Source organism: Tiliqua scincoides, chromosome 4, assembly GCF_035046505.1.
Source record: "Tiliqua scincoides isolate rTilSci1 chromosome 4, rTilSci1.hap2, whole genome shotgun sequence".
NCBI classification, from domain to species: Eukaryota; Metazoa; Chordata; class Lepidosauria; order Squamata; family Scincidae; genus Tiliqua; species Tiliqua scincoides.
In genome coordinates, this window is record NC_089824.1 from 170089460 (window position 1) to 170161548 (window position 72089).

A 72089-nucleotide genomic window follows, 5' to 3' on the forward strand; every position below is an offset into this window, starting at 1 on the left:
GGGAATACCACTGAACCTGCCCATTAACAAGGCTGATGGAAGAGCATTACATCTTGCAAGTGTGAAAGCTCTCTGAGCCTGCGGGCGCACCAGGTGGTAAAAGAAGCAGGCCAGTTTCCCAAAACTGACTGGAATATGGAGATGGAGTGGAGAGCATGTGGTTCTGGTGCTGCCGCAGAATCAAGTAGCCCCATTGTGTGGCTACTTCCCTTACTTGGGGGAAGGGGATGAAAGTTCCCTTCTCCAAAGGAGGCAGTAGCACCTGTCTGGTTGTGTGTTGGATGCTACAGCTGCCACTTTGGTGTCACGGCAGCCCTGCTTGCTGGGCAGCTCAGGATTGGGTTGTAAGTCACCAACACCTGTGTGGAGTCTGAATTTGGTAGCCAGGGTTGAACAAACAACAGAAGCAGCAATATCCTTTCCCAAACACTCTAATCCTAGGTCACATATACGTATGTCATTCCACTTTATTTTGGCCGGACCTGTTCACGTGGTTTCATCAGCCCATGTAATCACATGCCACTTTTTACGTACAGAATCTTGAATGTGTCACTCCACCTTATTTTGGCCCTCTCCAGACCGGCTCACATCATTTCACCAGCCCATGTGATCTGCCAAGCCTCCTTTCTGCTGCCCTGGCACTTGTAGCTCCCTTTCTGGGCTTTGAGCCAGGTGGAGCACTGTGTGTTTGCAGCCATGAGCTCTGCATCAGCCAGCATGGCCACAGCAGGTGACTTTGTGACTGCCACTGTGAAAGTGCTGCAGTTTGGCCAGCCCTGCTCTAAGGTTTCCTACCTAACCACACGCATACAGTGACTTTCCCACTGTCACACAGAAACCCTACACAGATGCATGGCTCCAGGCCATTAAAAGAATGCAAATCTCAGCTAGGCAACATCTCTATGTCCTGCAGCCAAACTGCAGGCTAGCCTGATGCCCCTGTTCCTTTACCAGCCTCACAGCATGCTCAGCATATCTGAACTTTTATTCAGAACTCCAGAGTACAAGACTGATTCTGCAGGGCAGCTGCTCAGGAGACCCACAGTTATTTCAGGAGAGAAGTGAGTGGCCTATTAAGAGGAATGTCTCCTTGTCTGGGACTTTGTCAATGATACAGAACTGCAGAACAGATTACCTTTATCCAAGCATTCATCTCCTCTTGAGACCTGCACAGAGAGACAAGTCATCTTTGGAGAAGAATAGTTCTATGCCCCCTTTGTTAGAGAGGTGAAAATTCTCAGCTCACTTACCTTGCTTTTAATTCCAGAGTTCGCTGCTTCCCAGACACGAGGAAAGCATGAGGAAATTCCACATCATTCAGCTCCCGAACCTGTCAATTAAAAAAAAAAGAGAGAAGAATTTGCTGTGCTACATTTTCCTCTTATGGTTTATGCAGACTTACATAATTTTAATCCACCATGGAAGCACACTCACTCCATTCTGGACACACATACAGCATTCTCCTTGAAACTGAACTCAGGGGAAACCTAATTCTTCCTATTGGAGCCAACAAGGGCTGTGCACAACACTGTTTAGCTGGGCTTCTGATTATCAGAAAGCCTCTCCCTACCACACCAACTGTCTCCCTCCTTTGAACAATCTTTAAACAAAACTGATTTTTTTAAAAAATTCCATGTTTCAGATCGATATTTTGACCATACAAATACGCAGGGTTTTGGGGTGGGGAGTTGATAGCCTACCTGATCATGTAGGTAGAGGCAAACAGGAAGAGGGAAACAGGAAGAGGCAAACAAATATAACAAATCTCAATACATCCAGAAATATGCTTTCCTCTGCCTCAGTATATCAGTCCTCAAAAAACCATATCAGACAAACTGTTTTTTTCTGTATATATATATATATAATTTGGGGTGCCCTCTTTCACCTTCTTTTCTTTCTGTTTGTGGAACAGTTGCCATATTACTTGCCATGTTACTGTAGATGTGATCATTGTGTAGAAAGATATGGAGCAGAAAAGCAGAGCTCTACATATAGATAGAATAAACAAATACATGATGAAATTATCTGACCTTCATGCCCTCCACATCAATCCGGCTGTGCACCTGAAATTCTGCACCCACTTGAATGACTTTTGGTACACAGTAGAGCAACAGGTTATTAAACTGATGGAAACAAAATGTGACAAAAAAGTGCACTGAAGAAACACTGTGCATAAACAAAGTATGACAAAAAAAATTGATTATCTTCTGTAATTCAGCAGTGGGACTTCTTTGGACTGTTCAAAAGAACGATGCCAAACAACCAGCGCCTGCTTCCCCACTTTCCATCATCCCATGGTCTAATGCATCTCTCACCAAGAACAGGTATTTCTCAGTTGTATTGTTGTGGCGGAAAGAGATTTTCTGAATGGGTCCCTCTTTCATTAACTCATTAGAAGGGTCAATGATGTCATCTTCAAGCCCCAACCTATGATAGACTTCCCAAAGATTCTGGAGTCGTTCCTGGAAAACCACCGGAATAAAGATGTTTAGGGTATGGCCAACAACTGAGCAATAAAGTTTTCTGACTGTGGGGTAAGGTTGGAATTAAGGGCAGGGATTCCAGGCAACCACCAGAGGTGCTAGACTTGGGAGATACCAACATGTCAATTAAAATAATACCAGGCATTAACATTAAAAAGCTTCAATAAGTGGAAACAAATTTGTTCTGATTTGCTTGTATATAAGAAGAATAAGTACAGACCTAAGGATCTATGCATGCACATTTATCATCTTATATGATAGGGATAAATCTACATTTAGATTGTATGTCACAGTCATGAAAGAGGCAACAAATGTGATAAAGACAATGAAGTATTCAGAAGTTGAACTAATGGAGGGGTACCAAAGATACTTCTCATCTAGGGTCCTATCTGATCTAGGACTGGCCCTGGCTGTGGGTGGGAGAGAGGACTAGGCATCTGCATGAGGCATTGGGTCTTACCATTTCTGCGATGGCAGCATTAGAGTGCTTGGCTGCTGTAAAAATCATCTCCAGGGCTTCTACAAAACACCACAGAAACCATGTTAAACTCCCTGAACTCTTCCACATAATCCATTTAAAAGAGTTCCTATGGCTGCTATAACAACACTGAAGTGATGCTTTACTTTGTGATGCTTTGTTTTTCCCCGTCCACAACTCCCATGATGAAACTGATCTAGAGCAGTGGTTCCCAAACTGGTGGGTCGTGACTTACCAGCCAGTGTAGCACTCAGCTCTGGCCCCTTAAGGGGTTGGAGCAGGGGGATTGCAACAATTTGATTCTAGGATTGCACTGCTGCTGAGGAAAGGGGGGGGGTTCTGGCTTACCTGAAGCCAGTGCTGGCTCCGGAGGGTTGTGGGGAGCCCCATGGCTCCCACAAGCCTTGAAATGAATAAAAATTGTGATCAGAAGCCATTTCTGGTTTCCAATCGTGAAATCAGAAGTGGCTTCCAATCACAATTTTTATACATTTCAAAGTTTGGGGAGCCCTGTGGAGATGTCCTTAGGGCTCCCCACAACTCCCCAGAGCCTGGCACTGACTTCAGATAAGCCAGAAATCCCCTCTCTTGCCCCAGCAGCAGCGCAATACTGGGGACCTCATTGCTGCAATTCCCCCGCCCTGCAAAGACTTAAGTGGTTCTCTCCTCCTAAGGAAGAGATCTAGGGTGAACCCTAGGGTGACCTAGGGTGAACCAGGATGATAGTCAGTGACTGTAATGGTTTCTCTCATCAATGCAACTGACATCCCAGTCCTATCCTTTGCCCTTCCATAGCATGCAGCCATGCCAAAAAAAGGCTGAGGCTTGGGAGGCTAAGAGAAAATATTTTCCTTTACCCATTCATAAGCCTCCCAATTGTCAACAGGTCTTCTCAGACCTGCACCAGCTCTTCACCTGGCACAAGTCCAAGAAGACAAAGGGGCATGTCAGTTGGCTCCAGGGGGGGGGGGGATAACATCTGGTGCAAGTCACCTGCGTAGGGTTCCACCCCTCCCATTACTGGCATGTGCCCAGCCCTCCCTCCGATCCACAACAATCCACACAACACCCTTGCCCCTTTCCGCCCACCCTGCCACATGTTTGGATTGGGCCAACAATGTGATGCTAAAAGCTACACAAGTGGAATTTGTACCTTTCTCAGAATTCTTAAAGGAACAGAAACCCAAACCGGAGTAAAATACAGTAACTCCAGTGTAGGAGCTTTTTATTCCATTCTCATCAATTTTCAAAGACTACAGAAATTGTATGGAGTTGTGCAAGAGGATGGCAAACCTTGGATGGGAATGTTATATCAAAAGCATGTAAAGGTTCAATTGTACAGGACATCAGCATTGGTGTGAACACTTGGGAACCATTTGGCTAGCATGTATATGTGTGAAGGCAGCAAACTGCTAACAGACAGTAGTCTCTTTTGGCGTGACAATTTAAGTTTCAACTTCCCTCTTTACACCCATCCCAGAATGGACAAAATAGGAGACTCACTCTGTGCATCCTCCCTGTCCAGTGATTCTGGAGGTAGCTTTCGAATGTAATCTTTCAGGAGGAGTTCATATCTGGGGATTCTTTGGACTGGCTCCAGCATGTGATGCTGCAAGGTTAAATTGGCAGAAATCTCCCTTCTCTGTTTAAAGTTGTAATGAGACCAGAAAGAGAAAGCAAAACCATGGCAATGAAGGCTTCGTAGTCATACATACAAGCATGCACATACTATGATATGTGTAATGACTGCCCTAGGTATACAGAGTCTTGATGATGTAACAGATGGAAAAGACTTCTCCTTTTGGTGCAAGTCTTTTTGCAGCTCTGGAAGACCTGAGGCCATAGCAAAGCAAGAGGTGCAAAAACTGCAGGAAAGTGGAAAAGTCCAGTGCCAACTAGGCTGCATGGGAGGCATGGGGGTAAGCATATCCAAAAACTCCTGCAATGGAGGGAGGCATTAGTACTCACCAAAAGGAACAGGAGGAATTGGGGAGCCTGATATCCTAGCTGAGCACAGCTGGCTCACTAGTCTGGAGTGGGGGACATCCCCACAGCCACAAGAGTAATGAAAGGCTAGTACAGGGAAAGGGGAGTTGTTTGAATGTCCTGCCCAGGACACCAAAATGCCTATGGTTGCATATGTACATCTGCATCTGTTTTCATGGTAGAAACCAGTCTGTGGAAAGGATGCTGCATGAGAATGTCAGAGGCCATTTCACCTGAATGCTTGAGATGAGCTCCTGGAATGGCAAGGACTTCTCTGACCATGTGGTGATCAGCTCCACTGCCTTGTCAAAGTTCTTCACATATTCACTATACATCTTCAGAAAAGGAGCTAACTTCTGGATAATATCCCCAATCCTGGGATTGGAATCCCTACAGTCAGAAACCAAGATAATAGATCTCCTATCAGCATATCTGGAAAAGCCACCAAAAAGTTTTCTAACATCTAGGAGAGTTGCTGCTAGATGCAGCCCAGCTTCTAGTAAGCTGTTGTCCACATTTTAAATGTAATGACCTATGGTTAAGCAATAAAGGATTTGATTGACATTTTAAATGTTACATCATAGCACAAGCAATACACACTGTCCCTGTTTGTTAACATCTTCATCAAGGAAGCTAATATGTTGAATAAATATCCTTAGTGGGGCCTGGAAAACTGGTATATGTGGCAACTGTAGTGCAGATTTCATTCTCAAGTGCCACTGTCTCAAGAATGCACATTAATGGAATAACAACAACCACCTCTTAAAATTAAAGACATTTGCTATCTAATGGCAACTTTTGCCTCAGCTCAAAATGAAAGCAATACAAACTACCCAATCCAACGCAGCTCCCCATGGGGCAAGACTTTCAAGTAATAACCCAAATGTCCTGAAGAAACAGAGAAAAGCCATGCAACATACTTCTAGTTTCATAATGCCTTTTTACTTGTACTTCTCAGGCGTGTGGTTGAAAAGGAGGGGGAGGACTGGCACCCATAACTTACCAGCTCTCCATCCGTTTCTGCAATTCTGGCAAGAAAAACTGGGCATGGAACTGGTAAATGGATGAAATATTGGAGAATATCATTTTCACCACATCTTCTGGGATTGTTTTTCCGCCTTTGGCTTCTCTCATCAGCTCTGAGAAAAACACCTGGAAGGGGGCATTCCCAGCCCCAGTAAAGAAATGTAAAGATTTAGTTAACCCTGTGCTTGTATGTAGCTCCCCATTAAGAGTGTGTCCTCCAAACTAAATGATTCTCTATGTTAAAAATAGGAAACCTCCAGGAACATAAAGAGTGAGGTGGGGTAGGATTCATGTTGGAACAGGAGTCCAGAGAAGCTAGTGACAGATACAGTTGGCAGGAGGGAAGGTTCAGGAAAATTAATAATTTGAACCTCAGCAAGAAGGAGTTATTGTTCTCAAACACTTTTCATCAGGCTGAACTCCAATTTTAACGTATTCCTGTACAAAATTTCACTTGTAAAACAGAATTAAATGATCCATCCACTGCACAGATCAACCGTCAGCTTCAGGTTCTTGAACATCAGTGAAATGAGTGGGAAGTAAGCTACGAAGGGAGAAAAACTAGGGAACCATTTCTTGGAGGAAAGTTAGGAAGATTCAGTTTTTACTATGTAAGAATTCCAAAGCATGCAGAAATACTGTAGTTGCTAACTAACTTTTGAGACATGAGACGAAGTGGTACAAGATGACAGCAGTAGGATGGGACCCAAGAACCCTAAGGGGAGTTTATATACCTTCATGCATCCATGTTAAATAATGAAACAATCAGGTGGATGTTTTATTCTCAGGTGTTTTGGCAGGGAACATCAAAAAGCAAGACTATTACTGCCCACCTACCTGATCCAGAAGATGAAGGCGATTGACATAGGCCTTCTCTGTTTCCAGCAGCTCCAAAGCTATTTTCTTCTCCTCAGGGTCCTGGGTATACAGCACAAAGAGAAAGTATTGTGATCATTTGGTGCTCTGTCACTGGACATTAGCCCAATGAGACCAGATCTAGCTTTTCTACCAGTGACTGTACACTACAAAATAATGGGCCTGAGGTCAAACTAGATCTGGCATTTAATGTGTTTTAAAATAAATCCAGTGCCTGAGATTGTCCATACCTTGTTTTCAACCAATGCCACCGCAGAGGCACCCAATCCAAATTAGGACTGTGGTGTGAGGAGGGGCTTAACTCTTCACCACCCCCTCTGTTTTCCCAACAAAAATTGTTTCTCTTGAATCTGCTGTTGCCCATCACACTGCTATTTTATGCAAATAACCAATTAAGAATGGAGTTAGCACATTTGATCTGCAATCTACAAGCCTTTGGTTCTACAAGGCAAGATGAGAGAACCAAAGGAACTACTCCAAAGTCTCTCTCTCTCTCTCTCTCTCTCTCTCTCTCTCTCTCACACACACACACACACACACACACACACACACACACACACAGAGAGAGAGAGAGAGAGAGAGAGAGAGAGAGAGAGAGAGAGAGAACTTTTATGAGAATGCCCTACAGTGATAATGTGCTATACTGAAAATTCATAAATATATGTTAATAATCTACGTAAATGTCCAGGGTAAAGCACAACTGGATACACGCTTTTGTGTCAGTATTTACCACAGTCATATAACCATACCAAGGACAGAGCAAGAAGATAGAATTACAATGGCTGAAAAGTGTAAGTACCCAGTATAAGACATTAAGGGCCCAATCCTATCCAACTTTCCAGCACCAATGCAGCCACAATGCTACCCTGAGATAAGTGAATAAATGTCCCTTACATTGAGGAGACCTCCTTGATCACAGAATGCATTGAGATCTCACCACCACAGAATGCAGCAGATGCCTAATTAACACGGCTACATCATTGCTGAAAAGTTAGATAGAATTTGGCCCTAAGACAGCCTCCTGACTCTTCTGTATGAGTATTGAGGCAGCATCTACCAATATAGTGGCTATTAGCATTTGAAGTTAATGCTAATGGGGAATAGCAGGTGTGAACGTTCTCAATAACCTGGCTTCTGCTGTCTTCAGAGAGCGTCTTGATGCTTGGCTCAGCGTCTGTGCTCTGTTGATTTCTCCAGTCGCTGGCAGTGATCTTTCCTCGAAAAGAGTTGAGGCATTTGACAGTGAGCCCTCTGTGAGCCTGTGGCAGGTCATTTGCTGACTGTGCACTGCAGAACATCTGGCTGTGTTGTACATGTGCTCCTTTCTTGGTCTCCATCATGGCTCTTCTGTTCGCTACGGTTGGAGACATGTGGGACACCATAGGATTTGGTGCTCTTGGATGAGGCCTCACCTGGGGAATTCCCTGTTTCTTGCCAGGACTTCTAAGAGGGCTGTCCAGAGAAAGGCAAAGCAGTTTTTGAAATGATCCTGTTCATATCTGCAACATATATACAGAACCAAACTATAGTACCTGTGAGACCCAAAGCAAAAGATTCATCTCAGCATTCACATGTTGGCCATGTGTACACTATCATGTATATACTGTATGTACAATGGAAAATAATTCCAATAAAGGCAGAATTGAAGTATAAGGTTAGAATGATTTAAACTAAACAAAAACTCTCAAGGAAATGCAAAACTGGTCAAATTCTAACCTTTATTCTTTGTGGATAGTTGTGGTAGTTTTGTCTGCCAATGTTTAAACTAACCATTGTAGCTGTGCCTTTCAACATCAGCTTAATTTGCAGACATTAACAGGGGATTATTACATCCATGCTGTGGAAAACATTATCTGTTGTTTATTGCATGCCAAGCTGTTGTTAAAGGCATGAGAGCAGACCAAATAATTGTTTCTGGTCAGCTGGCTATCATAGTGACCCATACTTTTGCACTGTGCAACCAAGCAGTAAAAGGAGTACAGAAAGAAAATGACCATCAGTATTCCAGAATTAGGGTGTACACCAGTTAGGGTGTAGATTGATCTAATATATATTAGCTCGGAAAGTTAAACAGATTTGATGCAGAAGATTAGTGATCAGAACTCCTGATGGCATTTTCCCTCACTTTAAGAGCAACTGCAGAGGGATGGGGGTCTAATGTTGACCAGAGCAGCAGCATTGCACAGGAGAACTCCCCTAATCCTGTTTTCTCAATGGAAATTATAACACACATACCCTGGAGCTGCCATAAATCCCAGAGCAAAAAATGCAGGCAGTAGTCTCACAGCTGAATTTTTTTTCAAAGTGGAGCTCATAGCAACTTCAGAGGAAGGGATTGACACCCATTAAATGATGGAGAGGGGAGGATTAATGCTCCCGCACAGTGCTATTCTCATCTAAAGCAGAGCATTGGGAGATCTGATAACAGGACACCCACACCACCTGTTTGAGCCTTGGGAAAGTGGGGAATTCTCAGAAGACAGCAGGAAGACTCCAGGAATGACTATTCAGTAGCAACAATTGAAACTACATAAAACAATCACACACACACACATACGAATACACAAAGGCTTTGCATCTCAGTTGTGTTGAGACTATCATGCCTGCATATATAAATAGTATATCATTGGACATCAACTCACTGTCCCACAAGATGCTCAGAATCACGCCATATCTTTCTTCTCTTCCACAGAGTTGTCCAATTATCTATTTGTACTGTACTTCTTTAGCCAAGTTTGAAGGTTATGTAGAGCAGGACTGGCAATGCCCCTTCCCCACTTCTGTCAACTGAGTGCTGCTACTGAGGGCTACATCCTTTTTTCTGTTCCACAATCAACCTTCGTAACTCACACTAGGCTTCCTCATCTATTCAAAAGTCAGCTTCTATTTCCTCTTACTAAGCAATGTCTTACCTTTCAAAAACAAACCACAGTTCAAAATAAACAGATGAGAACAACAGTAGCAAGTCTGGTCAGTCTGAGGAGACATATCTGGACCTACCCATTGAATATACGGGTTAATATGATGAACTGGTAGAGTTTATGCACAGTCTCCACTCAGCACAGGGCACATGATGCAAACCACGAGGAGCAGATTTAGGGAGAAGCAAGCCAGGCAACTACCTGGGGTGCTGGGTGAGGCATTTCAGTTATTCTTACCTTTAAAAATCTTCTTTAAGATTCAGGAAACAATGTGGTTTTTATTTACTTATAAATGACATGGATAAATACGGATCAACAGAATCACGCATGAAAATTAATAATCTCATACAGCAGGAATAAATCATTCATCCAGATCATGAATCAAAGCCATGAAAGGGGCTACAATGCGGAAGATGGAAGAAAAGAAGAGACAGCACTATTTGGTCTAGGTCCTAGACCTAATGGCCCTCTAGGGATAACCCTGCTAACCAACTAAGAGCCTTTCAGAGACAGCCCCAAAAGAACCAAATTTGGATGCATGGAAATGTGCTTTAATCAATGATCATATGACTCATTCAAACCCCAACTAAAATTTAATACTGGATACACCAATCATTGGCCATATAAACAGTGAGGTCCCGTGAGGACAAGAAAGGTTTTAGGATGGCTTGTATGATTTGAGCATTGTATTTGTACACTCTAATTCAGTGATTCTCAAACTAGTGGCTGGTGACCCACCAGTTCATGTAACGCTTCCCCCATCCCTTTAAAGGGCAGGGGAAGGGGAGGGAGGCAGCAACGCGATCCCCAGGAATGTGTCACTAAGGGGGGTGACTGGGGGGGTGCTTGCACTTACTTTTTAAATGTAGGGCTGCAGCAGGCTGCAGGAGGTGCAGGGAGCCCTCCACAGCACTCCCCAGGGCTTGGAATCTACAACAGAGGCAGGCGCAAAGCTCCTCCTGCAAAACGGCTTTGCGCCCGCTTTGATTGTAGATTCAAAGCCCCAGGGAGCACTGCGGAGGGCTGTGTAGGGCTCCCCTCACCTCCTGCAGCCCTACATTTAAAAAGTAAGTGCAAAGCAACCCCCTGCCCCCTTAGCGACATGATCCTGGGGATCGCGTTGTTGCCCTAGCCCCTCCCCTGCAAGAACTTACTGAGGGAGTAAAGCTCCCTCAAAGTTTGAGAAACCCTGCTCTAACTGATCTGCCAACGTAACTTATCACAGAATGCATTGTTGGACTTCTGCAAGAGGAGTGCATAACCCCACCTTTTATAACCTGTAGATGTTAACCAAATTTCACCATAGGATTGGGTCCTGGGGTGGGGCTCACCTGAATTCCTAAATTTTCCACTCTTTAGAATAAGGTGAGCTTCATAGTCCAATCTACTGGCTCAAAACCAAGTTCTTTGTTAACCAGTCAGCTGGAGAAGATCCTTGAACAGTAAACCACAATACAACAGGATAAACATTGCTACCGGTTTTGAATGACTCAGCAGCCCTTTCAGGAAAGTGAGGCATCACAGAAGCTTCCCAAGTGACAGGTCCAAAACAGGTGAAAATAGGCCTCCAAAAGCAGAAGAACAAGGATTTTCAGCGGTTTCTTTGGAGACAAGTTCAGGGAATCACATCAAAGAACTTTAGAGGTACTCATCAACAGAAGAAATTCCTAACAAATGTCTGGTTCAGACAATACTTTTACCATCCTACCAATGTGCACTAAAGGTTGTCCGCATTCACATGGCGTGCATACCCTGGCCCCAACCCTTGCTTCCCTGATGGGTTTGTCTAGTCACATGGGGCAGATCATGTGAGGGGAAGGACCAGGCAGCAGTGGCGTCACTAGGATTCAAGTCACCCGGTGCAGGCGGCCTGCGCATCATTCCATGTAGTGGGCAGGGCAATGCTCCAGTGGGCGTGGTGATGTACCATTGCCCTGCCCCCACCGGTTTTTTGGCTGTACCTTTTGTTAGAACACAGATATTTCAATGTGGTTTGTTTCATTGCATTCTGCATGAAATTACGCATTGATTAATATATAACTTGATGGTATTATTCCTCCAAACTCTGATTTTAGTGATTTTGAAAATTTGTAGAGTCTCACGCGCACACACTTACTAACTACTACTAACTAACTACCTTACTAGTAAGTGTCAACTTACTAACACCTTATTGCAGCAGTTCTCAAACTTTTAGCACTGGGACCCACTTTTTAGAATGACAATCTGTCCAGGACCCATTGGAAGTGATGTCATGGCCAGATGTGACACCATCAAGCAAATTAAAATAAGTAATTATAAATAATTAAATTAAAATAAAAGAAATAATTAAATAAAGGGGAGCCAGTCCTGTTCCACCAAGTGAATCTAGTCTGAAGTAAGTACTATTGTGGTCAGTGGGGCTTACTCTCAGGAAAGTGTGGGTAGGATTGCAGCCTGTGAGCCCAATCCTATGCATGTCTACTCTGAAGCAAGTCCCATAGTGGTCAATGGAGCTTACTCTGCAGACTGCCTACAATAACCCCCCCCCCCCAAAAAGAATCAGTGAGATTTTCAGCCCTCCCCAGTGCCCAGTTTAAAGTTCTTCTATTTCAGGAACATCGAGATAAAGACCCACCTGGCTTTTCAAGTGCAAAATAGAAAACATTCCCCTTACCATTCAAGACTCTTTTGTGTCCTTCTTGGTGGGGGGGAGGCTGCCTTCTGGAGCATTTGTGCTCCAGCTCCATTGGATTGGGACCCTTCTGGTGTCCTCACATTCCCCTTTGCCTGGCCTGACCAGCAGCCAAGGCACGTCTGCCTACTCGTGAGTAAGCGTGACATGAGGCTGCTTCACTTTCCATAGGGCTCCATAGACTCGCAGCTGGGAGGGAGGACCTCCTTCTCCATGTTTTTGGGGGCTGCATTCATTGGATCAAGACCATTCTAACCTCTTTGGAGTCCTCTCACCCTGCCTCTCAGCCTGCCTTGACTAAGGAAAGTCCACCTACTTGCGAGTAAATGTGACTACGTGGCTTCGTTTTGGGCTCACTCGCAGCTGGGGGGGGGAACTTCTCTGGTGTTTGGGGGGCTGCATTCATTGGATCGGGACTATTGTGGTGTCATTGGATTCCTCTCAGCCTGCCCTTTCCAACTGACTATGGCAAGTATGCCTACTCATGAGTAAACATGCAATACGGCTCACTTTCACTTTCCATAGGGATCCATGCATTTTTCCTTCCGGTTTTTTGGCCATAACATTTGAACGAAAGGAGCTATTTCGACTCAGTTTTTGCATTGCACTCCGCTGGTCATTTCGCATCCGACGGTGTATGGCATGACGGGGTAACTCCTAACGCTGCAAAGTTAGTGCATCCTCCCCCCAGGTCACGTCACCCCCCAGCATGTCACCTGGTGTGGCCCGCACCCCCCGCACCCCCATAGCGACACCAGTGCCAGGCAGTGAATGCCCCATGTGCACATATTTGTTTACTGTGCATGGGGCTGGTCAAACAATATGATCTATGATCTATGGAACTCCTTGCCACAGGAATTGGTGTCCGCATCTTTCCTAGATGCCTTTAAGAGGGAACTGGACAAATTTCTGGAAAAAAGTTCATCACAGGTTACAAGACATGATAGGTATTTGCAAGCTCCTGATTTTAGAAGTAGGCTACCTCAGAATGCCGAACGCAGGGGAGAGCACCAGGATGCAGGTTGTGTCTTGCTGTCTTATGTGCTCGCTGAAGCATTTGGTGGGCCACTGTGAGATACAGGAGGTGGAACTAGATGGACCTTTGGCCTGATCCAGCTAGGCTCTTCTTATGTCCTTATGTTCTTATTTACTCTCCAAAATATATATACTCACCATGAGCAAATGTATTTACTCACTTTGAAACTTACGTTTTAATCCAGTGGACTCTCAGTTTATATCTGGTAAATAATTATACAGGTGGAGCCTATTTATTCGTGTGAGTTCCATTCTGTGACCTGGCACAAATACGCTGCGGTCTGACACTTGGGGCTGGAAGGAAACTAAGGCAGCTGTTATTAATCCCCTCCCCTCCTTCATCTCCCCTTCCTCTGCTCCGTACTCAGCCCTCCGCACCTGTAAAGCTTGAAAATTTCTTATTTACCTTTTATTTCAATTGTAATGCAAAGAGGAGCGCAGTAAATGTATTTCCTAGAGCCGTACATTATGTCAAAAAGCTGCATGTGGCTTGTGAATCATTGTTTGGTCACTCCAATACATGAGATAATTGAAGTAATTAAATCATCTTTTATAGTCTACAGTGGTTCCCAAACCTTTTAGAGCCCCTAGAGTCTGCAGACAACAGTTCTCCATGCATACCCCCAAGTAGCAGCTTGTTGAACCCTTGATGCATGTAGCCTAATCTGCCCTATCAGTCAGTTTGAGAACTGCTAGTCTACAGTCTATGGGCCAAATCCTATCCAGCTTTCCAGTGCTGGTGCTGCTTTGCCAATGGGGAATATGCTGCATCCTGTGGTGGGGAGGCAATCACAGAGGCCTCCTCAAGGTAAGGGAACATTTGTTCCCTTTGTCCAGCTATAAAGTGGTGGTGGAAAGTTGGATAGGATTGGGCCTATGGCATTTGCTTCTTTATAGTGTAAACTTCCTTTCCTTTCTTGGGAAAAAGAACTCTGCTATTTATTTCCTGAATTTTAAAAAATGCATGTGAGAAGGCAACACACATGCACAAACCCACAAACAGAAAGAGCAGCAGCTCTTCTTTCACTTCCCACTAACCAATATCAAGTTGCTCAGTTCTTTCAAAGCACCACAGAAATATTTTTGTCCACTGGTCTCAGAAAAAGGTTTACCTCAGGAGGTGGACAGCGAGGCCCCTGCAGCTCCAACGTATTTGCTCTTTTCAGAGTCCTATGAAGCACTACTTTGCTTGCTACTGTGTCACAATCAATTAAAGATTACACCAGGTCAAATGTTTAAACCATTTGCAAAAACTGAATGGGAAAAGAGGCACAAGTGGTGGCTCTCTTACCAGGAGGAAAAAAAAAACTTATTCATCCTGGCACAGTGACTCTCTCAGTGATTGTTTGCTGCTGTTTTCTCTTTGGTGGTCCAGTGCAATCTTGTGGCCCTGGACAGAGAGCATGAAAATAATCTTTATGCCCAAAAGCTTCAGTAGAAACACTGCTACCTGAAAGGAGAATTTACAATCCAAAATCTAAGGGAAGTTGAGACTCCTTTCCTCACCCCACTTTCAAGTCCAAAAGACCAGGATTCCTCAGTATAGAAGCCAGATGCTCTAGGACAGGGGGCTAGAAAACCCTGGCCCAGGGGCCAGATGCAGCCCACAGCAAGTCTCTTTCCAACCCATGGTCAACCTCTTGTCCCCTGAAAGCCTCTGGCCCACTCAACTGAACATGACCAGAACTGTGCTCTGATTGTGTCTGGAGGATGTTCTGAGGGCCAGAGAGGTTGAATGAATGAGCCCATTCATTCATTTATTCACTCATCTAAGTTCTATCTCTAATTTATTTATTTAAATTTTATATTTAAATTTTTTTTCTAGCCCTCCACACCACGCCAGATATTTGATGCGGCCTGGCCCTCTGGCCGAAAAGTTTGGAGACCCCTGCCCTAGGAGCAACTTGGGAAGCCCAACTCTTCTGCACCCCCACTTGCGCTGGGTAGCAAAAGTCCTGAGCAGCCATCAAAAATAAGGGGAAAAAAACTCTGTGCTCTGAACAGACAAACTGGGCAAGCAAAGTATAAAGAAACACTGGAACAAGAAGTCAAAATTTCACATATATGTTGCCGGATTCTGAGCTGGATCAGGAAAGAGATCTTGGGCCACTGGTGAAGAGATTGATGAAAGTATTGACCCAGTGAGCAGGGGCTGTGAAGAAGGCCAATTCCAAGCTTGGACTAATTATAAAAGGGATTGTGAATAAAATGGCCAATATTATTATGCCATTGTACAAATCAATGGAAAGGCCACTTCTGGAGTATTGTGTCCAATTCTGGTTGTCACATCTTAGAGTATAGTGGAACTGGAAAAGGTGCAGAAGAGAGCAGTCAAAATGATTACTGGGCTGGGTCACTTCCCTTTTGAGGACCAGTCTTGGACTATCGAAAAGCAAATAGCAAAAAGAAACATTTTCATTCCCTTTAGGATCTGAGTGGTTTTCTATGCCTGACCTTAAAAGGTGGGTATTGGAAAGTTCTGTTGAAGGAATAAGATAAACCTAAAACTGATTTCACTACGTAACTGGCAGTTCCATTTAATGCCCCAAGGTCTCACCAATGCTCCAACTACTTTACAGCATGTGATGGAGAAGATTATGTGCGGAGTACACCTGACAAATACAGTCACTTCTTTGGGTGATGTTTATTCCAAAACAATAGAAGAACATAAAGGCTTGTACTACAACACCATTGTGCTATAAAGTTGTGCTACAACTGCTCTGTGACCATTTTTATTGAAAAGCGGTATAGAAATACTGTTGATAATTAATAATTACAAAGGCAAGAAGGAATCTGTCTGGATATGGAGAAGATCTCTGCAATAAGACTGGCATCAGATCTAAATGTTTTAACAATATTTTGAATTGATATGGAGCAGTTTGTATTACAGTGTCCTATCAGTTTCATGATTGTCTCTGGATAGAGAAATTTCCCAAGGAAATCTCATTGCAAGTTTCTACAAAATGAGAAAAGGGAAAATTTCTAGAACAAAAGGGAATGTTTGCAATTTTCTCATTATACTAACCAGTGTGGTTTGTGAGGCTGCACAGCATGTTCCCAGTTCATGGAAAGAACTACATCTACATCTGCTCTTAAGCACAATCCCCCCATCCCCAAATCCCCTTGTACCTGAAGTTCTCAAATACACCAACAAGGTTAACCACAGAGGTCGATGGAGGACTCCGTTTCTCTTCCATCAGGCTGAATCCTGTCAATAAACAGAACCTGGACCTGCAAATCTTGTCATGTAGTTGGGATCCACAAGGAGACAATGTGATTTTTTTAATAGTTCAGCACTTCTTTTGGTTGAGGAAATATAAAAACCAGCTGACAGATCTACTCAACTTACTGAGCAACTTTCAAATTGTGGTCTTCTCTATGGCATGAAAGAGCTCCATGCAAATTTATGTGTTTACCACAAAAGGAAAAGTGATAAGGAAGTACTAAAAGCAGAACACCGAAAGAAAAAGGAGCATAATATGCAGAGCTTTGCAAATAATTTTGCAAGTGTTGTCTTCATATTTAACCAGGAGGAGCAACTGTTCCTCTTCACCCCAGCATGACATCTTTTCTAATGGCTGTTGCTAATGTCTTCTCTGTATCTTTTTCAGGTTGTGAGCCCTTTGGGAACAAAAAACTATTTAATGATTTATTTTGCTATGTAAACCCCTTTGCAAACTACACTCCAAAATGAGGAAACAGATCAGGGAGGTGACAAGGAAAGACAGGGTTGTAACCATGGGGGACTTCAATTATCCTCACATCGACTGGGTCAATTTGTGTTTTGGTCATGAAAAGGAGACCAGATTTCTTGACATGTTAAATGACTGTGCCTTAGAGTAGCTAGTCACAGAGCCCACCAGTGGACAGGTGACTCTGGATTTAATATTGTGCGGTACTCACGATTAGAGATGTCAGTGTTACTGAGCCATTGGGGAACAGTGATCATGCTGCAATCCATTTCGACATGCACATCGGGGGAAGAATACCAGGCAAATCTGTCACAGAAACCCTTGACTTCCGACAAGCGAACTTCCCTCAAATGAGGAGGCTGGTTAGAAGGAGGTTGAAAGGGAAGGTAAAAAGAGTCCAGAGTGCATGGAGGCGGCTTAAAACAACAGTAATAGAGGCCCAGCAGAGGTGTATACCACAAAGGAAGGAGGGCTCCACTAAATCCAGGAGGGTGCCCGCATGGCTAACGAGCCAAGTTAGAGAGGCTGTAAAGGGCAAGGAAGCTTTCTTCGATAAATGGAAGTCTTGCCCTATTGAGGAGAATAAAAAGGAACATAAACTGTGGCAAAAGAAATGTGAGAAGGTGATACGGGAGGCCAAGAGAGACTGAGGAACAAATAGCCAGCAACATTAAGGGGAATAATACAAGCTTCTTCAAAAATACAAGCCATGATGTGTATGTGCAACCTCCTGATTTTAGAAATGGGCTATGTCAGAATGCCAGATGCAAGGGAGGGTACCAGGATTTATTTATTTATTCGATTTATATTCCGCCTTTCTCCCCGAAGGGCATCCAAGGCGGCTAGGTCTCTTGTTATCAGGTGTGCTCCCTGGGGCATTTGTTGGGCCGCTGTGAGATACAGGAAGCTGGACTAGATGGGCCTATGGCCTGATCCAGTGGGGCTGTTCTTATGTTCTTATGTAAAGTGATATACAGTGGGCCCTTGGTATTCATGGGGGATATGTTCCAGGATCTGCTGCAGAGACCAAATTCTGTGGATAATGAAATCTGCAGGGGGCACAGTGCCATGCAACACAATCCTAACTTGCGCTGAAACAGGCAGGCCAGCGGGCCTGTACTGTATCCAGCACAAGTTTGTGGCTGTCTGTGGCTCAGCCCGGGGCAAGAGAAATAGCTTCCCCTTATGCCAGGGAGAGCCACTGAAGCCCCAATGGGACTACTGTGCCACCAAAATTGGTGCCACAAATAAGAGTAGCCTGGGGCTGCACCAGGTTCCACAGGGTTAGGATCCAGCATAACCACCGGATTCTGGCCCTGCCTCCCACTCCCTGCACACCCCTGGGATCGCCCGCCACCCACCCTGAAACGCCTTCCTTCTGCCTCCTCCCCACCATCCCCACCCAACCCTCCCCAGTCCCTGCGTTGGCCAAGTTCGCAAACTCATCTTTCCCGGGGCCCACAATGGCATAGTTAGGTCTGTGCAAGTCCTTTGCGCTGGCCTGCCTCCAGAGTGGCGCAAAAGTGCTTTATGGCACTTTTGTGACATTCCTGGGCTCGCGCAAGGGACTTGTGCTGGTCTAACTGCAAGCTTGGATTGCACCCTTAGGCCCAAATCCTAACCAACTTTCCAGCACTGGCATAGCTGTGCAAATGGGACATGTGCTGCATCCTGCAGTTGGATGGCACTCACAAAAGCCTCCTCAAAGCAAGGGAATGTTTGTCCCCGTACCTCGGAGCTGCACTGCCCTTATGTTGGTGCTGGAAAGTGGGTTAGGATTGCACCCTTAATTACTTACCTGGGAGCTGTGCCCAGCCCTCCAGAGGTTGAATGTGGCCTCCCAGCCTCCTAAGAAGTCTCCAGGATGTGACTTGCATAAGAACATAAGAACAGCCCCACTGGATCAGGCCACAGGCCCATCTAGTCCAGCTTCCTGTATCTCACAACAGCCCACCAAATGCCCCAGGGAGCACACCAGATAACAAGAGACCTGCATCCTGGTGCACTCCCTTGCATCTGACATAGCCCATTTCTAAAATCAGGAGGTTGCACATACACATCATGGCTAGTAACCCGTAATGGATTTTTCCTCCAGAAACTTGTCCAATCCCCTTTTAAAGGCATCTAGGCCAGATGCCATCACCACACCCTGTGACAAGGAGCTCCACAGACTGATCACACGCCGAGTAAAGAAATATTTTCTTTTGTCTGTCCTAACCCTTCCAACACTCAGTTTTAGTGAATGTCCCCTGGTTCAAGTGTTATGTGAGAGAGTAAAGAGCATCTCTCTATCCACTATCCTTCCCATGCATAATTTTGTATGTCTCAATCATGTCCCCCCTCAGGCATCTCTTTCCTAGGCTGGAGAGGCCCAAACGCCTTAGCCTTTCCTCATAAGGAAGGTGCCCCAGCCCAGTAATCATCTTAGTCACTCTCTTTTGCACCTTTTCCATTTCCACTATGTCCTTTTTGAGATGTGGCAACCAGAACTGGACAAAATACTCCAGGTGTGGCCTTATCACTGATTTGTACAACGGCATTATAATATTAGCAGTTTTGTTCTCAATATCTTTTCTAATGATCCCGAGCATAGAATTGGCCTTCTTCACTGCCACCGCACATTGGGTCGACACTTTCATTGAGCTGTCCACCACCACCCCAAGATCTCTCTCCTGATCTGTCACAGACAGCTCAGAACCCATTAGCCTATATGTGAAGTTTTGATTTTTTGCCCCAATGAGCATGACTTTACACTTACGTACATTGAAACGCATCTGCCATTTTGCTGCCTATTCTGCCAGTTTGGAGAGATCCTTCCGGAGCTCCTCACAATCACTTCTGGTCTTCACCACTCGGAAAAGTTTGGTGTCATCGGCAAACTTTGCCACCTCACTGCTCAATCCTGTCTCCAGGTCATTTATGAAGAGGTTGAAAAGCACCGGTCCCAGGACAGATCTTGAACTGGAGATTGTCCATGACTTCGTGTACCTTGGCTCAACAATCTCTGACACTCTTTCTCTCGATACTGAGCTAAACAAACGCATCGGGAAAGCAGCTACCACGTTTTTCAGACTCACAAAGAGAGTCTGGTCCAACAAGAAGCTGACGGAACATACCAAGATCCAGGTCTACAGAGCTTGCGTCCTGAGTACACTTCTGTACTGCAGCGAGTCATGGACTCTTCGCTCACAACAGGAGAGGAAACTGAACACTTTCCACATGCGCTGCCTCCGACGCATTCTCGGCATCACCTGGCAGGACAAAGTTCCAAACAACACAGTCCTGGAACGTGCTGGAATCCCTAGCATGTATGCACTGCTGAAACAGAGACGCCTGCGTTGGCTCGGTCATGTCGTGAGAATGGATGATGGCCAGATCCCAAAAGATCTCCTCTATGGAGAACTCGTGCAAGGAAAGCGCCCTACAGGTAGACCACAGCTGTGATACAAGGACATCTGCAAGAGGGATCTGAAGGCCTTAGGAGTGGACCTCAACAAGTGGGGTCCATACATCACTACATACTTAACAAGTAAAATAAGCAAGATTTTGTTGTTGCTTGTAAATGCAAGCTTCTAAAATTGGGAGCCTGAAACAGTCACTATTGGTTCTGAGTGACAGGTTTCAAAATTGACATTGGTGCTGCTGGAGGAATAGAAATATTTCAGAATCTGTAAGAACATCTGCCTACCTTCTGGACAAAGCCTCAGACTGCATTACACCAGGGATAAACTCTGCTCCCAGTGCACTCTGCATTACTTTTTCCAACAGTCACCGCTGGCATCTGGTACTTCTGTTGAAGAAGGAGGAGCATCCTAGGACTTGTGTGCTTACATCTATTTGCTATACTAGACACCATCATCGCCATACTTGGGACCAAATTCTTTTTCGAAAAATAGATTTTATTCTTACAGTGCAATTATTTCATTTGGTCTCTTTTATTTCTCCCATTTTAACTTTTAATTCAGAGAAGAACCCTTGGGAACAAGTCTATTAATATTTTGAAATATGCTATAAACCACTCTGAGTCACTGGGATACAGCAGTCATAAAATAAACAAATGACTTGTACTTGGTGCATATAAACGCTAGAGAGCTCCACATAACTATTCCACTGCATGCCTTCCATAAAGCAGTTCCCAAAGCAGTCCCGCCCCCCCCCCCCGACTGTTCTTTTGTCTATGGACAAGACTTCCTGGTTACTCTTGTTGCCATAGCTTTCTGTTTTTTGATTGAAGGGGCAAAAACAACATTTTTACAAGGGAAATCCAGGCCTTTATTAGAGCTGTGATCCCACCCTGTTCTGTCCAGTAGAAGCAAAGTCAGAAATTCATGCTTTTTCAGATTCAGGGCCCAATCCTATCCAACTTTCTGGCACCGGTGCAGCCGCAATGCAGGCCAGAGATAAGGGAACAAATGTTCCCATGCCTTGAGGAGGTCTCTGGGACTGTCCCTCCACCACAGGATGCAGCGCATGCCCCACTGGCACAGTGGCACTGGCCCTGGAAAATTGGATTGATTTGGGCCCTCAGTCTTCATAGGTGGGGAAAAATTTGAACGGCTGAATTATGAATAAATTTTAAACATTGCTCAGTTCCTGTGCTGGAAGGGAAGAAACAGTCTGTCCAGTCAATTATTATTTCCACCACATTGCAAGTGGGGTAGGTAGAGATTAAGAGGGGTGTACAATAACCCTGAACAACATTGAGTGCCTGCCTGTGTTGGAGGAGCTTGACAGTGAACCAACCCTAGAAGAACTTCATGTGGCCCTGGACTCCCTTGCCTTTGGCAAGGCACCTGGAAAAGACAGCATCCCTGCTGAAGTCCTAAAGTGCTGTAAAGAGATCATCGTCACTGAGCTGCATGAAATCCTCTGTCTCTGCTGGAGAGAAGGTGGAGTACCTCAAGACATGAGGGATGCAAACATCATCACGCTGTACAAGAACAAAGGCGACAGGGGTGACTGCAATAACTACCATGGCATCTCTCTCCTTAGCATTGTAGGAAAGTTGTTTGCCCGAGTTGCACTAAAGAGGCTCCAGGTACTTGCACAGAGTACAATCCAGAATCACAGTGCGGATTCCGAGCCAACAGGTCCACCACTGATATGGTATTCTCCCTTAGACAACTGCAGGAGAAATGCAGGGAACAGCAACAGCCACTCTTTATAGCCTTCATAGATCTCACAAAGGCCTTCGACCTGGTCAGCAGGGATGGCCTCTTCAAGATTCTCCCCAAGATTGGATGTCCACCCAGGCTCCTCAGCATCATCAGATCCTTCCACAAGGACATGAAGGGCACTGTTGTCTTCGATGGCTCCACATCAGACCCCTTTGACATCCGAAGTGGCGTGAAGCAGGGCTGTGTTCTTGCACCAACCTTGTTTGGGATTTTCTTCGCTGTCCTGCTGAAGCATGCCTTTGGAACCGCAACAGAAGGCATCTATCTCCGGACCAGATCAGATGGAAAGCTCTTCAACCTCTCCAGACTGAGAGCAAAGTCCAAAGTCCAGCTGAAATGTCTGCGTGACTTCCTCTTTGCCGACGATGCAGCTGTCACTACCCACTCTGCCAAAGATCTCCAGCAGCTCATGGATCGTTTTAGCAAGGCCTGCCAAGATTTTGGACTGACGATCAGCCTGAAGAAAACACAGGTCATGGTTCAGGATGTGGACTCACCTCCCTGCATTACAATCTCTGCGCATGAACTGGAGGTTGTCCATGACTTTGTGTACCTTGGCTCAACGATCTCTGACACTCTTTCTCTCGATACTGAACTAAACAAACGCATCGGTAAAGCAGCTACCACGTTTTCCAGACTCACAAAGAGAGTCTGGTCCAACAAGAAGCTGACGGAACATACCAAGATCCAGGTCTACAGAGCTTGCGTCCTGAGTACACTTCTGTACTGCAGCGAGTCATGGACTCTTCGCTCACAACAGGAGAGGAAACTGAACACTTTCCACATGCACTGCCTCAGACGCATTCTCGGCATCACCTGGCAGGACAAAGTTCCAAACAACACAGTCCTGGAACGTGCTGGAATCCCTAGCATGTATGCACTGCTGAAACAGAGACGCCTGCGTTGGCTCGGTCATGTCGTGAGAATGGATGATGGCCGGATCCCAAAGGATCTCCTCTATGGAGAACTCGTGCAAGGAAAGCGCCCTACAGGTAGACCACAGCTGCGATACAAGAACATCTGCAAGAGGGATCTGAAGGCCTTAGGAGTGGACCTCAACAAGTGGGAAACCCTGGCCTCTGAGCAGCCCACTTGGAGGCAGGCTGTGCAGCATGGCCTTTCCCAGTTTGAAGAGACACTTGGCCACCAGACTGAGGCAAAGAGGCAAAGAAGGAAGGCCCATAGCCAGGGAGACAGACCAGGGACAGATTGCACTTGCTCCCGTTGTGGAAGGGATTGTCACTCCCGAATTGGCCTTTTCAGCCACACTAGACGCTGTTCCAAAACCACCTTTCAGAGCGCGATACCATAGTCTCTCGAGACTGAAGGTTGCCAACAATACAATAACCCTGCACTGCAGTCCAGGGGAATCATCCTCATACTGCAAGCTGTGGAGAGGGGAGAAAGCTGAGGCTGTAATCCTATGTACACTTTCCTGGGAATAAGCCCCACTGAATTCAATGAGGCATATTTTGGAGCAGACATGCATAGGATTGAGCTCTAAGAAAGTGGGGCTTGCACCCATCCTGAAGGATAATCCTGTTGCTGTCTGTACAATGCAAGATGGGGGCTGACGTGAGATAGTTTGCAACAACTCTATAACAAATGTAGGACCTTTATGTTATAACCCTGCAATATTATTATGCCACTGTTGCAGGCTGGTGTGGGTGTTAACAACCACCTTGTATTATTATCTCTGCATTTCACATGGGTTTTGCAAGCCCTATTCAGATCAATTGGACTTGCTTCAGAGTAGACAGATACACACACAGGATCCAGCAGTTCTCCAATGAAAACTTTAAGGCAGTGGTTTCTCAAACACCTTAGCACCAGGACCCACTTTTTAGAATGACAGTCGGAACCCACAGGAAGCGATGTCATGGCCAGAAGTGACATCATCAAGCAGGAAAATTTTTACCACTGACATATGACAAAATCAAATTAAGTAAATTAAAAATTTACAATAATTATAGGCTTAAAAATAAATAAGTACCCTCCTTTTATTTTATTTTTATTAAAAATTAAATACACATTGAAATAGGGACCCACCTGAAATTGGCTTGTGACCCACCTAGTGGGTCCCACCCCAGTTTGAGAAACACTGCTTTTAAGAGTTGCTACATTGTCCATCTTTATTAGTAAAATACTGCCTCCAAAGTAAAAGGTTTCTACAGTAACACACTAAGCAAAATGAAGGCAAAGTATACCACCCAAATACCTCCGGGTTCAGTAAAGTCAGGTTTAATTTAAACACCTCCAGACCTGCAGCCCAATCCTATGCATGTCTCAGAAGTAAGTCACATTATAGTCAGTGGTGCTTACTCCCAGGTAAGTGTGGATAGGGCTGCAGCCTATGCAGGTCTACTCAGAAGGAAGTCCCATCATAGTCAGTGGGGCCTACTCCCAGGTAAGTGTGGATAGGGCTGCAGCCTGAGAGCCCAGTCCTATACAGGTCTACTCAGAAGGAAGTCCCATTACAGTCAGTGGGGCCTACTCCCAGGGAAGTGTGGACAGCGTAGCAGCCTCCCTCTCCATTGACCAGGAAGCAGAGGCACAGCTGTTCCACTCTGGCTGCACGACAACCGGGAGATACCAAGTAGCACAGGAAAGAGGGGCGCTCCTGATCTTTCAGCGCCTTCCTGCCAGTCCCGCCAGGGCGGAGCAGCTCACAGCGACAGCCTCCACGGCGGTGCTAAGGGGAGCCCCGCCCTTCTTGGTTCCCGCGCCCGAACAGCGCCGGGAGGAACGTGCCTCCCCTCACCCGTCGCCAGTGGTCTCGCCCACAGGCTCCACTCCCCGCCGCCGCTCGCCCCCCCTCGTGGTGACGTCACGCGCTGACCCGGCCATGCCGGCGCTGTGGATGGGGCGGGGGGCGGCGCCCGGAAGGGTCCTTCCCTGCTGCATCCTGGAAAGAGAGAGGATGGCGGCGGCCGCTGCGCACCGTGGGGCGCCTCCCCCCGCCGAGGGAGCGGGCGCGGGGCTAGGCCCGGCGGAGGGCACGGACACCCTGTTCGTGGCGCTGAGCGCCGGCTTCACTGCCCTCAGCCACCCGCTGGTCTTCGTGAAGCTGCTCGTGCAGGTGCGGCTGGGGGCAGGCGGGCGCCCGCCCTGTCGCTGCCGCCCCCGCTGCCCGGGCAGGAGGGGGGGCTGGGCGGCAGCCGGCTGAGACGCCCCTCCCCCCTCGGTCTGCGGCTGCGGTGGCAACAGCTGGTCGCCTGGCAGACAGCAGGCTGCAGCCCTGTCCTGGGAACAGGCCCTCTTACTCCTGAGTAGGCATGACCAGGAGTGTGCCCTCAGGCCTGGAAGGCAGTGGTGCAGATGCAGAAGTCCCTGCTGCAGAGTGCCGGGGGGGGGGTGCTTGAGAGAACGCGACTGTGGAACTCCTTGCCACATGATGTGGTGAGAGCGTTTGCTTTAGATGCCTTTAAAATGGGATTGGGCAGATTTCTGGAGGAAAAGCCCATCATGGGTTGAGTATCTGCAACCTCATCAGAACAGCCCCACTGGATCAGACCATAGGCCCATCTAGTTCAGCTTCCTGTATCTCACAGTGGCCCACCAAATGCACCAAGGAGCACACCAGATAACAAGAGACCTGCAACCTGGCGCCCTCCCTTGCATCTGGCATTCTGACATAGCCCATTTCTAAAATCAGGAGGTTGCACATACACATCATGGCTTGTAACCCATAATGGATTTTTCCTCCAGAAACTTGTCCAATCCCCTTTTAAAGGCATCTAGGCCAGATGCCATCACCACACCCTGCAGCAAGGAGCTCCACAGACTGACCACATGCTGAGTAAAGAAATATTTTTTTTGTCTGTCCCAACCCTCCCAACGATCAATCTTAGTGTATGTCCCCAGGTTATGGTGTCATGTGAGAGTGTAAAGAGCATCTCTCTATCCACTTTATCCTTCCCATGCATAATTTTGTATGTCTCAATCATGTCCCCCTCAGGCGTCTCTTTTCTAGGCTGGAGAGGCCCAAACACTGTAGCCTTTCCTCATAAGGAAGGTGCCCCAGCCCAGTAATCATCAGTCACTCTCTTTTGCACCTTTTCCATTTCCACTATGTCCTTTTTGAGATGTGGCAACCAGAACTGGACACACTACTCCAGGTGTGACCTTACCATAGGTTTGTACAACAGCATTATAATATTAGTTGTTTTGTTCTCAATACCTTTTCTAATGACCCCAAGCATAGAATTGGCCTTCTTTACTGCTGCTGCACATTGGGTCGACATTTTCATTGAGCTGTCCACCACCACCCCAAGATCTCTCTCCTCATCTGTCACAGACAGCTCAGAACCCATTAGCCTATATGTGAAGTTTTGAAATTTTAGAAGTAGTCTGTGAAACTTCTTGCCAGAGGATGTGGTGATGGAAACTGCACTGGATGCTTTTAAAAGGAGATTGGATAGATTTCTGGAGGAAAAGCTCATTACAGGCTACAAGCTCTGATGGGTGTGTGCTACCTCCTGGTTCTGGAAGTGGGCTACTTCAGAATGCCAGGTGCAGGGGACAACACCAGGATGCAGGTTTCTTGTCTTGGGTGCTGCCTGAGACATCTGGTGGGCCACTGTGAGGTATAGGAAGCTGAACTAGATGAACCTTTGTCCTGATCTGGTGGGGCTCTTCTTATGTTCTTAGCTGCTTCTTCTAACCCCCACACACCCACCCACCCACGGTAGTCGGAGGAAGAGATTAACATGATTTCCAGCCAGGCTCTGCTCCTCCAAAAGGTTGCCTGCCTGCATGGGAATCCTGTTTTGCTTTTTTTTCTCCCCCCACACCTGCAACTGTCAGTGGTGGAAGGAAAGAGATGCTTGTGTGGGGCATAAAGAGTGCCTCTTCCTCTTTCATATTATAGCGGGACAGTGTGGGGGGGGGCACTCAAGGAATGACACATTCAGGGACTACTGGGCCTTCAACCCCTGCACACCCTTCTGGCACAATCATGTGCTAGTTTATTCCGAAGTAAGTTCCACTGTGTTCAGTTGGGTTTATTCCCAGGTAAGCAGACAGAGGATTGTGACCTTAAAAGTTTTGGCCCTGTGCAGTCAGAAGGAATTATTGTGTGTATTCTTATTGCACTGTGAAATGGTACTAATTGTGATACTCTCTAATCTGCATTTATAAGATTTCTTTATCAGTAGCAATTGCCACTAATATGCATTGGTATACTGCCCTGAACATGGGGCTTCCACATACTCAATCACAATAATTTTGTGATTAGCCCTGCCACCCCTCTGCTACCATTGACTGGGGACCTCTTCCCTAGGGCATCTTGGGGGACAGTGGGTGCACGAGTCTCTTTCCTGCTGGAGCTGTCCCCATTAGGGCTCCACTTTCAGCTTTGAGGCATGGAGGCCAGTGACTTAATAAAGATCTTTTGCCTTCCTTGCAATGTCCTTTCTAATATCTGAACAGGCATTGTAAAAATGTATTGGCTTTCAAAGATTGCTGCTTTTAATGGCAGTTGGAGTACTTGTTCACAACTACATATGTCTGGGAAAATGGCACTGGCTACCAATGAGCTAATCTATTTGCAAGTAATGTCCCAGGCAGCCACTTGAAATGGTAGTTGAGTGCATCTATACATGCAGTGTAATGTAATATATGTGTGTGTGCATAAGTGTAAACATCCAAAGAACACAAATGTAATTTGTGAGCACAGTTTAACCATATTGTCTGAGTTCGACAAGGTGACTGGAGGTGAACTTGACCTCAGTGAGTTGTCTGAGTGGGTCCCTGTGTTTTGATAAGGAAAATCTGGAGAAAGTAATAGAGAGACTGCTCAAATGATTGGAGGAAACTGAGTAGACAAAAGCCATACAAGTATGAGCAAATGGGGATTCAACTCCTACACATCCTGTGGACAGGATTGGCTGAAGTTATTTGACTGCCTGAGGCAGTGCAGTGCCACCATGCTACCACTGTCCTCCCAAACTTGCATACCCCCTTACTTGGTCAGTTCCTCCACACAAGCTTTAAGCAGGAAATACAGAGCACTCTGGGAGCAGTGCACTCCACATTTTCTACTTTGTGTAAAGAGGCTGTGCAGAGGAAGGGACAGGTAAGAAAGCCACTTCTGTCCTCGGTAAACTGGAGAGAAGTGGTGGGCATATGTTTTCCCCTCTCATCTCTCACCAGCATGAATGGCATTGTTTGCTTCATGGGTGGGCCAGCGACACCTACAGATATGAGTAAAGATTTTTAACTTGTGGAGGAAGCTTTTAAAGAGCAGATGTCACCTAATTGGTATTTGTTTCAAAGGTTGGGCATGAACCTCTGCCTCCAGTTGTTGGAAGAAACTTGTTGGGGAGAAAAGTACTCTACCTACCTGGCTTCTTTACATATGGTAAGTATGTTCTAAAACACCCAAGTCAAGTTTGCCCATAGATCAATAATGATAATAGACCAATGTGTTGCTGATATGATCCAAGTAACAAAAAACTGGCAATTTAACAAATGCCATTTCTCTGTAGAATATTGTCTTTTATGGAAATATAGACGGTATATTAGATAATATATAACTTCTCTTTCAGTTGTTAAACAGTCACTGTTGCTAGAGTAAGAGACAAGCATGTGTGTGATTGAGCTAAATTTTTAAAGTATCAAACATGCAAAATGCATGCGAGATACTCAGCCATCTGTCATAAACACATTATGCTCCAAATAAGCAATGTGATTTAAATACAGTTAAGATCAACCATCTTTACACCAAGATTAGGTAACATTAACTTTTAAATTATAAATAAAAATAACAAACAGGAACCGGTTCCTAGAAAATGTCTCTGTGCTCTCCACCCTTCCTTAGCTGAACTTAATTCTGTCAAATTTTAGCAAACCATTTCTTCAGTTTTGAAAGTTCTGGATCTTGCCCGTATTGTCAGTAATATTTTAACAGTAGATAGCAGGTTCCGTGTTAACGCTTGATGTTCTTCCCATAGGTTCCTTTCCAAGTATTCCAGCAGTAATGTCAGAGGACTAAATGGGCAGCCTAGTTTAAGACTACTAGTACACGTGAGAGTTAAAATTTAGGGAAGTGAAGATGAGTGAGAGCAACCAGTTCCTCCTAATTGGATGTTTTCTGCAGCTTGCTTAAGAATACTTTGTTGATGTCTTACTTTTGGCATCTTGTAGGTAGTCACTATTATCCTTGTCCAATTTGTAGTACCAGTGATTTTGTAATAATGATTTTAATGTAGTCTGTAGAAGAATATGCAGAGCTCATTGGCTTTTGAAAAATGTTTGCATGTTGCAAGAAGCACAAGAGATCTTATGAAAATGATGCTGTAAAAGGAATCTGTTGCATCCTGATTGACACAGCTGTTTTATAGACATTAGTTTAGATTCATTGAGATTGTGCCCCTTCATTTTAACAGATACTAAGGGCCAAACTATGCCCTTAGTGGGCCAAGTTGGCCATTTTAAGAAAGTCCTGCTCTTTGAAAGACTTTGGATAAGTGGCTGAACAGCGGCTGAGGCTTTGGTTCATTATCTTCCGTCATGACCCTTATGTAATTTGCCAAGAGAAATATATACTGTATTACAGAACCTTTTTTATATATAACCATTAACAATCTCTTTTGCTCAAGACAGAATACATCTTAAGAGTCAGATGCTTGTGTGACAGCTTGACTCTGAGGGGGGATGGAATTCTGGAAGAGAATCTGCTGTGTTGTATGGTTGCTCCCTTGTTGATCTGTGAAATTGTACTTTACTGTCACTGTCACTTTAGAATCTGGGTCCTTCCATTAATGCATTTTCTTTGTGTTCATGCTGTAATAAACGGTTGAGTGAAGGGCTAGATAATATGGATGTTAACTGATGTTGTTTATATGTTCTACTTATTTTGGTTTATCAGGAGTCCTTACCCTTGCTGCTGTATGGTACAATTTTCTCTTAGCAGCATTTAGCTACTCGTATACTTGGAATAAAGTGTATAAAATTGCTTTTCAGCAAGCTAAGAATTGAAAAATGAGGAATAACATTTTATAACTGAAGCAGATTGTTTACGAGAACCTACAGCGTTAATATGACTCTAGTGTAATTTATAATATGGAGCAGCAGTCTCCAAACTCAAGACTGCCATGCACCAGAAAAGCTTTCCCTGTTCTGAGTGGCACTTACCATTCCACCATGCTGCTGCTTATTTTTCTACCCTATCTGTACAGAGAGGCACTCTGGGCAGTAATGTCTATTGCCCATCGCCCCAGCAGGCATTGTGCCCAGATTTCCAGGCAGGCGCAAGTGCCCAGAGCATCTCTCTGTGCAGATCAAGTGGCAGAATGGTAAGTGCTGTTCATTATGGGGAGGGCTTTCTTCAAACACCAGATCTGGCCCATGGGCCATAGTTTGGAGAGCCCCGATATAGAGTGTTTACTGTCTTTTCTGTCTGATACTCATAATAATTTAGACTTTCTGTTATTCTCTGGAGCCTTCTCTGGAAATTAATCTTTGAACTGTGACTTAACCCTATAGAATTCAGGGTAATGCTTCAAGGCAGACAGACTACTGTTGAAAGATTGGTTGAAAATGCCATGGTATCTGCAGACCACCTAATGCTTAGAGATCTGTATTGTTTCAGGTAGCTATTTAGTCACTTGAAAGTTGGAGTGCCTGAAGACTGGTGATGCTATTACATCCCCCATCTTTTATTCTCTAGCCCGACACATTGTGGAAGTGGATGGCAAAAAGGGCCTTTTTCGAGGCCTCACTCCTCGAATTCTCTCTTGTACTGTATCCACTGTAACCCGAGGACGAGTCAAGAAGGTGAGGTAAAAATTGGCCCTTTCACCCTGTGTACTGAAGACTAGTTATGAGTTTATCCAAGCTGTTAAATTTTTTTAACCAAATTAGCATTGCATGTTTACTGAAGTTTTAACTGTCTTCTCTGCTAACATATATCCATCACCACTAGGAATCAGGCAAGATTGATGTTCACAAATAGCAGCCATGCTAGTGAAGTAGACATCCTCATTCTATCAAACAGACTGCAAATCCTTTAACAGACCTCGAGGTGCTGAGCTCCCATAACAGCAGTCATAGCTGGCCTCGCAGAACATTGAACCTCTCTAAGCATGTCTTTGACTTTTTCCAGTGCTGTGAATGATTTCCTGAATGCACAGTGTTGTCGAAACACCAATGGCCCTCCGGGACCATATTTTAAATTAATTGATTATTAAGTCACCATCATACTGCTTGAAGAATGTCTGAATGTCTTTAAATTCACTGAAATAATGAGGTGCTGATCTTCTCTTAGTGACCTTTTATTTTCTGTGAAAGTCAGTTAGTTTGACACTTCTTGGGCTGTTCAGTCTTTGACAGTGGGTCTGTTGATTTCACATTCCCTAATTTTCAGTGACGGCTCCTCATTAAGGATGGAAGGAGTGCTACTCTGTCTGCTGCCAAGAGGAGTTGGCTGCCTTCCACTGCATCCTCTCCTGCTGTGCGCGGGAAAGCTCCAAAAGGAAGGCTGCTTAGCATGGCTTGATTTTGCTGTACGGTTAGACAGAATGTGTAGGCTCCCATCTCCCTTCTTTGCCTTGTTTGGAAGGTGAGGGAGGGAAGAGATTGGGGTGCACTTTCTCACGCTTGCTGCTGTAGACACAGGGTGATGAACAGCAGGCACATATGGAGTTCCTGGAGTTTTCAGAATGTATTCAGATTTCTTTCCATTTCTGGGAGACGGAAGATGTGCATGCTTTCTTTCACCTCCATCACTCCCCCCCCCCCCCAGCACCATTATGGGAAGAGGGGAAGAAGTGAAGGTGGTAAGGTGATGTGACCTGCACTCACATTCCTTCTCCGTTTTGAACACTTGAAGCTGCCTTATACTGATGGTCCTTTTAGCTCAGTACTGTTTGCACAGACTGGCAGTGGCTGTCCAGAGCTTTGAGCTGGGGTCTCTCCCAGCCGTATTTCTTTTTTGATGGGGGTGCCATTGGTAGCAGAACATTGGTGGTACATAAAGTACTGCTGTTAACCTTAGAAAGCTGTCTGGAAGGAAACTTGTTGAATTTCTGTGTGTTTTCTTTTTTTGTGCCCTAGGCTTTTCCTTTGGAGGATCTGGAGCATGTTTCAAATAAAGACGATATGAAAACATCCCTCATGAAAGCAGCAAAAGAGGTTGAAGCCACTGAATAGTGTTTTTCTTAGTCTTTTATCCAATTCCTAAAAAGTGTAACTCCATGTAGTAGCATTTTAATGACTAATCATAGGATGTTTAGCATGGAAGTTGGTCTTTTTCCCTCTTCTGAGACTAAACATAGTTTGCAAAACTCCTTTGGGCTAATATGGAAAACCTATATGAGTGGTATGACATTCACAGAAATGAGTGTTTGTCACTAATAGACCACTTGAAGAGTAAAGATTCATACTACTAAGACACTTTTTTCTATGCTGCTTTTTGTTTTATACACTTGAGACTGCCAAACATGGAGTTAATATGTTTAACAGTCTTAATTTCTTCGATAATCTTTGGCTTTTGGCATCCAAGAAGTTGAGCGGAAGAAATGCCATAATTTTAAGAGTATCTAAGAACTGAAAATTATTCTCTAACAATAATATAGACAAAACATCTTCAAAAAACATAAGACAAGAAAGCTTGGAAAGGTGTGTTTCCTTAACTCAGCTTTATATCTCTTCAGCCATTGCGCATTGGAGGCGAAGTTTCCATGTTCCCAAAGCTTCTAATTATAGTTTAGTTTCACAGTCTTGCTTATCTGGAACACTGGACGGAGACTGTGTATTGAACAAGGAGTGACTTAAGATAACAAAACAGTGGGAGTTGTTTCATTCTATGTAGTTCTGTCATTCTGAAAATATTTCAAGTGGTCTATTTTCCTACCTAAGCTACTGATTGAGGACACTAGCTACAGTCAGGTTATGTCCATTTAGCTGGCGGCAATTCACATCGTGCTCTGTTTATGTTTTATCAGACATACCATGAGATGGTGGTGCAGTGTGTGTCCCGAATTATGTCTCATCCACTTCACGGTGAGTTGAGTGATCAGCTCTTGTTCAGCCTGTTTCTCTGCTTGACTGTCAACCTTGTAGGTCAGGAAACAGGTTTTTATTTAACTCCTTGAAGGCAATTATGTCTTATAAGACTGGGAAAGATAACCAAGTCTGAACTTGAGTCAATTTGCTGCAGTACTTAAGAGACTAAGGGCACAATCCTAACCCCTTATGTCAGTTCTGGAAAGCACTGACATAAGGGCAATGCAGCTCTGAGGTAAGGGAACAAACATTTCCTTACTTTGAGGAGGTCTCTCTGAGTGACACCCAACTGCAGGATGCAGCACATGCCCATTGACACCGCTATGCCAGTGCTGGAAAGCACTGGCATAAGGGGTTAGGATTGCATCCTAAGTTGCAAATCAGGACTTCCCTGGTTCCAGTCTCACCTTCGCTATGAACTCAGCTGGCGATCTTATGCAAGTCACTTTTCCTCAGCCCCAGCTGCAGTATGAAGATAAAAGTACTTGCTGCAAGAACCTCATCAAGGTTTGTTGTAAAGACTTTATAAAGATAATACACGTGACATGCTTTGAACATACAAAAGGTTTTTGAGGTTCTTTCCTGCTTCAGAATACTGTTGTGTCTCTTTTGATGTTAAATAGGATAGGAAGAAATACAGTAGTATTGCAGATGATTGTTGTGAATGGGCAGCTCTGTCCTTGTATATGTTTGGCTCAGCATAGAAATGTGATAGATGGTCAATTACCATCTGTCACAGCTGTGGTCAATTGCCTCTCTCTTTTTCTCTCCCCACCCCACAGTAATTTCCATGCGCTGTATGGTCCAGTTTATAGGACATGAAGTTAAATACAGGTGAGATCTTGGCATTTAAGAGTTGGATGTTAGTTCAGTAGCAAGATCAGTACGGGGGGGACAGGACACGGATCCTGGAGTGGGCCTCCATGTGCCTTATAAGGCATTAGAAAGTCACTTCCAGTTTTGACTAAAAGTTGGCCTCTGTGTGCATGGCCTCTGTGGGGCTCAAAATACCCTTCGGAGGCAAGGGGCGTCCAGCTCCCCTCACCCTCAGAGGATAGAGGTGGGGCATACCTGGGTGTCTGCAGTTTGAGTTAACTGGAAGGACTTCTGAAACGGAACCCCATGGATACCGGGGCATGCCTGTATTCCTCACTCATCATGAACAGAGGACCTTTGGCATCTGCATTGACACAGTTCCAAGTCCTTCCCTGTGTGCCTTTTCTGCTACATATCGATTTGTCCCTGTGTGGTTCTGCCTTCCCCATTTCCTGACAGAATGAACCATCAACAGCAGTGCAGTGTTGTGAATCGTGATGTTGCATCTGTGAAGAAATTCCATCTTGTACTACTCGGTTGACCAACTGCAAACTTACAGAGCCTCATGCAGATCTAAAGCAGGTGGAGATCAGTAAAAACCAAGGATTGCTGACGCTAGGTACAATTTTACCCACAGGGTGAGGGGACTTGTACATGCCCCTCATTTGCAACCTTAAGTACCAAATGCCAAGACGTGCAAGTGACATGGGGCAATGCACAAGTGGCATGGGCCAGTGCAGAAGTGGTGATGCTGCTTCAGATCCCACTTCATGCACCCACTTCCCTAAAGATCATGAAAGAAAAGGCACAGAAAGAAGATTGTTTAGTGCACATCCTGCCTACTAATTGAACTGTGTCAATGCAGATGCCATAGCTCCTCTGTTAATGTTGAGTGAGAAATACAGGAATGCCGCGGTATCCATGGGGGTTCCATTATGAAAATCCCTGCAGTTAACTGAAATTGCAGATACCTGGATATGCCCTGCCCCCGCCCTCCGAGGGTGAGGGAAGCTGAATGCCCCTTGCCTCTGAAGGGTGTTTTGAGCCCTGCAGAGGCCATGCGCATCTTCGGGCCTCAGAATGACTGAGATTTGGAACACCTCTGGTGCACCTTGCATCATAGGGCTACCCTTGAAGAGTGTCTGGATATTACAGCTGGTTCAAATTGTAGTAGCCAGGCTCAACTAGGAATGTCTGCCCAGATCCTAATGTACAAGTGCTGAAAGAGTAGCTCAGGCTCTCAGTTTGCTACTGTGTCCAAGATGTTGCAACCTTTAAGATCCTAAATGACTTGGTTTCAGGGGTTCTGGAGGGCTACCTGCTGCCACATGAACAGGTGGCAGTTGGAGAAAGGGCTTTTTTGGTGGTGGCCCCTAGAGTTTGGAACTTTCACCCAAGATGTGTTCACCTGGCCTTGTTGCCTTGTTGCCAGATTGCTGTCTTTTTGGCATCTGGTCAAGTCTATCCTGATACTTTGTAATACTGTATAGTTTTAATTCCTTTTGCCTTGGTTCTTACAGATAGTGGCTGTTTAACTACTCTGTGTGTGTGATTTTTATTATAGTGGTGGTTTTATATTAATTTTTGATAAGGTGGAATAGAAATGTAAGAATGCCAGATGCAGGGGAGGGCACCAGGATGCAGGTTCTTGTTATCTGGTGTGCTCCCTGGGGCATTTGGTGGGCCGCTGTGAGATCCAGGAAGCTGGACTAGATGGGCCTATGGCCTGATCCAGTGGGGCTGTTCTTATGTTCTTAAATTTTTAAAATTAATTGACTAAATCTGTTCTGTGTAATGGGATTGTAGCACTGTTAACTGTTATGCTGAATTCGCAGTTAATTTCCCAGGAAATGTTGATGTTTCATCTTTCCCATGCTAAAGCATACCATTAACAACTTCAGTAATCTGAAAGGAATCCTCCCCTGAGCCTAACTGTTTTCTTTTCTCAATGTAGTGGTGTATTTAGCTCCATTGGGACAATTTTAAAAGAAGAAGGTTTCTTGGGATTTTTCAGGTACGCGAGTCTATTTAAATTCCTAGCAAATTTCATTTTATGTGAACCTGCTCTTTTGCTTTTTGTGATCAAGCATCACATATTCCAGAAAGTCTTAATCAATTGGTATCCAAAACAAACATCTGCTAGCAGAAAAGGAGGTTATTTCCCTTTCTGTAGTTCAACTTGGCAGTTAAGTTGACAGCTTGTTTATCTGATAGCACACCAGATGGACTTTTGTCCAATTGGACCCTTCTCTGGAATTCCAAAATTTTACGGGGGGGGGGGGGGCGACAGGGGACCTTGACTGTCTGCAGTTCATCATAGTTGACCACTTTGTATGCCACCCTCCTCTCAAAAAGATAATGCATAATGGTATGTCATTGGTTGTCCCTCAATCCTGGAACTCCTCTGCCCATAAAGTCAGAGCCTGGGACAGTTTCTGGAAGGAGTGCAAGTCTTCTTTAACAACAAGAATTACTTAAACTGGTTCAGTCAAAACAGTAATAAGTAAGATATGCTAATCTCCTTATCTGTGATTTCTTTTAAATTGATATGAAGGTAGCTAAAATTCATCTGTGCAGTCACTGTTAAATGGTCCGTGGGATGACTTCCTTTTTAGTTCATTGGATTGGAGGATGGGCAGGTCTGTACTAAATTAAAGGTGGGAGCAAAATTCAAGTTTTCTGGTCATTTTTGACTTTCATCCTAGTTTGATTTAAGCATTGCTGAATTATCAGTGATGATCACATTTTAAATACCTGCATAATGTTCTTCTCGTTCCTTTTCGTAATGTGATAGAAGTCTCAAAATATGACAGGGCGTGAACTAGCCTGTGTTTGCCTTTTATGGAGAGAATGGAATGTCTAGAAACTGGATTTGGAGGAATATTGAAGTCACATAGGAGGGAAATGAGTTTCTTCATGTTAGTTTCGAAGACTGTGAACTTCCCGTAGTCCAGAGCTCGAAACCATTCATCTATTGTGATGTTATTTAGCAATAATATTTAACAAATAATGTATTTTCTCCATTACATATGGACTGCATACTTCAGTTGACTTGGTTTGGGGATTATTGCACAAAGTCTTTTATGGAAATGATCCAGCTCTCAGCTGAAAAGTGGACCATGAGTCCTGGGACTGTCATTATGAAACAAGGAGCAAGAGAGCACCTTAACTTTATATGCAGAGGATATGTTGGCATCTTAGGCATATATAGAAATTGCAGCTAGTTGAAAGCTAGAGGAGACATAGAAACATGATTTGGTAAATGTGGGCTTCTAGATGCTTTACTTGCTTATATAATTTTTCATTTTGTTTGTAATGTGGCTGAATATAGGCACGTGTTTCAAGAAGAATTTTTGGGTGGCTGTACCCTGCAGTCAGTGGTGGTATATTACAGTTCTTCTCACTTCGTGAGCCAGTTCTATAGCAACTGGTCCTGCCCAGTGCACACTGTGTGTGAGTTGCTGCTTGATGAATGATTGCCTGTATTAATTTTGTGTTGAATTAAATTAGCCCCTCTAATATCGACCAGTACAGCTTCTGGCATACCACGTAGAAGTTCTGCATTCTCAATGCATACTAATACTTGGTCTAGATTTCCTTTTTCCCGTGTGAAAGTACAACAGAGCTTTATGTGCAAGCGAGTACCTCATATCATTCCTTTTCCAGGGTTGCCACTTTCTGGAAAGTTAGGGAAATGGAAATTGATCAGGGAAAGTCAGGGAAATTGTGATAAAAATATAGTCAAGCAGTGGATTTTTGAGCTGCTGCTGCAAGAGCATGATCTGTTCTTGTGGCAACTGGAATAGAAAAGTAGCGGAATACAAGTAAAACTTAATGATGTCCTTTCCCAGCTCTATCTTTTTCTCAGCTCCACCCCAGCAACCAGCCTAATGTGTTTGCTGAGCTCTGTCTGCATGATTTCCAAGGTCTATTGTAGCATTTGCCAAGCAAGGCTAGTTTAAATGTTTAGCAATATACAAACCTTAAACATCTAACTGTTTTCATCCCTACATGCTAGTACTGCATTTAACTTACGTAAAAAGATAAGCATGTTTTTGGGTCATACATGAGTATGGAATAGATGTTTTGTCTCCTGCTAAACCCAGCACAGAGTTGCAAGTGCGTTTTGCTGCTGTTGGATTTCACAGACAACTAGCACTTTCTACTCTGCACCATGCAAAGTAAATTTTGCAAATATGATTTCTTGTTCCTGCTGGAGTTTAGAATACCAGCTCTCTCACCTTCTTTCCTGACTTCTCCCATGCATAAAGGTTGCAAATGAGGGTTCTCTGCTTCTCTAGATTGCAGAAACTCCATCTCTGCCTCCTTTCTTGCTGCTGATCTACTCACAATGTTTTCTGGAACCAGAAAGTGAAAATGAAACTTTCCCAGCTTTGGAAAGTTCCTACTTGCCAGAAAACAAATCTGCTAACATCTTGGTGTTGGGCAGGTGGTTCTGTGTATGGCTATATCTGAAACCACATTTTGAAGATGGCTTCCAAGAGGACACTTTTTAACATGCAGTGGCTGGATTTCAAACTTCATCCTGACTTTGTTCCATGGCTATCACCAGTAACTGGAGACAAATGCAGAGGTGCTACAAAACTTGAACTAAGTAATATGGGAATTAGAGCTGTGGAGTCTCATGCGCAAGGACCATTACATCAGAAGAACCTGAAAATTAAATCAAGTCAACAGTCCATCGCAATATGTTTAGGTTCAAAGCCAAGTACAAGTTCAGATAGTAAAACCAGAGAGGATGAAGAGACAGCCCCTGTGAAAACTGGAAAACATGATCAGAGTGACGAAAATGGCAAAGAATTACCCACCACACAAACTAGTATGGCTGCCTATGTAATCAAGGACTATGTTAGGACAGCAGAGTGCCTGTGGGCTTTGCAACTGGTGATGAAGAAGATGTCATTTAATTCTTGTAACAACATCAGTGAGTTATTCAAGTGAATGTTCTCAGATAGCCAGATAGCTCATCTTGGAAAAACAAAAGCAATATATGTTGCTTTTGGTTTGGCACTATATTTCTCTGATCTTTTTACTGAATCAGTTGAAACAATGCTAAACATTTGTTATCTGTTTTGATGAAGCTTTGAATAAGGTGGTTCAAAAGGGACAGATGGATTTAGTGGTTCTTTTTTGAGATGTTTACTGTCATAAAGTTTCCACACGGTATCTAACCAGTGTTTTTCTTCAAATTGCTACTGCTGAAGACCTTCTTCAGAAGTTTCAATAAGGCATGTCTTTATCAGTTGCGAAATTATTACAAGTATCTATGGATGGGCCAAATGTAAATCACCTTTTCCTGAGAAAACTAAAAGAAATTAAAACCAACCTTGATTTTTAATTTAAGAAATTAAAACTAACTTTTTCCTTGGAAAGGAAAAGAATTGATTGACTTTGGAACTTGTAACCTTCGTGTTGTACATGGGTCTTACAGTGAAATGGGATCTCAGTTCAGTTCAACATGCATTATGTGTTCAAAAATTCCCCAGCTAGGAGGGCATCATACACTGCTATGACTGGAAGCACGCTATTTGCTTTGAAGTTTTGCTCCACTAGGTGGTTGGAGAATGTTAACTGCCTTGATAGAACTATGACTGTTTTTGACAACATCAAGAAGTATGTGGTTGAAGCAAAACTCCCCCTGCACTTTGTATAAAAGCCTGCACTTTGTATAAAAGCTGCAATGCAAGATCCACTCATGAAGTGCAAAATGGCTTTCATGAAAATGATTGCTAGAGATTATGAGCCATTTCTACCAAGGTTTCAAAACCAAAAACCATTGGCACCTTTTTTGTATGAAGAACTTTGTAAGCTAATCAAGAAGCTAACGAGTCGTTGCATAAAATTGAAAATGCTACAAAACGTGTCTTCTGGTTCCCAATTGTTAACAGTTGACATGAAATTGTCTGAGAACTTGCTTGACAGAAGCAAGGTTGACATTGGCTTTGCAGCAAAGAGAAACTAGTGAACGTCAAGTGGCCGACTTCTGCCTAGGGTGTCGAAACGTGGTAGTAGCTGTTGTTGAAAAGTTGTTTGAGAGAAGTCCTCTGAAGTTCAAGATGGTGCATCGCCTATCAGCATTAGATCCTACTATCATTTTGTACAAGCCAAATCTTGGAATCACCAGAATAGCGGCTGTTCTTAAAGCTCTACGTGCAGCAAATCAGATCAATGATACAGTAGCGGAAAAATCAAAGCAACAACACACTACTTTAACCACAGCTGCCCACAATGAGCTCAAGGCTCAATTTCAAGCATATGTTGCAAAACAGAATGATGGATACATTTTACAGTGGTATTTTGATGTCCAACAAAAGTTTCTCAGGCCTGTGGGCTGTTGTCAAAATGTGCCCTGTCTCATGTTAATGCTTCTGTTGAAAGTGGCTTTTCAGTTAATAAGTCAATGTTAATTGAGAACTTGCATGAAGAAACTGTTGTCTGTCAACGTCAATCAAGACTGTCTGCTTGAACTGTGGAGGACTTGAATCTGTTGTAATTGATAGGAATCTGTTGCAGTCAGTCAGGCATGCTCATGCACGCTACGCAGAGCACTTGGAGGCTAAACACCATAAGCAACAAGAAGAAATTCAGAAGAAAGAAGAAACTTGAGGGACAAAGTAAACATCTTGAAAATGTTAAAAAAAAGACTGAGAGAAGAGGCCAAAATAGAAGAGGAAACAATTGATGGGAAACTAAAAGAGTTACAAAATAAAAAGAGAACTATAGAAGTGATAGTTTTATATCTTAAATATTTATTCTTTAAAAACAGATCATTTGTATTCTAATTTCTAACTTGATTATTACTGCAATTTCAAAACTTTTAGTTTCATAATGTGGCTTCCGAGAATCCATTTTAGATAGAACATTTGTATAATTTTTAGTGTACCTTTAAAACAATAACAAAAATGTTATGTCATTTGTTAGCATTCAGAGTTTAGTTGAATTGAAGTTTGTATCTTGGTGTAATTTCTGGTACAATTGCAAAACAGATGTTGCTGCAGTTAATGTTGAAAGAAGCTGATATTAAATCTTGCTTTGACAAATACTTTTGCAGTTGAGACTTGTGTAGTTGTAGAATAGAACATTTCATTAAGCCTTGCATTAATGCAACACAGCCTATTCATTTTTTAATTTGTGGTTTTATTTGAATGGTGGTCAGGGAAATTGACAATTGTTGGTCAGGGAAAGTCAGGGAAATGAAAAATAAAATTTTAGTGACAACTCTTGTTTTCTAAGGAGTTGGCCACATTTTCATCTAGCAGTTCTAACCAGCATTTTGTATCCTTGGTGTGTTCTGTATTTGCAGAGTACAAAGTTCATTTGTTTGCACATAAAGCCTTGAATGCTCTCGTAACATCTTTATTCTTGCTTTTCCAGGGGATTACTACCTCACATCCTAGGTGATGTTATCTTTCTATGGTGTTGCAACCTTCTGTCACACTTTATTAATACCTACATCGTGGATGACAATGTGAGTAGTGACTCCTTGGAACTGACTGGGTTGCTGGTTGGGTCATTTATACTGTGCTTTTTTTTTTACTGAGATGTCAAAAGGACAGTGTGGGTTTGAAGAGATGAGCAAGTGAGTATGTAGTTAATTGTTGAACTGAACTGAAAAGTAGTAGCTTTGGACAGTTGGTGTGATGGAAGAAATAGATATACACTTAACAACTGTATCACCTGAGTTGAGTCTTGATATTGATTTGAACTACTTGAGAAGAGCACATCTTTTAAGCAGATGGTGAATGTAACCAGAACAAATAGTCAACTTTTTTATTTTGTCTTTTTTGACCTGACTGGATTTAAACTTCAGGCTCTTGGCCCCCTCACCAAATAAAATTTTTTCATTTGGTTCTAGCTGTTTCTACTCTGTACATGTGACTTCTCTTAAGTTCCATTGCTTCCTTATGTTCACATTCTCTCTATTTGTGGCTTGCTAATTCTGTCTAAGGTTATATCATAAGAAACATAAGAACAGCCCCACTGGATCAGGCCATAGGCCCATCTAGTCCAGCTTCCTGGATCTCACAGCAGCCCACCAAATGCCCCAGGGAGCACACCAGATAACAAGAGACCTGCATCCCGGTGCCCTCCCTTGCACCTGGCATTCTGACATAGCCCATCTCTAAAATCAGGAGGTTGCACATACACATCATGGCTTGTAACCCATAATAGATTTTTCCTCCAGAAACTTGTCCAGTCCCCTTTTAAAGTCATCCAGGCCAGATGCCGTCACCACATCATGCAGCAAGGAGTTCCACAGACTGACCACACGCTGAGTAAAGAAATGTTTTCTTTTGTCTGTCCTAACCCTCCCAACACTCAATTTTAGTGGATGTCCCCTGGTTCTGGTGTTATGTGAGAGTGTAAAGAGCATCTCTCTATCCACTTTATCCTTCCCATGCATAATTTTGTATGTCTCAATCATGTCCCCCTCAGGCATCCCTTTTCTAGGCTGAAGAGGCCCAAATGTAGCCTTTCCTTATAAGGAAGGTGCCCCAGCCCAGTAATCATCTTAGTCACTCTCTTTTGCACCTTTTCCATTTCCACTATGTCCTTTTTGAGATGTGGCAACCAGAATTGGACACAATACTCCAGGTGTGGCCTTACCATCGATTTGTACAACAGCATTATAATATTAGCGGTTTTGTTCTCAATACCTTTTCTAATGATCCCAAGCATAGCATTGGTCTTCTTTACTGCTGCCGAACATTGGGTCAACACTTTCTTTCTTTTCTTTTTTTTATTTACTTTAAGACATGGGTACAGGAAAAATCACAAACATATAAGTACAGGGTAATACACAAGGGAAAAAACACCAGGAAATCGCAGAACTGTAGCCGATACTATTATGTTTCCCTACATATCATCCTTGAATAACTTATTGTTTATCCAACCACTCATACAATGGTTTCCACAATTTCTGTATTCTCTGTATTTCGCCATCTCCCAATCTTTCCGTCAACACATCTATTTCGACAATCTCATATAATTTCTCAATCCACATCTCTACAGTGGGAGCATCAGGGTTCTTCCACAATCTAGCATAGACCAATCTCGCTGCAATAATTGCATACAACAAAATATGTCTAAGATCATTATTATAACTTTCTGGAAAAATGCTCAAGAGAAACAATTCTGGTTGGAAATGTATTTCACAATTAAAAATAATTTGAATAGTTCTATGTATTTTTTCCCAAAATTCTTTGGCCTTAGGGCAAAGCCACCACATATGATAAAAAAAACCTTTCACCTCTACATTTCCAACATTTATCGCATGTGCCGGGATACATTTTTGCTAATCTATCTGGAGACAGGTACCATCTATATTCTTTCATTGTTACTACCTTAATTATCTTCATATTTCTCTTCCAAAGCTGGTCCCAATTATTCATTGTTATATTATGTCCAATATTTTTTGCCCATATAATCATTACCTCTTTTACCGATTCGTCTTCCATTTCCATACTCAACAAATATTGATACATCCTTCTGATATAATTTTGCTCATTTGACAAAAATATTTTATCAAATTCCGTCTCCTCTGGGTAGATTCCTTCTTTTTTATCTTTCAACCATCTTGTTTTAATCTGTAACTCCGTCAACCAATCCAGTTCAATCCCTTTCTCCCACAATACCTCTTTTGAGTACATACCTGCTTTCTCATCTAATAATTCATCATATCTCCTATTCTGTGAACCTCCCAACCACATTGGTCTAGTATCAATTTCTAATGGTTTCACCCATCTTGGAATCTTCTCATAAACTTTATATCTGATTTGTTCCCAGACAAACAACAATGTTCTTCTTATCAGATGTTGTTTGAAATAACTATGATATTTGGCTTTATCATAAATCAAAAAGGCATGTGGACCAACCTGCAAATCGTGTAGTTCTAAATTTAACTCTCTAGATTTTTCAGCTTCTGCCCAATCCTTTATCCAATTTAATGCCGCCGCATAGTAATAAATTTCCCAAATTGGCATTCCGAAACTAGCTCGTTCTTTAACATCGTGTAACATCTTGTAATAATTTCATCTTTATTCTAGCTTTTTTCCTTGCCAAATGAAATTAGCCATCATTTTATTCAAATCTTGAAAGAAAGCCTTTTTTAATAAAATTGGGATTGTCTGAAATAAGAATAATATTCTTGGCAGCACATTTGACTTAACTGTTGCTATTCTACCCACCAATGATAAATTTAATCCATTCCATCTTATTAGGTCTTTCTTAATCTCCATCATTAACTTTAGATAATTATTTTCCATCAACTCACTACATTTATCAGATACAGTAATTCCCAAATATTTAACTTTCCTTGTGATATTAATACCCAATTCCTGTAGTTGCTGTTTCTCTTGTTTTCTCATATTTTTCACTAATATTTTCGTTTTATCATAATTTATCTTCAATCCTGCCATTTCACTGTATTCTGTCAGATTCTCTATCAAATATTTTAAAGACTGGTTTGGATTCTCCAAGATAAAAGTAAGATCATCTGCATAAGCTTGAAGTTTAAATTCTTCATTTTGGACCTTCACTCCCACAATTCTTTCATCTCTTCTTACTATATTATTTAATATTTCCAGAGTTAAAATAAACAATAATGGCGATAAAGGACATCCTTGTCTTGTTCCCTGCTGGATTTCTATCATTTTTGTTATGTCGCCATTTATCTTTATTCTTGCAGTCTGTTTGGAATATATCTTCTCTATAACCCTTATAAACTTTGGCCCAAAGTTCATCTGATACATTTGTTGAATCATAAAGTTCCAATTTACTCTATCAAATGCTTTATGCGCATCTACAAAAATTAATCCTAATTTTTTCTCTGAGTGTGCCTCAAAATATTCTATTATATTAATAATAACTCTCACATTATCTTTTAAGTGTCGTTTTGGCAAGAAGCCCGTTTGATCTTGGTGTATTATTTGCAGCAGAACTCTCTTTAATCTTCCAGCCAATATTGATGCAAAAACCTTGTAGTCTGTATTCAAAAGAGAAATTGGCCTGTAATTTCTAATTTCTTTCTTTTCTGTGCCTTGTTTATGTATTAACGTAATTAAAGCTTCTTTCCATGAGTCTGGAATATTTCCCGTTTCCCATATATCATTAACCAGATTCTTAAATGGTAATTGTATCGTCTCTTCAAATAATTTGAAGTGGGTCAACACTTTCATTGAGCTGTCTACCACCACCCCAAGATCTCTCTCCTGATCTGTCACAGATAGCTCAGAACCCATTAGCCTATATGTGAAGTTTTGATTTTTTGCCCCAATGTGCATGACTTTACACTGACTTACATTGAAACGCATCTGCCATTTTGCTGCCCATTCTGCCAGTTTGGAAAGATCCTTCTGGAACTCCTCACAATTGCTTCTGGTCTTCACCACTCGGAAACGTTTGGTGTCGTCCCAAACTTAGCCACCTCACTGCTCAACCCTGTCTCCATATCAAAACACTCCAACCCAGTTCCCAAATCTGTCAGTACTACTCATGAAGTCTGTTTCCTCTTGGGCAAGGGATCAAATATTAAGCCAGGTGGAGTGTGACTGAAGTTATTTCCATGGAAGGACAGACTGTGTATAGTTATGTAATGACTCTGGTCTTGACCTCCTTCCTGGTGGAATTGTAATTGCAATGGCTTCATTTTAGTTGGTTCCTCTTGCTGAACTAAAGCTATGTTGCTACTTGCTGGCTTGAATATGGGTCAGGCTATAACCATAGCTAGTGCTCTGATAGTGCCTTTTCTTCACTAGTAGTATTGGTTACCTCGTGATCTTTCTATATTCACTGAATGTGTGTAGTGGCCTTGGCATAATACACTTCTGATTTTTTTCTTTCAGTTCAGTCAGGCCTCTGTGATCCGGAGCTACACAAAGTTCGTGATGGGGGTATGTAAGCAATAGCTCCTGAAATTGCTAATTGAGCCAGGTGTGCGCTTGTTCTCTGTGAGTGCTATATGCTTCACTATTCTAGGTATATCCATATTTTTGTAAAGAGCACGAGTGAGAGAGCTTCAGAAAGTTGCAGTTGTTGCCTTTAATACCATGATTTAATGCAGGGGTCTCCAAACCCCGGCCCGGGGGCCAGATGCAGCCTGCAGCCAGCCTCTTTCTGGCCCACAGCCAACCTCTTGTCTCCTGAAAGCCTCTGGCCCACTCAGCTGAACATGACCAGAACTGTGCTCTGATTGTGTCTGGAGGGTGTTCTGAGGGCCAGAGAGGTTGAATGAATGAGCCCATTCATTCATTTATTCACTCATCTAAGTTCCATCTCTTATTTATTTAAATTTTATATTTAAATTTTTTTTCCGGCCTCCACACCATGCCAGATATTTGATGTGGCCCTCTGGCCCAAAAGTTTGGAGACCCCTGATTTAATGCAATAATTGCCCATCACTTTTGGTAGGTGCACCACAAGTTCAGTCCAAAGAATGAAATAGCTTTGCCTGCTATTCTGTGACCTATTTCCCTGCTCAGTAATGCAGCACCAGAGATGTAGGCAAGGATACAAACCTGTACAATGCACAGTCTAACTTGGATGAAGCATGCCACTGGCTCAGGTGTGCATACTGTAAATTAACCACTTGTGCCTTTAACAGACCTGGATCCTGAAAGGGGGAAAATTGCAACTTTAAAAACAAAAATCTGGCTTGCCTAGAAGGAGTTTATGTTAGGTAACTAACCAGAGGACAAACATCAACTCTTAAAGCAGAGTCCTATGGACCCAAAACTTAGTGGCCACCGACCATGTTTCTGAAACTTTGCTGCTCAAGCCAAGTTTTCCTTAAGTTTGAGAAAGTGTTGTATTGTCAACCCAAAATTGAATAAACTCCACAGTCATGTGCAACAACTGGGTGGGGAACCAGCTTATCTGGTTTATCATTTATGTATGTGATTGTGGGTCTCTCTTAAGATATATCGCTGATACTCACCTGTAAGTCAACCCCCCAGATAAGTCGAGGGCAGGTTTTGAGCAAACAATCATGGAATTTTCTATGACCCTCAGATAAGTTGAGGGTTAAACTTAGGGGGTGTCTGACTACAGTTTTGTCTGATTTTACCCGAGGCCAGATCCTGAAAAATAACCTACCACTAATTGTTACCTAAGAACAATTGGGCAAGGGATCAAATTGTCTCTAATTTATTAAAAATTAGTAGTCTCTAATTTATTAAAAACATAGTAAAATATCATAAGATACATTTTTATTCTTTTTTAAATTCTGGTCTTCACCACCTTTTTGTAAACACTATCAGAGTAAGTGCACTGTAAACTACATACCAGTAAAACAGTGGTTCCCAACCTGGTATTCACGTACTCCCAGGGACACTCAACAGGACCTTTAGGGATACTTGAAAAAGAATGGCAGAAAAAGGCAGGCTGTGCTTCAGAATGCCTTACAAGGCAGGAATGCCTTGCAAGAACCATCAAGGCAGGAAGGGAGGTAGCTAGTTGGCTGTGAAATAGCTAGTTGTTGGTCATCAGTTCATCTGTGAACCAGTGATTGAAAATCAGCACAATAAAAAAGCTGAAACATAATATGGAAAGTAATCAATCACCCAGAATTTCTCAGCACACTTCTGGTGCAAAACAGTGCAAAGGCAGAGTCTTCTGTTCCTCAAACAGATAAAAAGAGAAAACACTGTGATGAATACATGAAGTCTGGGTTTTCATAGAGAGGAGATGAGGGCTTGTATTATTACAAACATTTTGCTAATATGAAGGGTACAGTTTATGGAGATAGGCTGCCAAGGGATCCACAGCTGAGAAAGGAAACTGTTCAGAGTTGAAAGGCTCTGCGCCTCTGACCTCTGCGCCTCTGATTGAGATAAGGCGAAGTGAGAATTGGAGCTTGATTTCTTGGCAAAAATTTCAGGTGAGTAACTTGTAATAGAAATGAGGGGCTCTACTGTCAAGTGGTTTACACCACTTAACTGCAGCCTTTTCTTGCAGTTGTGGTTCATATCTGGGGCTTTTTAGGATGCTTTCCCGTAGAACTGACAGTCAACCTGCTTCCTGTGAAAAGGATTCTCTCTTTCTGATCACTCAAAGTGGTCCTTTCTGCTTTTCTTGTCTTAAAGACTTCCTGATTGCTTTTAATTTCTTTTTGTGGCTCAGAAGGGGATGTTTCAGTCAGATGTTTCTTCGTTTCAGATTGCTGTCAGTATGCTCACCTATCCTTTTCTCCTCGTGGGAGATCTTATGATCGTGAACAACTGTGGGTATGTGACTTCTGCTTTCATCCCCAGTACTATCCTGTCTCTGAAATGGAAATATTTCTTGACTAGTTTTGTATACTGAAGATCTTAGCTGTTAAGTATATAAACAAGACATGAAAAAAATGGTCCTCTGTAATAAGGAAGGAAGAAGGGTTTTCAAGCTGTAACACTTATAAGGTATCTGTGGTTCCTAGAATTCAAATGAGTTGGTACACTTATTTACTGCCACTTTGCTGGAAAACCTAATCAACCTTATTATTTTAAGAATAATTGAATAAATAAGAGCATCTGTTTTCAGATACCTGCACTTCTCCCTACACTTATCCATAGTACAGCAGTTGCCTTTTTTGTTTCTGCCCCCCTCAGTCTTACATTCTCTATATGTTCTGGTATGTGTTCTCTTTGCTTGTGCAGGTTACGGGCGGGCCTCCTTCCATATGCCCCTGTGTTTTCTTCTTGGATACAGTGCTGGAGACACCTCAGTGCTCAGGTGAGCAGCAGCCGTTTTTACACAGAGGAAGGATTAGCCAGAGATGGTAAAATCCAGTGTCCTAGCACAATTTCTCCCTTACTGATGTTACCTGTTAGCCTGCTACTCTTTGTGTCCTGAGAGGGAACAAATGAATCCTAGCTGCAGCCAAATCTCTCTTAGCTGCCCCATATGCTTAGAACTGCCTCCTGGAACACCTACAAGGTGCTTTCTCGCTCATTTGATTTCTTCAGATTCCTTCTTAAAACCCATGAAGTTTTTGGCTCTTATACCCTAGTCCTCTCTCCCTGCTGAAATTTAGCTTAAGTATGTGCAGATGAAGCAACTGAATACGCTTTCCCTGCCTCCTTTTCTCCTTCTGTCTCCCTTGTGCCATTATCTAAATTGTAACCCACTTGGGACTCGGTATAAAGCAGTATGCACATTGATTGCTCTGGATAACTGCTGATGCCTCATGTGTAGCTGAATGTGCAAATGTCATCTTTTGCACCACAGCTGTCATGTTATTGATTTATTGTAATCTTAAAATTTACTTCTGACCCCAGCATTCTTAAGGATGGCCTTTCTAATGAAGGGTACTTACTCCTAGTAGCATCAGTAGCATATTTGTCACTCCAGTATATTATGTGGAGTTTTTAAATATATATTTCAAATGGGAGATCCCAGTTTGGGGGGGGGGGTAATGATCTATGAATTTGCTTTCTCTGATAGTCTATCATGGTTGTGGTTAAGCAGCAGGGGTTGTTTGTTTAAATTCCTACACCTGTCAAATCAACTAACTTTTCCAACATTCTAATCCTTATTTGAACCTTTACCCAAATATCTCTGACAAAACTTTTGTCTTTGTGTGGTGATTCTGGTACTGCCCTGCTACTGTTCTCCATACTGTCAGTTTCATTTGCTCTCTGTGCATGGTAAGAAGTACAGGAATGAGCGTAGGCATTACCCTTTGGGTTTTTTAAAAGCCTTTTCCAGATTGGGACTGGCTATGTGGAATGCTTGCTGTGCTCATATCCTACTCAGTCTTTGTCTCTGGCCCCTGCCATGTAGAACGTGTGCATAATCCCCTTCCCCATGTCCTTGCGACTGTGCAGAGCCCTCGACTAGTGTTGCTCAGCCTCAGTATCCTAGAATTGCATGCGCCCAGCCTCAGGTTCCCCATTTTTGACTTTTGTAGTTTGAATGTAACAGTTATATTCAGTACAAAATAAAAAAAACTAGGATATAAAAAAATAATCATAAGCAATAGCACTGTCATTACAAATGTTAAAATAAAATACAGTTTATCATTCTTGCTAAATAACAGTTTAATACCCAGTTTTAACCTTGGAATAGGTAATTCTTGTAATGGAAGATACTGATTTCCTATTACACATGGGGCTGCTCAGACTTCAGCCAACGAATTTGAAAAATATCCCCTTGCTTCATCTATAGCCTGCTCCCAACTAACACTGGAAACAGTGCAGGCTGTGTGGCCCTGCTGCACCAGTGCTAGTTAGGGCTGGGCTGTCTGCCCAGTGTCTCAACTTAACAATTTATTGTTTGGACTAGTATTAATAAAAATGCAATCTTTCAGTGTAGTCTCAGTTATAGACATTTTATTGGACGTAATTAGCATTAAATTTTTCCTCAGCAAATCTATTTTATTACATATCTCCAGGCCCTTTCCCACATTCATACAGCAAGAATCCACATCTATTCTCTCCCTAAACTGATTTTGGCATCTAGTGCATCTACATGTGGAACATATACTTTACTAACAGAGAGATAATAGGCACTATTCTTGCCTGCTGAAGCAAGCAGAAATGCCCATTCCTGAGGAAGTGATGAATTCTGTAACCAGCAGAGTTCCACTGAATGTTGGTATACACGCCATGCAACAGTCACTTTGCAAAATGATAAAACCTACTGAGCTATGTGTTTTGTTGCTTTGTTTTTGTGACTGTTATATAGTTAGTGTGGAAATTGAAGTTCATCACTACAGGGCAGTGGGCATTTTGTGTTCCTTTCCCTTGGTTTTGTTGCTGCATTTATCAGAGAACATGAGGCAAATGTAGGAGTATGTGGTTTTAATTGCAACACCTTCTGTGGATTTTGCAGTCTTAGCAGATCTGTTCTTCAAACACAGTGAAAGCTCAGAGTTGATTTTGTGACCAGTACAAATAGGGTAATATTATACAAGGCAATGCATGTCTCTTCAAGGAAGGTTCTCGTGTAATACCTTAATCTAACTGTAAAGTTCCTGATTTGTGCTGAAGTAGCATTTATGCAAAATCTTCAGAAGGCATTACTAAGTATGAAATGAAATGCAGTGCATTGTGTCTGATTACTAGTCACTGTAACTGGGGGATGAAGATGAATTACTTAGTTTAATGCCTGCAATGAAAACCAGTTGGAACGTTTTGTTGATGCTTAAGAGAAACTGAATTTTTTAAAGTCTTTAAACATCCCCCAACAGATATTGTATTGGTTTCTTTCTTGGCCTTGGGAGGCTTTCATTTCATGTGACAAATTCTATGGAGAAGTACTCCAGCGACGGAAATGTGAAACTGACAGTTTGGAGTAGTTGCCACAAATGTACATGCTTGTTTCACGTGAACGCCTTAATTGTATCTCAGAAGTTATAGTCGGCATCTTTGCCTTTCATGTTTTTTTTTCCTCTGGTAGACTTCATAATACAATCGCATTACACAGTTTTGTCCATCAACCCGCTGCAAGCTGCATGAAAATGTTCTCCTTGTTCTGTCATCTGAGTCTTGCTGTTGCACCATCTCTCAGCTGAGCCTGGGGCCTCACTAGCCCATGCAGTCATTGCAGCACTTAGTCCTAGTCACAGTTGGGAGCCTACTTTCAGTGTAGATGTCTGAAACTATCCCCATAACCATCTCCTTTCTCTTCCTAGGGGCAGCTTTTCAGAGGCTCCAGCTTGCTCTTCCGCAGAGCACCCACTACCCTAACGCTCTATTGATCCCATTCTCTGGAAGAAAGAGGCACACCTTAGACCCGTGTAGAAGATATCCTAAAAGTTTGCTTTGACATTTGGATTTCATGGCCCTGCTTCATCCTACAGAACAGGCAGGGCGAATTCCTAAGACTGGCATGTATAAATCTGAGCCTTGGTTTACCATAATGTCTCCAGGCAGCCTGTCTTCCACTGCGTGGATTTTAAGTGAAATGTTGGACTCATTTACTAAGTTATTGAACTGGAGTTTAGAACAGCCTACATTCCTGAGCACTTGAAGGGAATATTGAGCACTAATGGGGGGAGTGTTTCCTAGGGAATGTAAGTGGAAATACCTTAAGGTTGCAGTCCTGTCCACACTTACCTGGGAATTAGCCCCTTTGACTAAAATGGGACTTACTTCTGAGTAGACGTTCATAAGTTGGGGCTCTAAGACTGAGCTGAGTGTTGCTCAGTAGTGTGATGAGAAAGCCAGAATGGGAATAGCGTTGCGTGCTCCCCATTCTGGCAGCTTTGCAGTGGAATGGTAAATGGAAGGGAAGATGGATTCTAAAGCTCACTAGCTCTTTGTGCAGTCATGGTGTTGGAGGCAGCCTCTTAGCAGGTTGTCACCAGGTTTGACTATAAGGCAGGCTTTGCTTCCATCTAGTGATGCTGTAAATAGAAAGGCTTTCCTCACCTCACTCACCATGGTGCTTTTTGTGTTGTGTGCATGTTACATATCAATTCCAAATGCACTTGTGTTCACTTCAGCGGAGCCTAGAAGTACTTTCTGAGTCGCGAACAAGTGCATTAATTTTGTAACATTAGCATACAGTGAAGTGTGAGATGTCTACCTTGTGATTTCTTCCACTGTGTCTTTGGAAGGTCCTAGGAAGAACCTGGCCTCAGCATCTGGGAGCCGCCTGAATTCCTCAAAGGAACAGGGGCCATTTGTCTTCTCAATTTGGTGTACTAAATCTCTTGCTTCTGGATGACACTATCTGAGCAGATAAGCTTGCCTTGATTCCCTTATCTATATGGCATAAACACTGTCAAGTATTGAAACAAAATGTGCTGTGAAGGTTCTTGTAGTAGCTGGACTGACAACTGCCTCCTTGACTTTGTCATCACTTTGATGCAGTCTTTCTGTTAAGAATAAACGCATGGTCTGTTTTTTGTAACTGACTTGATTCTAAGCTAGTTAACCTCATTTTGAAATAAAATGGTGAAAAATGACAGCCATTGATGTTCTTTAACATTCTGTATGAACTGAAAGATTGCAAATCTCAAATCTCTTTAATCTTCATTTAAAGATTATTAGTGGTGTTTGAAAAGCTGTTGCTGTTATATAGCCAGGCTCCCTCCATTTTGTCTGATACAAACACTGAGAATGTAGAATTCAGACCCAGTTGAACGAATGACACTGAATGAAATGTTCATATTAGTTTACAATGCTGTTACCCCAAAGCATGCAAATTGCCAGTGTGTTTCTGAGTTAGGGCAGAAAGGTAAAATCATGACTCTTATTCATACCTTTTGTTGGTGGGTTCCTCCTTCCTTGTGTTAGGAAATGCAGTGGAAGGAGGGAAGGGCACACACAAGAATGTGCAGTTGTTTCAAGGAGACCCCTGTATCCATGGATGCAGGGTCCCCTCCTCCGCAGCCCCATTTACCCACTTTAAAGCCAGTGAAGAAGCACTTTGCAAACTGCCTTCTGGCAGCCAGCACGTTTGGGAAAAACTGAAGGGAGTCAATAGGAAGCACTAACCACTTCCTGTTGACCTCCTTTAAGTTTTTGCAAGGGTTCTGTATGCAGGAACCCTTGCAAAAACTGGAAGGAGGTCAAAACGAGTATTCACTTTGACCTCCTTTGAGGTTTTGCAAGTGCTCCAGCTATAGGAACACTTGCAAAACTCAGAGGTCAACAAGAAGCAAAGTTAGTGCTTCCTGTTGACCTCCTTCAGTTTCTTCCCAAATATGCTGGTTGCCGGGAGGTAGCTTGCAAAAGCATTTCTTCATCCAGTAAGGCTTAAACTGGGTAAATGGGGGAGGGGGTTCCCCCATATCTGTGGTTTCAGGTATCCATGGGGGGTTCCAGAATGGAACCCCCACAGATACTGGGGCACCACTGTATATTTATAGTAGGGAAAGTGGACTTAATGCATTTCATCAGAGCCTTATTAGAAAAAGTTGGTTTGAAGCAAGAAAGAGAAGACGCAAGGTGACTGTCTTGCAGAATATCCTTAAGATGCAAATTCTTTGGAAGAGGCTCCTAAGACTGAAGATTGGGTTCCTTGAGCCAGTGTGGCCACAGGTGGCAAACACTTCAAGTGTAAATCACAATAGAGAAATCTTGCACTATTAAATCACTGTAATAAGCAGTGCTTATAATCCTTCCTTCTGGACATACTATGGCAAGGGATGCCCAAATATCACCACTCTTCTGCCCCATCTTACCTATTCATAGGTAAAAGATATAACTGGTACCTGCTGGTTTTATCACAACAGCTGCCAGGCATGTTAGGAGAGGAAGTTTCAACAGTGAAGTAGGAAGGCATCGATGGCTTTATTCAGTAAGACTTTACTCGGGCTGTGTGCTGAGCCCCTTCCTCTATTCCCTGTATACTCATGATTGTACCCCATCACATAACACCAATGAAATTATAAAATTTGCAGACAGTACTACAGTGGTGGGGCTTGTTAGCTGGAATGACGAGTCTGCTTATAGGAAGGAGGTACTGGAGTTATTGTGGTGCAAAGAAAATAATCTCTCACTTAAAAAAGCCTAAAGAACTTATAATTGACTTCCGGAAAAAGAGGGATGTGCACACACCATTATACATAAATGATGAGGAGGTGGAGAGAGTTGCTAGTTTCAAATTCCTAGGTATTTACATCACAGAGGGCCCCTCATGGACTATTAACACCAGCATGTTGATAAAAAAGACACAAAAGCGGTTATATTTTCTGAGGAAGCTTGGGAAGTTAAATTTGTCACAGCAGCTGCTTGTGTCTTACTATTGTTGCACCATTGAGAGTGTCCTAACCTATGATATCTTGGTGTAGTACGGAAATTGCTCTGCAGGAGACAAAAAAGCTCTGCAGAGAATTATTAAGATCGCGCAGCACATCATCAACCTTCATCTACCAGCTTTGGAGGACATCTATACATCTGGCTGTGTGCAGAAGTCACATAGTATTCTGAGAGACCCCTTCCATCCGGCTCATAAGTTCTTTGAACTGTTGCCTTTGGGTAGACGATACAGAACTATTAGAGCAGCACCACACGATTCCCGAACCGTTTTTATCCCACAGCCATAATTATGTTGAATAAGGCGATATAGTTGTTACCATGCTTCTGGGCATTATGGTCTGTTATACTGTTTTTATATTATGATGCATGTTGTATAGAATGTGTGGGTGAGTGTGTAGAGTGTGATTGTTGGAATTGTAGTATATATTTCTGCTTGTATCTCAAAGGTGCATAAATTTTGTTGTGCTGTAGCACAATGACAATAAAGTTACTACTACTACTACTACTACTACTACTACTACTACAATGGAGAAAGAGACAGGAAAAAATGATTGTCTTAAAATCTGGGCAGGTTCATGTAGGCGGGCATTATTCTTGAAGTATCCTAGTGCCATTATTTAGGGTTTTAAAGGTTGATGCTTGCACTTTGAAATGTGCTTGGATAGGGACCGGGAACCAGAGTAAGGCTTTGTTTTAGAACTAGTAGGAGATGTTCCATACACCTGGTCCTAGTCAATAAAACATGCAGCTGTATTTTGCACTAACAGTAGTTTCCGGACAGTCTTCAAAGGCAGCCTGTGTAAATAGTTGAAACAAGATGTTCCCAGTACGTGGATAACTGCAGCCAGACAGTCTCTTTGATTTGCTCACGCAATCATAATCTGTTTTAAAACATGAATTCTTCACTTGGTCTAGTATACGCTCAACTATTTTATTATTAAAACTGTTTGCTCTTGGTTCATCTTCTGCTGCAGCTGGGCAGATTTTTCATTCATTTAAGGATCTTAGCCCTAATAAAAATATTAACAGAACATGGCTTTTAACTTTTCCCCAATAGCCTGAAATGGCTATAAGTTATATTTTAACCCATATCATACCACCGGTGGTGTCAGGTGCTATGCATAGCACCCCTGGACACCTGCCACCCACCAGTGAGACTGCAACACAGACAGCAATAGGAGGCTTGGCTCAGTGGAAAGAGTTCCAGCACACAGTTTTTGTGCACTTGAAAAATTCCTCTGCCCACCCTGAGCCTTTTACCAGTGTTTGTTGCATCATGTCTGGACTCCCAACCCAGAAGGAACTAGCAATGATATCATCAATGTCATCTGATAAGTGGATCATGCAAAGTGGTACATTGGGGGACAAAAGCTGAGAAACACTGTTTTAGCCTTTGTAGCTCAAGAGTTGGGATGAGTTTTGCTCAATGATTACTTTTCCTAGTGGAACATTTACAGTCTTTTTGACCCAGGCTTCTAGAGTTAAAGGAGAAGGATCAGGGGCTGACCAAGCTAGCCACTGGCCAAGGGTTCATGCCTATCAGAAGACCCACCTATGTCATCTGAACCCTCAGTGGCAGCCCAGTGTACCAAGCAGGGGGTAGGTGCAGGGTATGCTGGGATTCCCAGAAACTTGGTGTTGTCATCCCATTGCTACCATGTTAACTTTAGCTGTAAATGCTGAGAAGCTGACACCTAATTAAGATTTAACTTAAACTTAAAATGTAACAGCATTCTGTGCACTTCGTTATTTAGTCATGCTGGCCACTTGACTGTGGAAGATGTCTTTGAACAACACTGACTCCCTCAGTTTGGAGACAGAGAATTTCATTAAAAAAAGAGAAGACTTTGTAGTTGGTTTTAAGGTAAAGGTTTCCGACTCTAGTAGGGGTGCTCATCTCTGTGCAAAAATAGGAGGAGGTGCATCAGTGACCTTTTTCACCCTGCAAGAAAAGTGCTTTGGTCCTTGCCACTATTTAACTGCATATAGTTTTTTTTCCCATTTGTACGATAAACAGTTGTTGGAGATGAGTTTTCCAAGAGCACTGCAGTTATCTAAATTACCACTTCTGAGCATATAGGCAGCATCTATGCTCTTTTTATGCATCCAAGAATTTCGAAAATGACCTGGGACAAGGCAGGTACTTCCCCTTATGCTCATGGTAAATAGCCAGCTGTGCGCTAACTTGAGATGAGTACAGGAACTTTGAGTTTGAGGGAGTTGAAACTACTAAAATAGTACATGAGATCCCTTGAGACAGGACATGTATATTTGGCTCTAAAATAAACTTGGTTCCTCCAGGAAGCAAGTGACATGGGCAGTCATCTCTCCTAATTTTGACGTGAAGTGGCCAAGTTGGAACGCTGCAAGGAAAAGCTTAACAAAATAGCTCTGCACTTTAAAAAGAAATTACACTTTTACTAGGAGGCAGGGTAATGGAGAGCATCTCCCATCATGCCCTACCCAGCCATGAACTTTTCTTTGTGGGACCCATGTAGCATAATGTTTTTCCATGCTATTTTCAGCTCTTCTCTTTTCTCTCTTCCCATCCATGCTAGCAGCCCTTCCCCAGTGTACCCCCTAGAGACAGCCCCCTCCTCTCCTCCCTTTTTGTATCTGCTTCCTTCCCCTTTTGTATTTGGCAGCCACTTTCCTCATCTAGTGGTTCTGAGTACATGGTGTATCATCTTGCACAGCAAATGGCTTTCCTTTTCTCTAAGCATGGTGAGAACTGTGTTGCAGGAGTCTGCAGCTAAAAAATCTATGCTTCAGAAGTAACGCTGCATTTATGATGGCTTGCAGTCCTCTGCAGTTCAAAGGATATTGCAGTCCTGTACAGTGGCATTGCTAGAGGGGTGCGGGCTGCACCGGGTGACACACATGGCGGGGGAGGTGTTACACCACTCCTCACCAAATTTTGTTATTTTTGAATACCGCCATCATGTTATGTATCAATCAATGTGTAATTTCATTCAGAATGCAATGAAACAGTGTAGAAATATTCTATCAAACATTATAGCCAAAAAATCAGTGGGGGTGGCCCATTGCATGGGAGGAGGTCCATCACAGGGATGACACACTGGCCTCCTGCACCGGTTTACGCAGACCCTAGTGACACAACTGGTCCTGCAATATCTTTAATGAGCACTAGCTCCAAAAGAAAAGCAGTCCCGGAATCACTTCTATCCATATGTTGGTCTTGCAGCCACAACTGCAGCTTGTTTAAACAATAAAGTTGCAAAATGGCCTAGTGTACAGTAACATGTGTATGCAAGCTGTTCTCAACATGTAGAATATATTGACTCATTTAAGCATCCAGAATACTGAGTTGCATCTCCCAAATGGCCTTGGATGACCCATTAACCATTCATGTGTTGATTATCCTCAGCTATTTGTACTGCTTCCATTGAGAGCTAGAAAGGTTATCAAGAATATATAGCTCATGTGGTATATGGTTATACTTTCTAAACTGCGGCTTCCTTTAGTACTGATTTTTTATAGCACTCTTTGTCCCATGATAAAGTGATTGACAAATGGTGATTGGAAGCCATTGTAACTAGTGGGAGCAGTGCATTCTGAGCCAATGAGCACCCATTACTTGCCTGTTAAATTGACAATGCCTCCATGCAGCGCTCAACTTTCGAGGAGTATAGCCTCTGTGCTACTTGAGGATTTGCTGTATCTTTCAAATGGCCAGCTGTCATTGTCATCACAAGGGACATGCAGAAAAATAGGAAGGGGGTTGTGTTCTTGAAACTCAGAGCCCAGGTAAAAACTGAAATGGATATTTAAAATTTGCTCACATCTGGTAATGTAGCTAGAGGGGGACAAAATGATAAGTACTGTAGGTGCTGCGCTGTGTCATATAAGCGGCCCCTCACACCATGGCGGCCATTCTGGGCAGCAACAGCAATATGCAGGAGACAGTGTTTGGTTCGGTGATTGTCTGCACATTGCTGTTGCTGCCTATAATGGCTCTGCCAGCAAGGGCCACTTATATGGCACATTGCAGCACCTAGAGTACTTACCTTTTTGACACCCCCTCCCCGCACTAGCTACACTATTGCTCACATCTTGTGAGTCAAAATTGCACAGGAAATTGTAATCCCAAAATGTACTGACACTTTGGGCATCTCTTCATTTTGCATTTACATTTGGCAGGTGTCGAATGTGAAACCATATAAGCTCCTACTGAAATGCTAAATATCTTTTAATGTCATTATTAAATATTGTTGGATACAAAATACAATCGTGTGCAGACAGTCACAAGCTCATCATCTAGAATTGCCAGAATAGACCTGGTTTCCCAACAGAGGGTCAAGCAGTGGCTGCGGAGCATGTGTTGAACCATACAATTTTCATATTATTCCTGCCATGCCAAAACTGCTTATGACCTTTGTATTTTTGGAGCTCCAGCTGTTGAAGATGTCCTAGACCAGGGGTGTCAAACACAAAGTGTGGGCCAAATGCACTCCCTGGAAGCAATTTATCAGGCCCCCTCATTATAATTGGGCTCTCCCAGCTTGACAATTGGGCTCTCTCATATCTTGAAAATATGAACATGATTTGCACATTTTCTGTCATTTGCAGCTAATGAGTTTCTGTGCGAGAACAAATTGTCTATTTCTCACCATCATCTACTTAATGATGTCACTTCCGACTCTCAACTAACTTCAGCCCTCTGCATGAAATGAGTTTGACATCCCTGTCCTTGATTGATTTATCTATTTGGATTGTCACTTCTCTTTCAACCCCAGCCCCCTCCCCTCTATTTGATACTATCAAATACTTTTGGGTGCAAATGTCAAATACTGAAATTAAACATCACATTTCAAACAGATCTTAAAGGTAGGGTGAATATTTGAATAGTCATAGGATATCTGACAAATATTCAACATCACAACTCATAGAAAAGAATCTGGAGGAAAATTTGGAGGAAGCAAATAGTACTCTTGTTTGCTTTAAAGGTGCATTTTATACAAATGAGGAAAAATACTGTTCAGAACTTGTACTTGGATAGTTCCCAAAAGATGTGCATGAGGTACATGTTACCTGTGCACTAATCTATGCAGGCCACTCTACACCCAGCACTATTCCCGCACCAGAGTGTATGGGACATGACTAAGGATGACGCACTGCCCTGTGCTAAACAGAGGAGCCATTCTTGAGGCTGTGGAGCACGCCCTTGGCCCAGAGTGATAGGAATGTTTGCTTTTCTCTCCTCCTGTTGTACTGTGCCAGAACAGGCGGGCACGTAGACAAGAAGACAGCAGAGCCCAGCTGGAGGGGGAGGGTGGGATCAGGCCTCACATTTCCACTGAGCAGCTCGAAGGGCATGGCTGGATTTGGAATGGAAAAGCATGTGCAGTGACAGACAGCATACTAGGCTATTGTCAGAGCTACCTTTCCTGATAGGGCCTGTTTCCTTTGGGGAAGGAAGGGGATTATAAAGAAGGCAATCAGTAATCCAGGCCAATATAAAAGTCAAGCAAATGGGAGGAGTGGGGGAAAGCTATGTGCAGTGCAATCTTATGCATATTTCCTCAGAAGCAAGCCCCACTGTTCCTTGGGACTCTGCCTCTACTAAATGTGCTTTGAACTGAGTCTTACAGAAGAAAACAGTGGAGAAAACCAGTGTAACTGATGGTAACAGTGCCTTTCTCTGTGACAGGGTCACCCTGTCCATACAGCTGCTAGAAGCTGCTAGATTTTGAGGGGGTCCAAATGAGTGGTGGGCTCAGGATGCTGTCACTCCAAGTCTGCTGCTGCCGCCACCTCTCTCCAACCACTGCCACCTGAGCATGAAGCGAATCATTCCCCTAATTACCAGGATTTTTGAATGCATCATTGAAATTCAGAAGTGCTCAGCTTATGGTTTCACCAGATGTCAAGCACTTCCAGGTTTCAGTGCAGCATGTAAAGAGCACAGTAAGAGTTACAGGTTTGGTTTTGTTAGCACATGGGGCAGCAGACCGAACCTGAATCAGGCAGTGTTTTGGATCACACTGTTCCTGCTCTGTATTATGACCTACATCTCTCCAAAGAACACAATTTCTGAAGAATGAGTTTTTTAAAATCTTTAATTGATTTGGGGGGGGGGGGAGGTATCACACAAATTATCAGCTATAAAAGAAAATAAGTGGACAAAATAAACAAAAAGGAGTACAATGCTTTAATCGTCCTTCTCAAAGTTTATGGCTTTATATCACTGTAGTGTTATAGACTACACAACCATTCTTGCATTGTTGGGATATACTCTAGTTCCCAAAACAGTGTATGTGCTGTCTTTGCTATAATACATGTTACAAACTAGCTTCTTTTAACAGTCTTTCAGATAAAGATGAAATATAGATCCATTTTTCTACAACCACTTGATCTCTCAGATTACTTTCCAGTAAGTAAGTAAAATATGAATATAATTATTAACAGTATTTATTTATATATACCGCTTTTCAACTAAAAGTTCACAAAGCGGTTTACAGAGAAAAATCAAATAACTAAATGGCTCCCTGTCCCAAAAGGGCTCACAATCTAAAAAGATGTAACTGAACACCAGCAGACAGCCACTAGAACAGACAGTGCTGGGGTGAGGTGGGCCAGTTACTCTCCCCCTGCTAAAAAAGGAGCACCCATTTGAAAAAGTGCCTCTTACCCAATTAGCAGGGGTCCTAATTCCTCCTAGAGTGGTTATTAAAATTGCCTTTTCAGCATTTCACTCACTGTAGTTAATTTTTACAAACTTTTGCATGTGGGTGACAGTTCTCGGGTAGTATAGCTTTAGTTTGAGAAAATATGGTGGAAATAGCTTATAATGTGAGTGTTCTTTCTTTTATAAAAATTTCACTGCATGTTGTCAGTAGTGGGAAGTTGGATCCACACTAGCCTTTGAAATGGTGGTCATCATGGACATTGCAGGGCATCACATCAGTACCGTTAAAAAAATAGTATCTCGTGTCACATGTGGCACAGAGAGGACAGTGGATTGAAACAGAAGCTGAATTAGATTGGAGGCAAAAGTTAGAGGGCCTAAGACTCTGTGGACAAGAGTGACTGTTGTCTAAAATAATAATACCTGTAATAAGATAAATAACAGAGTGCAGTTTAGGTATTCCCCCATCATCACTTATTTCTGCTTATAGCTCAGCCCATCTTAAGGTTTGGGAAGCTGACCATAAAATTGCAAGTGGCAGTAAACTTTTCTCAGTATGATGACCAGTGATTGCTTTATATTTCAATTCTTAGCCATTTTGATTACCCTTTCTGACTCCAGGTTATGGAATCAAACTGCTTGTGTTGCAAACAGCTGAAAGTTGTTATAGCAGGAAAAACCCCATCTCCTTTTATAGAAAAGAACTGTGGCATCCAACTTCAGGGAGATTGCTAGAAGCACAGAAAAATAAAGCAGTGTGGTGCAGTGGAAATGAATGAGAATGGAGCTGAGTCAAAGAGTTTGGCAAACCTAAGTAGTATTCAGGCAAATATTTCTGAACAGTAGGGAGAGCCACTTTCTCCCTAAAGCAATTGCTTTAGCTACCCCAGTCAAGTAATCAACCATCAATGTCACTCCTAAACTTCTTACTCGTACACAACCAGATACATACCCATCCTTAAGTTAATCCAGTTCAACATATTAAAATGAATACTGTTCTTAAAACACCTTTCAAAAATAGTTCCAAAAGTGCCCCGAACTTGTGGGGAGAGTTGGTGGTATTACTCATCACACATCTATTGCCAGGAGCTAATTACAGCTTTTCCCAGTTACTGCTTGAAGTTCCAAGAAAACCTACAAAATTATTCAGACCGAATCATGATGGCACATGAAAAATGGACTGTGTATAGCATGGGCAGGAAAACTTTGAGTCTCCAAAAACGTCTCATCGGTGCACAGCTCTGCTTTTTTTGTGGGTTGTTTTGCCTGCCTAATATTAACATGAAAGATTTGAAGTGCTAATTTGTAGTCATTAGCACCTTGCTTTCGCTGTATCCTTCCTACTTAAGAATAGCAAGCGTGTGGTACCCTGGCTCTGTTAGGAGGAGACGGTATTCATGTGCCATCTCTAAAAGGCAAGCCCTGCATAATGGAAATAAATGACTTGTCGGTGGAGAAATTCCACTTTGGTCTTGCCATAATTCAGTTTCCAGTGCCCTGTTACTCCGCCATACTGAGAGCTTGTTGAATTTTCACCACGGTGAAGTCTGCTTGATGGAATCGCAACAGGAATGACAGGATATGTAGGGGACATTTGTCCTGGTCGAAAATAAGGAACACTGGAAGTCAGATTTAAACAAATCATGCTGATCCCTTTGTTAATAAAGACAGGAATCAAAGAGCCCAACTCAGAACATGGGAGGGTAAAATAAATCCCAGTGTTAAACTAGGTCTGAACCAGGGTCTTCAGCCTAACAGATCAAAACACAGTACATGTTTCTGCCTCTAGAGGGCCCTGGCTTGATTCCTGAGCTACAGGCCAGAATGGCAGCCATTATTCAAGCCTGGGAGGGACATCCCTTGAATGAAGCTGCTTCAGTCTGCTCCTAGGCTTAGCTGCTTTCCTTCCAGCATCTGCAGAAATCCAGTCTGAGCAGTTTGGATGGGATTCAAGAGGCGGGAGAGGAAGAAGGTCCAGGGTCATGATGCAGATTAAAAACGCCTTGCTTAAAGATAGTGTTTTCCTTATTGATAGGAAATGATGAATCTGAGATAGGACGGACCAAGCATCATATTAAGCTAAAAAGGAGGCATCTGAATTTCTCCAAGCCAGCTGGATTGGAAGGGGACCGTAAGGGGGAAGAATCACACGTGCCCTGGGAATCTTCCCTAAAAAGCCCCATAGTGTTTCCGAGTGTGCTGCAGTGGAATACAAAGGCCTTGCCATCATGGCGTCTCTTCATCTCCTTCTTGCAGCAACCCAGGAAGTTCGTGTTGTGTGCGGAGACAGAAAGAGTGGGACTGTGAATGCTAGATTTCTGCTTCTGAGTTCATCTCTCCCCCCCCCCCAACCCTGGCCTTTTAATTCCCAATTGCTGTAGCAGTCTTTAGAGGGCCACTTATGTTGATCCAGATGTAGGGAAAAAGCCTCCCCCTCATCCTCTTGCTCTCCCTTGATTAAAACATTATAATTCTTTAATCTCTCTGAATTGAGTTTCTTCTTTAAAAAGCTGCCTGTTCTCTTTGATACACCAAAGCAGTTCTTGTCACGCTGCCAAAGGAGGCCGGGTGGAGTGTCACACAGCTCAAACTTTTACAAGCTGAGTGAGCAGGAAAACAAGCAAGGCACACAGACAAGCGCAAAGGGAGAGAGAGAGAGAGAGAGAGAGAGGAAAAAAAGAGAAAGAGAGAAAAATCTTCCTTTTATTTGCTTATGAGGGGGCCTTTCACAGCATGGAGAAGATTTTGATTTTATTTTTTTGTATAACTCAGTCACTGATATAAATTAACTTTTCCAGCTAAGTTGATGGCCAATCTCTGAGAAACTTAGAAGAGAGAGAGAGAGAGAGAGAAAAATGACGTCACTGCAATCTGGGGTGCCTTTCGCACTGCCTGTCAGAGCTGAAAGAAAAGAACAGGGCAATAAAACAACGGCTGCCTCTGTCTCCTTCGTTAAACACGGCAGTAATTGGATGTTAATTTCTCTTTGCTCTTCTCGCTGTTTGATTGTAGGAGCTCTCTCTCTCTCTCTCTCTCTCTCTCTCTCTCTCTCTCTCTCTCTCTCTCTCTCTTGCCAGTCACAGGGAGTCTATACTGTACATTCTCTCCCAATTGTGGGCTCAAACAATTCAGAAGCCGGGCAGTATTAAAAGAGAAAGGGGGGAGGGAGTGATAGAATTTGGGAGTTTCACGAGGCTCAACATTTTCCTTTCATTGCCCTGTACAGAGTTTGGAGTTGTTTTTCCCCCCATTGCGTTCTGTCCAGTCTCCTTGGCAGCATTAAAAAAAAAAAATTAACCCAACCACTACCCAGCCCTTGTGCTGAAACAGGCATTTAGGGGAGCCGGTGCAGGCAGGAAGCTGTTGTCGGCTTGGCTGCCCGGGTCACCCTTAAAGGGTGTGTGTGTGTTTCATAGCTTGAAATCTGGAGGGTGCTCAGTGCGTCTGATTGATCCATAATGTTCCCACACACACACACACACACATGCATACACACCACACAAATATACTGGTGCAGTGGAAAGAGGTAAGTTAAGAACAGGCTTGAGGGAGAACAGGGGGAGATTTACCAAGGGAGATGGTGGGTGGAGAAGAAGAAGGGGAGGGGAAGGAGCGGGAGGAGGTGGAGGGTAGAAATGTGGGAGTAAAGTCCTACCTGGGATCGGTGCCAACTTCCTGCACAGGGCTGCAGACCCGCAGCTTTGAGCAACCCACCAGAGGCGACTTTTCTCTCTTGTCACGATTCCAAGAAGCAAGGAAGGCTACAGGAACAGGTACAACAGATGCAAAACAGCCGTGTTTGCCAGGGTGCTGGTGGGTAAAACCTCCTTTTTTTCCCCCTCTCCTTCCTCCAGTCCTTATTGCAGCCAGCTGTGTTTTTCAAGGATCCTTTCAAACAGGGCTGATGGAGGCTTTTTAATTTTAATTTTATTTGAGGGGGGAGGGGTGAAGGAGGTTGCATTTTCTTGTCAGTATCTCCTCTCAGTTTGGATTAACATGCAGAAGATGCGCCTGTCACTTTGCTTACTGTCAGTGCCTGTTCAGGGATGGGAGATGGCTTTGTTCCGCGCTGCCTGGGAAGCTGTGCCAACTCTGAGTTGGCAGCCAAGCCAGAGTGGGCAGGCAGAACGCAAGGAGAGCGAGCGAGAGAATGATTGCCGAGGCTTCCAAAGTGGGAAGTGGCTGTAGGCCCATTTCCGAACGAGGCAGCTATTCACTCTACCCTTTCTCTTTTCTTCTCTTTCTCTCTCCAAGGCTGGCACAGACAAAATGGAAAATGTGGAGGGTTGTCTGTTCTTCTCTGGCATAGTCTGCTGGGTTGTTTTTTTTTTTTAAAAAAAAAACCATCTTCACCTGCCTCTGTTTCTGTCTCTTAGATCCATTTTTCAATCGGCAAATGAGGCATTTCACAAAAGCAGAGCGCTGCTTGCATAACTAAGATTTTTTCCCCCTCTGTCTCTTTGGTTGTGTTAAAGAACTCTGCCGCCTCCAGCATCTCAAGTTCAGGAAAGTGGAAGCCAAGATTTATTTTATGTGCGTACATTGGACTGATAATGTAGGGAGAGAGGGGAACCTTAGCTGTTTGTCTTAACCTGTATTCATCAAAAGTGAGTTTTCTCGTCCTATAGAGGCTGTTTTCACAAAGGCTGAGAAACTTTTTGTGCACTACCTCCTGGAAAGTCTGTGAAGCGTGTGGCTTTTTAAGATTTTTTTTTTTAAAGATCATGTTAATAAAGGGAGACCATCCCAGGGGCACGCTAACCAATGGTTCCAAGTGCTGGAATTCCTGCCAGCTTCCCTTTGTGCCAGCCTCTTGTCGGCCTTGGCGTCTCATTCGGATGAAGCCTGGCATGCAGGCACCGCCCATTACTTGGCGCTGAGCTGCTATGAGAAGGAAAGGGAACGCAAGAGAGGGGGGAAAAAAGCTGCCTCACTCAAACTGGCCTTTCTTGAAAAAAAGAAACCATTCCTGATGATTGTCCAGATAATCGGAACTAAAGCCAGCGGCTATCGAGCGACAAAACCCTCCTCCTTCACGGCACATCTTTCTGGTACGAAATCAAATGTAGCTCTTTTTAAAATGTTTGAGAATGCCGTTTTTATTTGTCCAAATGATCTGGTGCTTGCGATTGCTCCATCCTGTCTTTCCTGTCCTGACCCTCCCGCTTTTCTGGGTGCTAAAACGAACAATTACTTTAAAAAATACCCAAAGCGAATGGTGGTGGATTTTATTATCTATTTCCCTTTCCCGCTCATTGATCGGTTTTTTTTTCTACCTGATTTTGCAAACCCTTCGCTTACGGTTGTTGGGAGGCTGGGGCTTTTTAGATTTTTGCCACCCTACGCAGTAGGGTGGAAATTGTTGAATCATGTCAGACTTGCAATTCAACATGGCAGCCCTCGCTCTGAATGGCTATGCAGTGTCCAAAGGTGTAGGAAGTAATGTCCTTTTTGGAAGATGTGGGATTAGCAGAATAAGATAATAGCTGCTCCCGTGGGGGAATAATTTGGGCAATTTTATCTGTAGCCTTCAAAAAAGAGGAGAGTTGAATCATATTATTCTCATCTCAATATTTTGTGTAATGTTAACTGTTTATAAGCTGCTCTGTTCCTCTACTTTAAGTGCTGATTGTTTGCCTTTTTGCTAAATGGACACAAATTTGGGGCTCAGGAGGTGTGGGATAGTATGGTGCCTCTTTGGTAGATGTTGGGCATCTTTCGAGGTTTTGAGGATGACATCACTGGGTCGTTAGTGGGAGAAATCCTGATGCATCATGGAAGTATCTGGAAAGAGCGAAGATGATGCTGTTTCATAATGCCCACCTTGTTTCATCTTGAAAGCTTGTCCCTTCTTAAGGGTAGACCATCAAATAGCCACTTGCTAAACTTTGATAGACCCCGATACTGCAGAGTTCCTTCTGAACTCTACTGCTGGAATGGAGCTTAGGGGTTGCGCCTGATGTGTGTAAATCTGGCCTCTTTATGTCAAGCTTAATTTAGGTTCCTGGTGTCTAAAACAAAAGAATATTGTTTCCCTGAGAGAAACAGATTCTTCCAAAGTACAACTGCTTCCTTCTAATTTTTTTTAATCAACAAAAGGCCCCAAACCAGGTGGTGATCGCTTGCCTACTCCTAGTAATAATAAATAGAAACTTCACATGAGCTGCTAAATGCAAATGTTGTATGCAAAGCAACAAACCCTGTGTGACCCTGCACCACTGCAGCCTCAAACAGTGTTCTTTTCTATTGTACAACGTGACTTTTCTACTCCTCTGAGAACTGGGCCTTTCACAGAATTTTAGCTTTCTAGATTCCCTACTTCCCATTGCCATAGAGACCATTCTGGCTCAGATGATAAGAGCCCAAGGTTCTTGCTCCCTCACAGATGAGCACTTGCTTCCCAAGTAGAAGCGAAAGCCTTCTTCACAAAAGGTAGAACCATCTCCTTCTACAGGTTTACCAAGATCAAACATGCAAGAAACGCTTTCAACACATAGTGTTTATAACCAGTCCACTGTGTACAAGAGCTAACATGAGCCACCAGAATAAGAAGTAAGGACTCCTACATTTCTTTATGCTTGTACTTTTGTCTACATTTTGTTCTTATCATGTTGGTTCATTAAGAATTTGGGTTCTTTAGTTTTTTAAATATTTCTAGATTAGGATATTGAGCTCCAGACCATATTCTCTTTTGCAAACTCCAGTACATTACCATAGCAGGTTCTTGATTTACACAATTCCTATAAAGCCACCATTTTGTACCTTGGCTGCCTTGTTCCTCTCTTGACTCCAATGGAATCAGGAACTAGCTTCTGTTTTGCTGTACATTGCGTCAGATGACACAATTCACTACTTTTGCCACTCAAATGTTTGCACAAGTCTACCCACCCCATTCCAAATTGTTATTGATTATTTATTTACTGGTATATCCTATCCTATTCAGTAGCCTCAGGGTGACATGTGATATTTTAAATGTACTTCTATACTGGTGCATTAAACTGCAGCCTAGTAGTTATGAGACAGAGGGCGCAATCCTAACCAACTTTCTAGCACTGACTTAGCCACAATGCAGCCCCAAGGTAAGGTAACAAACATGCCCTTACCTTGAGAAGGCATCCTGACTGCTTCCCCACTGCAGGATGCAGTGCACGCCACTTACCTTACAGCGTTGTTGTAAAAACAAAATCATGTTAAGAACTTTGCACACTCAGAAAGCACTATGTAAATGTTAAGCATCACAACATACACCCATCCCTGTATCTTCCTATTTGAATGCTTTGAAGGCCTAAAATATTTTTGAAAATGATGTTAAAAGCATGCTAAAACTATACAAATTATTCTTCATGCAAATTGTGTAGGTGCAAATACACTAAGAGAGAGAGACAATGTCTGTGGATGCACCCAGCTAGATGCAAGTTGCATGATGGGAATACTAAGCACCCCTAAAAACATCTCTGTCCCCTTCCAATCCAGCTGGCTTGGAGAAATTCAGATGCCATCTCTATTCCACTGATCCTAATTCTCTGTTGAATATATTCAGTAGAGAAGTGTGAGCCTTCTTCAGTTCACCTCAAGAATTCGTCTTTTGAGCATTCGTGTTGAACTTTTGAAAAACCTTGGGGATTTTTGGTTGTTATTTAGCATTCAGTATAAATGTTTGAAAAGCCCAATTGTTTGAAAAGCCACTTGGAAAGTGGAGGAGGTCTGACAGGGAGGACAGGATTTAGTGGTGGGTACAAACCTATTTCAAGGCAGTCCTAACACAAAATGGGGGCTTTTTGAGGGGAATACTCTCTCTTCAAAGTATCTCACCACACCTCATCTTCAGCTGTGCAGATGCCACTCAACTGGTAGTTTAAAAAACATGGTAGTGTTGTCTTTCTCAGGAAGAAGGGTGCAAATATCCAGGCACCCAGGAATCACTGGTGACTGAAAAATTAGCTATGCCATTAAAGGTTGCTGAAATTGGAAATTGAATTGACTGAAAAACTACATCTGAAGACTGGTACCTGAATTGCTTAAGAGTTCAGGAAGCTGGTTTGTGCTCCTCCCACATGTACTGCTATGTGTAAGACTTGGCTGCCTTTTCCCACAGAAATCTCTCCCTCAGTGTCCTCTTCCCCACTCCAACACACTTTACTAGACTTTATTTTCTCCGCTTTCCACTTCTATACATGTTATTTTTAATTGCAAACCCCTCCCCCCACATGACTCGTTTGCCTTGTGTTCATTGATTTTTTTATCCCCATTTTTTCCTGCCTCATTTTTAGCCCTTTCCTCTATTTTCTCTAACCATTTCCCTCGGAAGCAGAACTTCATTCAAGAGAGGGTTTGCCAGAACACAACTCCAAAACCTATTTTGGTGCTAGGACTCTGTTCTGGAAGATATTTAGTGGTAAGAAAAGTGCCTGCGTGAGCATGTACAGAGCACCTTTCCTCTCACTTCTGAGTAATCTCAGCCCATAGTCACGCACTGCCCTCCAGGCAGGGTCGGTCACTTCTAAATTAAGCACTGCTGGAAGATGGGGTGGGAAGAATAGGATGTCCCAGCTGGAACAGGACACCTCCTGTCGCTGGTGCGTTCAAGCCTCAGTTCACCCATGCTGGTTACGAGAAAATTCACCTGCTTCTCAAACTATACAGAAATATTAACAGTCTGTTTGCACAGAGTGTTGACTGATTTACGTAAGTATTTATATAGCTGAACTTACGTAAGTATTTATATAGCACTGTACAGCAGTGCTGTACAGTCATACCTTGGAAAATGAAACTTCCTTTAGTGCTGCTTTGTTACAGCACTCCTTGTCCCAGCGTGATTGACAGCCATCCTAACCAATGGAAGCAGTGCATTCTGCACCAATCAGCAACCAATTACTCCCTACTAGATCAGCGATGTCTCCAATAGCACTCATTCATGCAGCAATTAACTTTGGGGAACATACCCCTTTTGCTGTCTGAGACATTGTTGTACAATCACAAGCTCAGGTACTTTGGATCCTCCCTATACCATGAAATTATAGTTACGGACCCTGTGAAAAGTAGAGTAATTCCTCAGTTGTATACACCTATATCGGGGTCGGCAACCTTAAACATTCAAAGAGCCATTTGGAACCATTTTCTGGAGAAAAGAAAACCTCGGGAGCCACAAAACCCTTTTGACATCTAAAATGAAGATAACACTGCATATATAGTTTTTTTTACCTTTATGATCTGCTACAAGCTCCCCTTCCTGTGCTAACCAGACAATATACTTATTGTCAAGATAGATATATCTTGACTGAGGGCCCAATCCTATCTACCTTTCCAGCACTGATGCAGCCCAGACGTAAGGAAACAAATGTTCCCATACCTTGAGGAGGCCTCTGTGACTGACTCCCCACTACAAGATGCATAAGAACATAAGAACAGCCCCACTGGATCAGGCCATAGGCCCATTTAGTCCAGCTTCCTGTATCTCACAGTGGCCCACCAAGTGCCCCAGGGAGCACACCAGTTAACAAGAGACCTGCATCCTGGTGCCCTCCCCTGCATCTGGCATTCTGACATAGCCCATTTCTAAAATCAGGCAGTGCATGCCCCATTAGAATGGCTGCACCAACACTGGAAAACTGGATAGGATTGGGCCCTGAGACTGCACTCTGAGGCACACACAGGGTGACCAGATGTCATAACAATAAAAGAGGACAAGTCACCCCAAAATGTAGGATATTGAAGAAAAATGTAGGACCACAAAATAAAAGCTAAAAACACTCATCTATATTGATTATATATTGATCAATATATAGATTATATATTTGTTATATATTGTATTATTGATCTCATGTGCCTAATTTAAAATTACTTATTATTGAATTTAAAACTGTATTACATATAATTTATTAATTACAAGAGGGGATGCGTTGCCTGCTCACAGGGAAAAGCAGGACATTTAAGTTCTTTTCCAGGACATGGGGCTAAAAAATAGGACATGTCCTGGAAAAAGAGGACCTCTGGTTACCCTGGGCACAAACTGGGACGGTGCATGCTAAGACGGCACCCTTGAATTTAGCACTCTTCATTTTCCCCAGGTCAACCCCCATCTTTCTTGCTCCTGAAAGAGCACCCCTTTCTAAGGCTCCCACAGCCCCATCTCTGCCCTCCTGCTCCCCATGGCATCCCAGAAAAGCAAGGTAAAGATGGAGTTACACAGGCAGCCCTTCCACAGCCTCCCCCTTCCCCACCCACCCACCCTTGCAAAGTCAACACTCCCCCCTCTCCCACTGCTCTGCATCATCTATTGCCCTACAAGACAAAAGTGAGGTCATCCCCATTGTCTCACTGTGCCAAGCCCCACCCCACAGCTGTGTGCACAGGAGATGCCCACAAGGGGACTGCAGGCGCCTTCTGCCCTCTCCTGGGAGCTGCCCCTGCCTCCCCCCACCCAGGCAGCCCTGCCTGGGCTCCCCCTCCTGCCTCTGCGCCCCCCACCGACCCCCCACTGGAAGCCCACCCGCCTGGCGCCCTCACCCCTTGCCAGCCACACTCAGGGTGGCAGGAAGCCAGGAGGGGAGCCTGGCTGCTGTCA

The 72089-nt window shown here is 43.2% G+C and overlaps 2 protein-coding genes across 7 annotated transcripts in view; one reads left to right on the plus strand and one right to left on the minus strand.

Annotated features, from left to right (window-relative positions):
- Positions 1-16727, minus strand: part of FGD2 (FYVE, RhoGEF and PH domain containing 2) — a 21518-nt gene extending 4791 nt beyond the window's left edge. For 3 of the 6 annotated variants that reach the window (XM_066623456.1, XM_066623455.1, XM_066623460.1), the window contains exons 1-11: positions 16606-16727; positions 7977-8301; positions 6811-6891; positions 5951-6099; positions 5181-5337; positions 4465-4603; positions 2944-3002; positions 2316-2462; positions 2031-2123; positions 1251-1330; positions 1136-1166 (exon numbers count right to left, since the gene is read on the minus strand). In XM_066623456.1, coding sequence (XP_066479553.1) covers positions 1136-1166; positions 1251-1330; positions 2031-2123; positions 2316-2462; positions 2944-3002; positions 4465-4603; positions 5181-5337; positions 5951-6099; positions 6811-6891; positions 7977-8301; positions 16606-16673 — 1329 coding nt within the window. In that variant the 5' untranslated portion in view covers positions 16674-16727. Of the gene's footprint in view, positions 1-1135; positions 1167-1250; positions 1331-2030; positions 2124-2315; positions 2463-2943; positions 3003-4464; positions 4604-5180; positions 5338-5950; positions 6100-6810; positions 6892-7976; positions 8349-16605 lie in introns of all 6 variants that reach the window. The other 3 variants (XM_066623457.1, XM_066623459.1, XM_066623458.1) reach the window with 3 other exon arrangements.
- Positions 16728-25158: 8431 nt separating this feature from the next.
- On the plus strand, positions 25159-53078 carry MTCH1 (mitochondrial carrier 1). The gene is made up of 12 exons (XM_066623734.1): positions 25159-25424; positions 28622-28706; positions 31017-31123; positions 32402-32479; positions 33292-33349; positions 34135-34186; positions 36123-36182; positions 41564-41657; positions 46033-46080; positions 48344-48411; positions 48823-48898; positions 51801-53078. Exons 1-12 carry the CDS (start codon positions 25191-25193, stop codon positions 51864-51866), a joined length of 1026 nt encoding a protein of 341 aa, XP_066479831.1. The 5' UTR covers positions 25159-25190; the 3' UTR covers positions 51867-53078.
- Positions 53079-72089: the final 19011 nt, after the last annotated feature.

Excerpts from the sequence above, each read along its gene's own strand:
- MTCH1 (XM_066623734.1), top strand. The coding sequence starts at position 25,191 with ATGCCGGCGCTGTGGATGGGGCGGGGGGCGGCGCCCGGAAGGGTCCTT. Across the intron at positions 33,350-34,134 it reads TATGTCTCATCCACTTCACG|TAATTTCCATGCGCTGTATG; the intron begins GTGAGTTGAGTG and ends CCCACCCCACAG. Across the intron at positions 48,412-48,822 it reads ATGATCGTGAACAACTGTGG|GTTACGGGCGGGCCTCCTTC; the intron begins GTATGTGACTTC and ends TTGCTTGTGCAG.